This window comes from Equus przewalskii, chromosome X (assembly GCF_037783145.1).
Source record: "Equus przewalskii isolate Varuska chromosome X, EquPr2, whole genome shotgun sequence".
Classification (NCBI taxonomy): Eukaryota; Metazoa; Chordata; class Mammalia; order Perissodactyla; family Equidae; genus Equus; species Equus przewalskii.
The window spans coordinates 5,118,082-5,190,170 of NC_091863.1; the positions used below are offsets into that span (position 1 = coordinate 5,118,082).

The 72,089-nt window shown below is 39.1% G+C and overlaps 1 long non-coding RNA gene across 1 annotated transcript; it reads left to right on the top strand.

Moving 5' to 3' along the window:
• The first annotated feature begins 18,796 nt into the window (after positions 1–18,796).
• Positions 18,797–40,171, top strand: LOC139081113 (uncharacterized). The gene is made up of 4 exons (XR_011536101.1): positions 18,797–18,912; positions 27,413–27,625; positions 28,804–28,894; positions 39,053–40,171. It is a non-coding gene; the product is annotated as an uncharacterized lncRNA (long non-coding RNA).
• Positions 40,172–72,089: the final 31,918 nt, after the last annotated feature.

Consider the following 72,089-nt stretch of genomic DNA (forward strand, 5'->3'; position numbering starts at 1 on the left):
ACATATTTACATTTGCAGGTCCACGGCAGGATGATTTATATGGATAAGTCATACTTATCGTCTCTTGCCAATGTATTGCCTCAGATTAAAATATAAACACTCCCTAACTCCTGCCCTGTGGCTTTGAAGTATCATTAGCTTCATCTAAAAGCACATTTGGTTATGAGCAAATAAAATCCTTACACGTTATATTTAAACGTTTCAATGATATATTGTGCTTGGTACGTTCCCCTTTATCTAATTGTCAAGTTGGACAAGCTAGACTCTAGCAGTTGGGCCTTGGCCAAATCAGAACTAGGTCTCCTATAAATTAGAAAGATGCGCATCTCCCACTACCACTTCCATTTGGGCAGCTGATCTCTGTTTCAAACCTGCCTCTTCTCCACCTCTCTCCCTAAGCTCTATGAGTCTTAAATGACCATCTGGCTTGCTAGTGTCTCTCCACAATTCTACTTTCTCTTTTTCAAATTTGAGTTGCTCACTTTGCCATTTGTTCCTTCTCAAAACCTCAGAATTACCTCGGGTCTCCTCTCCCTTATTCCTTGTGCCTTTCAGCAGCCAAATCCTGCTAATGATATCTCTTAGACACTGGTAGTATCTTCTCCTACTTTCCCATGTCCATGCTTAGATTATAACTTCTTTCAGAATAGTCACATGAACTTTCTGGCTCTTGTCTCTGCCTCCAGTCTTTCCCCACTTTAATCCATCCTGAATAAAGCTGAAAGAGTTACCCTTGCAGAGCTAAGCTCTTTGATTGCTTCTCCCTACCTGTAGAGTGATATTCAAAAGGTCATCTTGACATGTAGATTCCCCAACCAAGCCTCACTCTATCTTTTAGCCTCATTTTACATCCTCCCTCCCCATACTGGTCATACCAGCCCTTTGGAAATCTGTCCATCCTCCAAGTGCACCAATCACGTTCCCACTTTGGTGACTCTCTTACAGCTGTGCAACACTTTTAAAGCCTGCTCAAACCCCATTACTAGCCTGAGCTCTAAATCTCTGCTCTTCTTGACCTTTTTTTTTTTAACTGATTTATAGCATCATCAAAACCTTCATTGTACCCTATCCCCTTGTGTATGTTTGCCTGTATCACAGATGGCTATACTCTAACGTGTGTGCGTCATATGCTAATCATCCTTGTAGCCTATCCAGTGCTTAACAAAATGCCCTGTACATAGTCAGTACTCAATACAATATTTGTGCTGTTTTATTCTGATTCACTGACTGAGATTTGTCCCAGAAAAATACATAATGTATCCCTGATCATCTTCCCCATAGTAAAATATTCTGTGTCCAATGTTATCATGGCTTTACCTAATGACCAGTTTAATTGGGGAGTACTTAACCTAGAAAACCAATTTATTCTAAACTCAATATCTAATAATGAATTCATATATTCTCTCTCAAATGAGTTACTTCCATTTTAGTTTGGCTCCTCACTAAATAAATTCAATAAGTTACCCATGAAAATGTTGGACACTGAGACTGGGTGATTATGAGAAATTTGGGGTCTGGGACTCTTTTAGGCACCCCTAAACCACATCACATAGGTGGGTCCCTGGGTCAGGATAGCCTTAAGGGGACTGATCGTTTTTTACTTCTCACTGTTTCCTTCATTATCTGAAGAAAAACATTGTTCACTTCTCTGAACCAGGTATACCCAGGGAGAGGCATATCTAAAAGGTCTTAGCACGGTTTTGAATACACAATGGGTCCTTGTTTTTGATTAGCCAACTGTTAATAATACATAATTGTGTTTGAGCCATTCAATTTTAGGGTCAAATATAATTATAGCTCACTCCATCTTACCAGTAGAGGACCATCTTACTAATAGAGAACTAATAGAATACCCTTCCAATTCTACTCTAAAGATAATAAACTACTTCTTATCTTATGTAACTTCTAGTTGAAGAGAGAGCAATTTTGATAGGGCCTGTCTTACAGATGTAAACTGTGTAGAATCTGAGAAAAGAAGGGTGAATGAAGAATGAACTTGATATCTGAATGAGAAAAGAATCCTCCAATGAATTATGACCCCTTGAGAGATAAAGTAACTTTGTGGCATGAGTACCTTCTTTCTTCTTATCTGGTGCCTGCTGAGTCTTCCTAGCAACTGCATTTGTGTAAGATGGTAAATCATTGAATAAAAATTTGAAAATGATTGATGTTCGATGAAAATAATCCTATAGTAATATATATACTATATATATGAAAGAGAATATAAGGCTTAGATTATATCCCCCTTTATGAATACCATTTAAAAAATTCAGTAATACACTAACATAATTGCCTTCTATGTCTAGAGAACTAAACTACAGAAATTCAAGATGATGGATATGTCACTACCCTGAGATTCTAGGTTCACAGATATAATTATGAAGACTGCATGGCTGGATTTGAGGACAGCCATTTAAACTCTGCACAGTTTCCCACCTTCAAACTTAGCCTTCTAACTAAAAAAAAGAAATAATCGAATTTCCATTCAAACAAATCAGAGAGAAAAAATTAGTTAATTTTAAATAATTTTTAGCAAACATGACTTTTTTCTTTATAACAAAAATATAAGGGGACTTATTTCTAAATTAGTTTTCTAATAAAGTTTAATTCTAATTAGTTTTCTATAGTGCATAACAAGTTGTCACAAATGTACTGGCTCAAAACAACACACATTTATCATCTACAGTTTCTTTGATTCAGGAATTCAGACATGGCTTAGCTGGGTCTACTGCCCAGAATCTCACAGAGCTGTAGTCAAGTATCAGCTGGGCTGTGTTCTCACCTGGAGGCTCGACTGCAGAAGAATTGACTTCCAAGAGCACTTAAGCTGTTGGCAGAACTCATTTCCTTGGGGCTGAATGAATGAGGACCCTGGCTTTTTGCTGTCTCTTGGCTGGTGGCCACTTTCATAGCCTCATGGCTGCGTGCATTTCTCTAGCCCATGCCCCCCTCCATTTGCAGTTCACAACATGGCAGATTACTGCTTCAAGGCCAGCAGGAGAGTCTTTTTAAGACTCTAAGCAGACTCAGTCTGCTAGGATGGAGTCTTATATAGTGTAATCAATGGATTCCGTAGTCCTTGGTGTTCTTTTGGTTAGAAGCACACAGCTCCTGCCCACACCAAAGGGGCGGGGGATACACAGGTCTTTAATGCTATGGAGGCCAGCTTAGAATTCTGCCTACAATAAACATGCTTAAGAAGAATTTCTCTCTCTCTTTCCTTCTGTGCATACGTGTATGTATATAATTTGTATATATTAAAAATATATATATAATATGTATCATTTTGTCTAATATTTGTATTATCCTACTTAAAAAATGGTAAAAAATATCTAACAAAAAACTTGACTGTTTCTTGAGTTTTTCAGTTAGTAAATATGTTGCCCTGACATCTTTTGATACCTAATTTAAACCCATTCTTCTTCTTCACCTTTGGCTTTTCATCCCATGAACCCTGAATCAACTCTGCTTTTTTTTTTCTTTTTGTATTTTTTGTATATAGGCTGCATATTAAAAGAACATTATCAAATTACCTGGATGCTTTAATGACTTAGTGAAAGGGAAATAAAAGCAAACTTACAGAACAATAACAAAAAAAGTACCCCCCAAAGAGTTGATAGTACAAACTACAACTAACATGTTCCTTATATGACAAAACTTTTGTCAGAGTTAAGGAGGATTGGTTATTCATCTTCGGGTACAGGCACTTCACAGGAATGGACTGCGTTAATCTAAATGAAACCACGAAGGAGATTTTTTTGTTTCGAGTTCACTGCATCCAGCCATAACAAATCTGTGGAAAGTTCTTCCTTATAAGAGCTCTCCTCAGTCAGACACTCCATTTATGGGTACAGGATTGTAGATGTGATTTGGACCTGATGAGAAACGTGAAGTGCTGTATATATGTTTGCCGTGGAGGATGACATGTTTTATACAGTGCACATATGAAAAAGAGACAGGAATGTTTTGTGTGTCTTAGCAATGACTCAAAATTAAGATCCATTTACCTCTGGGGCAATTTGTACACTTTTCAGTATGTCAAGGATTTCTCAGGTACAGATTTTTACCCAGCTTAAAACCATTACTCACACCTTTCCCTTCATACCACTTCATAGTCCTACTACTCTCTCCTCCTTCCCTTTTTCCTCCAGCTGCTCTTTCTCTCTTTCTTCAAGGACACCTCTTCCTTCTCCACCCTGAACAGTCATCCCCAAACAGTTCCCATTCTCCTCATTCTGCTGGGAAATCTCAGCTTCTTTCATGGTTTTTGTTATGCACTATATGCTGTGGAGTGTAGATTTGATGTCCCTCCCCTCACAGCTACCCCATATTTCAGACCAGGATTCTGTAGTAGGCAGAATAATGACCCTCCCCTCCCAAAGATAGCCCCATCCTAACTCTTGGAGTCTGTGAATTTGTTACTTTACGTGGCAAGGGGGAATTAAGGTTGCAGATAAATTAAGGTTGCCCATCAGCTGACCACAAAATAGGGAGATTATCCGGGTGGATCCAATGTAATCCAATGTAAGATCCTTGTAAGTGGAAGAGGGAGACAGAAGTGGAGGTAAGAGTGATGCAATATGAGAAAAACTTAACCAGCCATTGTTGGATTTGAAGATGGGGGAAGGAGCCATGAGCCAAGGAATGTGGGCAGCGTCTGGAGGCTGGAAAAAGTAAGGGAATGGATTCTCCCCTGGAGCCTCTAGAAAGGAATGCAACCTTACTGGTATCTTGATTTGGGTCCAGTGAAACCCATTTGGGACTTCTAACCTCCAGAACTGTAAGATAATAAATCTGTGTTGTTTTAAGCCACCGAGTTTGTAATAACCTGTTGCAGCAGCCATAGGGAACTAGTGCGGATGTCAGCTTTCTGATGGAAACAGTTACCTGGTTGCATTACAGGCATCCAACTGAATTCCCCTATTCCCTAAATTGAAGGCGCCATATCCCCTTTGTGCCTAATCGAGAAAATACAGTCGTGCTTTCTTCTTCTGTCCTCCATATCCAATCAGTCATTTATTCCAGGGCATTTACCTCTTAACTGTTTCCCGCATCTGCATCTGCTTTATGTCCCTTCTGGCACTGCTTTCTCATTTCTCATCGGCAAGAGGTGTCGTTGAATATACTTTCGACTGCCCTAAACCCGTGTCCTATGCAGTGATTAGTAACCTGTCTAAACAGAAACAGGTCTTGGCATTGCCCTTCTAAAACTCCTTCATTGGTCCCATCACCTAGAGTGAGGTGCAAGCTCGCTGGCACACGAGCATGGTGTTCAGTGATCCATTCTCTTTCCTGCCTTTCTCCCTGTCCGTCATGGACCAACTGAAACTAGTTTCTAGTTCTCTGTATGCCGTGCTGTTTGAGGTCTTCACGCGTTTTCCCAAGTGGCTACCTCTGCCTGGAATCCCCTTCTCATCCTTCTTCATCTGGATAATTCCCACTACCCTTCAAGTAGCTCAGGCACCATTATCCTTAGGAAATCTTTCTTAACTCCTCCAGTTGGGGCTAGTGTCCCTCTTTTGGATTCTGGTAGCATCTTCCATGTTCCCATAGCATCACATTTGCCATTTCAAAGTACCATTATTAACTCTGAGAAAATTCTTTTAAAAATCTTATCTTTGTAGACCAGCACATGGAATAGTTAAATGAAATTCATCTGCTAGCAAAACTTTTTACATTTTGATGGAGAGATGAGGGGGCACTTTAATGACTCTTTTATATTGGAAAAAGAGCAAAGCCATTTATATACCTTCATCCAGATAGTAATTGTGGTTATTCCACAAGGATCTCTTAAGTCTGCAGCTGCCAACAGTGGTTTTCAAACCCGAATGAACCTTGGAACCACCCGAGTAGACCAAAGACGAGCCATAGCTGGGTATAGGACCCAGGCATCAGAATTATTTCAAAGTGCCTAGACAAATCTAGAATGCATCCAGAGTTTATAACAACTGCAGCAGACAAATGGATGAATGGAATCCCCATTGAACTGAGCATAACATTCGAACTGTAAAAGAAATTGGCAAGGCAGCCACACTTCTTCCTTCCAGCTCTGTAGTTTCTCCACAAAGTTTCTCTTTGTGGTTTCTCTGCCTCTGAGGGGGTTCTCTATTTCTGCTCTCTTGTTGTGAGCTGTCTCATTCATTCTTCTCATTTTAAAGGCCAATTACAAGTTAATAACACCTAAATGTATATCACTAGTGTAGATGTCTCCTTTGTACTGCAGAATCATTTCCAACTGTTGGTTGTTTGGTTTGGTTTGGTTTTGACATTTCTGCTTGGATATTTGTGTCCCAAACTGATCATTTAATTTTGCCTAAAAATATCTACTCCTTCCTCAGTTTTTCAGATCTTAATAAATGATACTACTGTCCACCCAGTTTCTCAAGCCAAACCTCTGAGTCATCCTTTAATTCCTTTCCTTTGATCCCCAGGTCCCCCTTTTGGTCTCTCCAGTGTATCCCAGCACATCCATTTTTCTCATCTCTACCGAATCTAGTTCAAACCTCCATCATCTCTTGCCTAGACCTAGTGACAATCTCCTAAAAGGCACCTGATTCTCTCCTGCTTCCCTGTAATTCATTTTCCACAAGCAGGCAAAGCAATCCTTAAAAAAAATACATTGGACACAAAAGCCTCTGTCTTTGTAAAGCCTTTGATGACTTTCCTTGGCACTTCTGAAAGACTCTGCACGTTCTAGCCCTGCTGAGACATGCAGACCCATCCTGAAGTGCTTCGTTGATGTAGTTTATTAGTTTGTTTACTTGTTTACTGTGGCATTCTCTCCTTGGTGGGTGAGCTCTCTGAGCACAGAGACCTTTCTGTTCTAATGCTGTACCTCTCACAGTCGCTGGGAATAGTCGTCATTCAGCACAACTTGTTTTGTGAAAATCGAGGAGAAGGTGGTCCTGCGGTGCCCCATGGTGAGACCTAATTTACTTTTGTGGACTATAAAACTAGCATGTAGTTTATGATTTTTGGAAAGATGTGCCATTTTTCAAAGACAAGAACCTTTCCACAGGGGGAAAAATATCGTAGTGTGAAACTCTGAGGAATAAATTTGATAGTTATGGAAATGCATTAGGATGTAAGGAGGCAGATTATCTGTCTTTTGAATGCATAAGGATTTAAATAAGGGATATAATTCTTGAAAAACTAGCACAATAATTGAAAATAAAGACATTTAACCAAATTAAAATGAAGGGAGTCTTCAGTGGCAGCAAAACTGTGGCTCCCTCAGGAACTGCGGGGGGTCACTCTCAAACCAAACTTTGGTTTTGCTCGGTAAGATATACAAGCTGAACATGAGAATGAAAATGTGGGTGAATGATGAGGAGTTTTGAGAAGCTATGTTTAAGCAGAAGGCAATCTGGACAAAGGTCACCCCAGGCGTTGAGGTCAACAGGGTGGTCAGTATTGAGATGTCGAAAGAGGGAATTTCCACGTGCTGTAACCCTCTTTGTCTCCCCAGGAAGCCTCTATGCTGTCGGATTTGTCTCAGAGAATCCTGTGAAGGGAAGAGTTTATCTTAAAGGAGCTCTTTGAGGAAATTCTAGCATTTGACTTCCATTTGGGAAAAGACTTTTTAAAATACTTTTTTCTTAAAGGGTGGGCCTTTGTATAGTGCAATGAAAGGGATTTTGGAAATGTTATCCATCGAATTCCAGACAAGAGACCACATCAGTAATTTGAAGAGGGGAAAAGTAAACAAAGAATTATTAATGATTAGTGATGATTAGCAGCTAGAAGAGAACTCTAAAGAATACTGAAGGCAGGAGGGAATAAACTGGGGGGCGGGGGGGGGGGCTCCTCTCCACAGATGAGATTCAGATCTCATTGGAGAGGATGTGGTTGCAGCCCACGGGATGGTAGATAAGTTTGCTGGGTTGTCCCAGGAGAGAGCTGGTCCAAGTGAGCAGCGGAAGCCAGTGGGCAGAGATCCATGGACTGGGACTGACCAACAGAGATTGATGGAAGGGGACCACCATTGAGTGTCCCATGCAGATCCCCTGGAAACCACATCATAAGAGCAAACAGAGAGGAGACTGACAAGAACTTTCCCCCTGCAGTCTCCCTCCAGCACTGTCTACTAACAAAGCTTGACATTGTGCCTGCTGCCAAAGGAGGAATGTTTAAAGGGTCCACCTCCGAGTTGCACTAGGTAGAGTAAAGAAGGGTGCATTTGGAGCTCACAGGCAATAACTTGATCGTTGACACAGAGAGCAACCTTCTGCACCCAGGCACAGGCCCTGTCAGTACCAGGAAGACCTCATGCCACAGAGGGCTGCCCAAAACAGTCTGTCCTCCTGGCTTAAGATAGTTGGGGGTCATGGCTAAAATATAAATATTATGTTTAGCTTTGTAGTGTAAGTCATAGCTTCCTTACAGTTAGCACTTTGTGTTTTAGTGTGATTGGTGATTCCATACCTCATATTATTATTTTAAAGGATTGCTGAGATGTGACCATTTCCAGATTTCCTGATGATCTCAAAAATGAGTATTGAGACAATGGTGGTTGTATAAATTCTTAGGCATAAGTTATGGGATACACACTGCTATGCAGGTTATGAAATAAAGGCTGTTCCCCATGCTACAGTTACTTTCCCAGCAAGCTCAATTCCAGATTCCCTTTGGTGCTTTTTGTCACAATTAGCCTTTAGGTTGAAACTACTGGCATACTTTTACCCCAGAATCAGGAACTATGGATTATAAAACAGTGTCCATGTATTTATATACATAAGCTCCATAAAATTATTTGCCAGAACTATAAATGTTTTTATGATCCAAATTTTTAAATCTGAGAAGGACTCAATGCTTGAGATGAAATAAACATAAGTCAAATATTGGCCCATTAAATAAATTTTTTAATGAAATATTTATTCCTGGAAAGGATGAGTGATACATAGTTCTCTGTTGATCTTGTTATATTTATAGCTGTCACAATAGATAGCTAGATAGAACTATTATGTATATATAGCTATAGCTGATAGAGTGTATTTTCATATAGTTTTTGTAGATGCTAAATTAATCTTTAGTTTTTACCCATAAAATCTAATTTGGAAACAGTATGTTCAGGCCAAAACAGCCCCGTTTATTTTAGTTTTAAACATTGCCATAACTTGTGTGTATTTTATTTCAAACCATATAAAGCATCAGATTTGCAGATGAATATTTATTTAGTGCAGCCAAATTAATACTAATGCAAAATAACCATCTGTCTTTCAGGATAGGCTCTAAACTTTTGGACTTCAGACTTAGAAGGGAAAAAACTAATGAAAAGGAAGGAGGGAAGAGGAGAGAAAACCTTTTAAATTCTAGGTGCACAGGAAATGGTATCATTAAAAACACTTCAGAGGTTTTTAATTTATTAGCATGAATAACTTCTTTCTGCTTCTCAAGGGTCAAAAAGCATCCACTTTGGCAAAAATAACAGCTTCACCAGTCTTGTCGGCCCTGTAAGCAGGGAAATGAATACATTTCCTTCCTTCCTCTCCAGTTTCATAAAGGATTTGTTAATAGCTGTTCTTATGATCTCCATTCTCACATGTAACATTTTCTAATTCAAAGATTATGGTAGATTTTTTTCTCTTTAACTGCCTGTTCTAGAAGAAATTCTTTGCTTTCAGAATCAAAACACTGCACCTCTACACCTCACTTTTAAAAACATAATTCTATAGGAAGGAAGGAGGATTTGTTCTTTCTCAGGTCGTCTCTAACATAATCCATACTCAGGGCTGTCTTCTCAGATGAGAATTCTCTTAAATTGGCTCTTTGAGCCATTTCGAAAGGATAGCTAATGAAAACAACCTGGTAATTTTCAGAACGAAAGAAGAAAGCGAATGAATACCCAGTCACTTTCTAATTGAATGGTTCCAACTGTTCCTGTGTCTCTAGGCCTCTTGACCTTCATCAGCTGGACCTATTTCTATTTTTTTTTCCTTAAAGAGCTTTAATTCCCTCCACACACAAGGATCCCTTGCTGTCTGCCGGTGGGTGTGTCCCCACAGTAGTGACCTTTGATGTGGAAAGGACTGGAAAAGCAAACATCTACCAAAGGTGACTTCACCTTGACTGACCTCCCAGTGCTGTAGAATAGGAATGACCACCTTTGGTTATGAATGAAACTCAGAAGGAAAACTGGCTGTTGCCTCCTGTTCTCACAAACTTGGGGGTTTTGTGTGAGAATGGATGTTCCTTTCGGTTGACTCCTAAGCGCAGTGACGCACAGCTCTGAATGTATGCATTATTCGTTGTCCCTCTTTGCATACTCAAAAGAAGATTGACTAGCATAAATAGCATTATTCTCTGTTTCAAGGCCAATTTGGGACTGAGTTTGCAGTTTTATGAATCCCCTGCTATCGGGACCCATAATCCATTTCACCCAATGAGCACCGAACTATGAAAAGCCAAAATTTTTCCTTTTGTGAATTTGCTGGTATGTCAAAGAAACAAATTAATGTAACTGAAGACATCATTAGATATCCAGGCTGGTTGGATTCAGGTCTCAGTTTGTTTGAAGAAAGATTAGACAGATATTAGTGATTGTCATTCTCAGCAAACATTTAAAAATGCCTACCATTTTGTGCTTTTGGTGTTCTTTGGGAATGTAATCATGGTTTAAGTCAAGAGTGAGCAACTAATGAGATTGAGCCTGTAGTTCTTTTTTCTCCAAACTCCAGAATATTTGCAATGAGTTAATCTTCCCAAAAGGAAACCAAGAGTTTAATGATTCCCCACAGATAAATCAGTGTGGGGCAAGAATGAAAAGGTGAGTTGAAATGGTGGATTCCCAAGAAACAAGCCGCAGGTGAGGCATGCCACGCACCCCGAGTTCCCAGGATTGGTAAAGTTAGCCAATTAATTTATTTCTGGATCTATTTTTGTAGCAGGAGCCCGCCATACTCAGTGTGAATTCTACCTCTAAAATATAATTACCAGGATGTGAAAAATGATGGAATTCATTGAAATGATAAAATAGCATCTGTTGAGACAACTTTTGGCAAGGTTCCCAGCTTTTCATTACTTAAGAAAAATAATGATGTGTTAGTCACTGTGAAAAAAGAAAACTCGGAGAAAATGTTAATAATGACTGAAGTGTAAAGCCATCATATACATCTGAGAATATCCCATGACTAATTCCTTTGGCCTTTACAGCTAGCTCTTGTCCCTCTGAGGTACAATTTTTACAGTGAATAAAACTTCTTTAAGTACGAAGTTCACTATTTGCCAGTAAATTCCCTTTATGGCTAATTCTTTATCATGTGAGGATACAACTCAGTGAAGGAGTAAATAGAAAGAAAGAAAACCTGACAAAATTATATGTTTTAAGGTAGCATATACATAACAGACGCAGTGTAGAATGAAAGTTTGGGGCTAAGAACGGGTAGTGTAACTTTCAGGATGGTGTCACTCTGTGGCGGTCTGCCTACACACCAGCTCGCGATACTTTGTTTCCAGTATCCCTGGGAAATGCCATAGCTCTGTCATCCGGTTCTTCTAACGCATTTAGGATTGCCAGATAAAATTCAGAACCCCCAGTTAAATCTCAATTTCAGGTGAACAAGTTTTTAATTTAACGTGGGAGATAGATATTAAGCAATCACGCACTGTTTACTGAATCTTAAATTTTATGTGATGTCCTGTATTTTTATTTGCTAAATCTGGCAACCCTAGAAGCATTGCCTATTTTTACTAGATGAAATTATTTGGTCAATAAAACAAAGGAAGTTGATTTGATACCACACCAATCAACCTCTCAACATGGAGAAACACAGTACAAAATAATGTTTGCGCGGGAAGGTCATATATGTTTGGGAAATAGTGCATACTGGAATTCATCCTGGAAGATGCAGCATTCACATCAGTACATTAATGTCTCTGAGAACTTTAGACTGGGAAAAACTTTAAAAAATTATCTCTGGCCCAGAATTGCATAGTCTTATTTTACCAGAGAACCAGGTTTGTTGCCCTCATTTGGGGGAGGGAGTAGGGAGTAATTCCTCTATGTGTGTGTACGTGTGTATGCATGTGTGTACGCATGTGTGCACCCATGCATGTGCACACACACATGCTTGCAAAACATGCTTTAGGAAATAGGAATGAATATGAATTCTAAGATTATAATTTCTGCAGTTTATTCCAACACAACACTGACAAATGTCTGCTGCCTTTAATTTCCATTTCACAGGTGTCTCCTGAGATCTTGGCATTAGGTGTTGTTGAAAGGGGAGAGAATTGCCTCATGGGCATTTTGAGTCATTCTTGGGTTCATCTAAAATAGGACCTCACTTTAGAGAAGCTTTCTGGTAAATATTGAACCTTTCCTCAAGATTATGTACAATATCTGCAGTGGGAATCTCTATTCATGAGAACATGCTGAGGGTTGAAAGTGCTTCAGAATAACAAAAAAGCATCCACTTTGAGAAGACTCAGCTCAGCCTTGTAATTTTACCCAACCTTACACTTCTCTGTGTGATCATCCACACCTGTATATATGGCACGTAATTCCAAGGTGTTGAGAATACCTCTGTTGAAAAAACTTTCTCTCTTTCTTTCCTGGAGTTTGAAATTCAACAATTCTGAGTGCCTTCCATTGCTTTTCATTTTCATTACTGTAGTAGTTATGGAGTTAGACTCAGACCTAAGTTCAAAGTTTGGTTTGGCCACTAATTTGCTTTGTGACCTTGAGCAACACATGAAGCTGCTCTAACCAGTTAGCTCACCTGTGAACTGTGTATAAAACTACTTCCTTCAGAGGCTTCCGTAGGGATGAAATGAACTAATACACAGAAAGCACTCACACTTAATTAAAGCACAGTAGCATTAGTGCTGTGTTGCAAATTGTTGTTTTATCCCTTTTGTGTTGTTGCCTCTATAATTGGAATTGTCAAAATTCAAAACCCTTGTGGAAGTAACGTGTTGGAAACTGAGGCATTTCTTTCCAAGCATGACCCCAAGAATTAAATGAGATGATACAACCCAAGACTGTCCTGTGCTGTGCACATGAAAGGTGGTGTTATGCCCGAGAATGCGTGCGCCCTCTCGCCAGTACAGGTTTTGGTTGACATGGAGGGTTTAAAGGAAGGAGGATGGAGGAGAATGCCACCAAAGATAAGGAAAGAGATGTTTGCACAACAGAGGACAAACATTTCCTATATGACCATTTTGCCAAGGGACAATCTGGTCTCCATAGAAGCTTTCATTTCATGAAGTCTTATGAAGAGGCGGCATCAAGAATTTCAGTCAGGGTTCTTCAGAGAAACAAAACCAGAAACAGAACAGATAAATCCATATCTATATCCATCTGTATCTAGAGCTACGTGCCTGAGGAGGCTGAGTCCCAGGATCTGCCATCAGCATGCTGGAGACCTAGGAGAGCCGGTGGCGTAAGGGCCAGTCCCAGTAAGAAGGACTGAGAACCAGGAGGGCCGACGGTAAGCTCTTTTTCACAATTGGAAGTCATGTTCTTTAAAAGGTTTTCCAAAGAGCTCCCACGAGGCTTGCCTTTCACTGTTTTTCCTCTGGGTGCCTTTTCTTTACTCCTTTCCAAATGTAGGAGTGTTATTAAGAATTCTCCAGAAGTTACTGACTCAAGTAGGTTCTTGGAGAGATGGGAGTGGACAAATAATTAGAAGTCAGTCCTGTTCTCTTCCAAATGAACTAGTTTTTTTTTTCCCCTCTTGTCTAGCACTTTTTGAGTGTTTGTAGTGTAGCTCTTGGTAAATTTGGGAGGTGGTCAGTGTTCACTTTTTTCAGCATACATCATTAGAATTTGAATAGGGTAATTTGGTAATATGACTTCATTCTACTCTCTTTCCCTGGAAGGAAGGGATGGATATTTCAAAGGTGTAAGCAATAGTTTACGGATTTCATGCAATTCTGATTAAGCTCAACATGGCCCAAACTGTATCCATTATCTCCCCCATCTTTTATCTACTCTTTTTCTCCTCCTGATCTCAGTTGGGGGACCAACTCTATCCTCGTCATCTAAGACAGAGTCCTGAGAATGAGATGATATTCATAAAGGCACTGGTGTATGGTAAGATTTTTGCACAAAATGATATATTTGGAAAATGGATTGCTTGTGGAAACATAAATTTGTTAAATGGTGGAATTTTTCCTTTTTTTCTGAAATATAGTATTAAAAATCATGATGAAATAACTTCATACTTACAGTAGCAATTGGGCATATTTTTAAATAATCCATGTACATATGTATACATTTGCCAAAAAAATAAGCTTATACTTATGGTACAATTTAGGTGTATAGTTAAACAATCAATGTATATGTTGGCCAAAGATTGTATTTCAGCAATTTATGGACAATAACCTCCAAACAGGAGAATTTTTTAATTATGTGAGCACTTTACTGTCAACCTGTGGAGAATGAAGTTCACTGTTTTATGGCCTTGCCTTTCACCTGATGTTTGGGTTGTGAAATAGATCAAATAGCCTTGAGAGAGACACAGAATCTAATCAGCAGCCACTTAGATGATCTTAGAATCTGACTGATGGTTCCTCTAACAGAAAGAATCTGTAAAGAACTGAGAATAAAATTTAACACTAAATACGTAAATTGAATTATTCTGGTGAAGCAACCGGAATGGAGTGTTGTAATCTCCGATCAGAGTAAGAGATTAGGTAATCTGTCACTTGGATAAAGGATGCAGATTGTGAGACCATAAAACATGGAGAACATGCACTCTGTCTCCAACCACAAGAGAGATTAAAAAGAACTCTTGGAGAACAACAGCTCTATAATCTGTGCTCCAGGTGTCACCTTAAACATCTGCTTGCTGAGAAGACACCCTAACGTGCTTGGAAAGAGAAGTAAATCGCCTGAGTTAGCATGCTAAGTCCCACTTATCATGAGTGTCCCTTAGCTGGGAAAGCTGAACACCAAGTATGTAGATACATTGTAAGAACCCAGAGTATCCAGACCCATTTTATGCTAATTTTGAGAGTTAATCAGGACAACATTTAAGAAAATAGTGCCCTATAACAAGCTGATCATATTAACTCTGTAATTTCAATGTAAAATATACAGCTGAGCAATGGACTTAAAATGAGAAGTATAAAAGTAAGTTCATAAAAAATATTGGAATGATTGCAAACCTGAGATTTCTTAGCTTTATAATTTTAATTTATTTGATTTACAAAAATTATTTAACTCCTTAGAGATGTTTCTTGTTAGATTATCAAAGTCATTTGAATGATTCAAATATTAATTTTGTAAATGTTGAAAATACTGCTTTGTTTTGTTTTTTTTGTATAGAGAAATCTAACTGCTAAGACATCATATTCACATCAGCAGTCCCCATTCAGACCCTATTTTTTTTCTCCAAGGTTATCAAAGGTCACTATCTAGCTGTACCAAAACCAGAACAGGAAGACCCATTCTTGCTTGATTCTTTCTTCCCCCTCACCAACCCCCACCCCAACATACACCCATCAATTATCCTTCATTGTCCCACAGCGATTTCTCAGGATCTGTTTTTCCTTGTCTCCATCCCCTTTCCCGTTCCCTGGGATATGGTTACAGCCTGATAACTACTGGGGCCCCAGACTTGTTCTCTTCCAACCTGCTGTGCAAGCAGAGCCCAGCAACAGTTTGTGGCATACAGCATACGCCAGGTTATAGCACCTCCAGTCGAAGAGCCCTCGGTGGCTCCTCCTGAAGAACTTCACCCCCCAAATGCCAGCCTGGTGCTTCTGCAGGGGCAGCTTGGGTTTGCAACCTTTGTCTGTCTTTCCCCTCCCTGTAAACTGTATGCCTTTTGAGGGGAGGTGTCTTGTTCACTGTTACATCGTCGGCACTTAGTGCAGTACCTGGAACATGAAATATGCTCAGTAATTGTTGAACAAACTTGTGAATTACTAATTAATTATCTAACGGATAGACTTCCAACTTTGATATTCCTATTGGTTGTTTATTAATGTAGACCAATGGTCCTCAACTGGTTGCAGTTTTGCCCTCCAAGAGACATTTGGCAATGTCTGCAGACATTTTCGCTAGTCACAACTGAAGGAGGGTAGTGATTGTGGCGTTGAGTGAGCAGAGGCCGGGGATGCTGCTAAACATCCTACAATACACAGGGCAGTTCCTCACGACAAAGAATTATTTGATGCATAATATCAATACTGCCGATCCTGAGAAACCCCAATATACACTAATTGTAAAATGAAATCTTATATAGTATTTAGTGGATTATGTTTAATTGTTATCCAACAACAAAATAGTTCCTTTTATTCCTACTTAACTGTGACTTCTCCAAACTTTATAGATGATTATTTAGTAGAACTTTCGATGTGTAATCTATTTTTTATGCCCAGTGGTAAGTGTGGAGAATTAATGTAAGTATTATATCAGTGTCCCAATTAGCTCCCCTTTAAAAACTGAAATGCACCACAACTTGTGTTCTCTATTTATTCTTTAGATTTACAAGCAAAATAGATTCTGATTCTTTTTCATTTGTGAAGTACTTTAAGATTAAACCTATATAGAAATAGTTGTCATCCTACAGTTTTACTCTTTGGGGAACTTTCTGGATGTGTTGAGGGTTGTGAATTAGTTTACAAAAGCTGAGGGGGCTCAGCCATGTGCAACAGCACCCTAGGACAAGTAAGAATGTGGTTGCCATACCCTTGAACTTCAGTGCTCAGTCGAAGTCCCTACACGTTAATTCAGGATAGTTGGTTTGCTTACAGCAGTGGAGTTCCACAGTGCTGGCCTCTTTATTGGGTGTGAGTGATTGAGAATAAGCTGGCGTGGAGCCACACATACCAGAAGCTGAATGGAGAATCAGTTGGTGTCAACAGTGTGTAGATGACTTATCGCCAATTGATCCAAGTTGTGTATCTGTACAAACCAGGGACACCTAACAATTAAACAGCTCTGCTGTAAACAGGAGGTCTTACAAGAGTCACCCATTCAAATACATGGGCCTAAATGAGTTGAGATTTATTTCCTATGAGAGCCAAACAAAACACAACTGCATTACGGTTTGTAGATTCCCAGTACTGATCCAGGCAGGGACCCAGCTTGTGCTGAGAGCAGTGATAGGAGATTGTCAGGAGTACTCAAGTATTGCTTGTGAATAGAGGACTTAATCCATCATTTATTTATTTAGGCCTCCATTGCATTGGTGTAAATTCACCCTCCTGGACTTCTCATGGCTTCTTCTCCTTGATTGCTAAACCTCCACCAAGTTGATACAGCAGTTTCAGCCATTAGCCAATCTTCTGGATAATACAGACACTCAGAACATGGGTAATTAAAAAATGGAAACCTTTTCATGCTGCTGAGTCATGATTGATGAGAAGATAACTAGTTAACTCAGTGAAACACTTTATATGCAGCAATGTGGAATTCTGTAGATATAGGCATGTGTAGGTATGCAGATAAATATTTATAAAAGAGTTGGCTTTACATTTCTTTTCTGTTGCTGGTTGTTGTGAACTGCCCTGAAGTTGATTAATGCTTTCCCCATGTACCATGTATAGAGAGGAGCAGCATTAACGTGATCCACTAACAAAAGAAAATAAAACAGTGCACTGCCCATGTTGTGGCTACTTACTGCAGTCATCGTTCTTCTCGATATATCATACTTTAAAAATAAAAACCTGGGCACCGGTCCTCCTGTTCCTATGTTCACTACTTTGAGCAAAAAAGATAGATGATCACCAATGGACAACATAGATCAATGTGGGGTGACTGTGGGTGGTGTGGTAATTAAAACTCACGAATGCTGCACCATTTGGGAAGTCATTAGACAAAACAGTATGTGGATGAGATTTTCTCATGCCTAATTGCTGCAGCTGCTTTGATTTAAATAAGAAAACTCTCTTCCACCTTTATGGAAAAGGCAAAAAGAATTAAGTCTCTGAAAGTGTCATGGTCTGGTTTATGCTCACCTTATAGAAGGGAGATAAATCCTACTACTTCTCAAATGGAGCAAGAACAGTATAGGCAGACCTGAAAATATGGCAGCAGGTTATCTGAAAAGAGCTGGGTCCACACCAGTTTTTTGATATGACCATACAGTTTGAATTTCTTGTGAGTGTGAGAGAAAGTTTTGGGAGAAAAGCAACTGCTAGCTAAGAATTAAGTAATGAATCCACATGGAAGCCTCCATCCAATTACCACCATCCTGAATGACCCAAAGGGTGTGCATCCTTTAGACACATGGCTTAGATTTCAAACCAGCCACAGTTAGGAGTTGGGAGACTGCTGTGAATAAAGGAAAGAGAAAAGGGGGCAGTCACATAAATAGCAGTAGGGGGTCAGATAGTTAAAACTCAGCAAACATTTATCCAGTAGGCATTTAAATTAGTATTTGGAACACCAAAGTTTTGAAGCTTCTCGCTCTTAGTTAACAGAAATTTACCTTCACCATGTAATTTCAGGTGCCAAAACAGCTGTTGAAAAAGAACAGAAGCTATTTTTATACCCTGTAGTAGTTTGGGGAAATAAAATTGAGCCAAATATGTTAATGATATTGAAAGGCATTAAACATTTGGTACATAGACAGGACCTAGTAGGTTCATTTCCACATAATTGGTAATGTGCTCTGTACACTTGGGTATCTAGCTAGTTGGTGGAGCTAATTTCCTGGTCTCTATGTCATTCTGTTTCCCTTGGTTGGGCCAGTTAATCCTGTGTGTTAAGTTTAATCTCCTATCTGTAGAACCATTGTGGTACCTAGCATCAAATCCCTATCTACTAGTCTAACCCTGGTTTTATGTGAGTGATATAATAACCAGATTCCATTTTGTCCCTCTCTTGTGACATGCCACCTGCCTTTTCTGGTTCTGGAGACAAGATCCCATGATCTATGACCATGCTAACCTGCCTGGAACCCTAAACTCCCAGAACGTGGAAATCTCCCAGAACTTGCCTTGAGAGTGAGCAACCTAGTAAGCATCTTTCAATGTCTGTATCCGTAGTAGGGCTTGGGAGTGGTTGGAAAGGAAAGAGCAGTGGGCGCCTCTGAAAGGTGCATTTGCATAGCTTGCAGACCTTTGGTTTTGAATTTGTTTCCTTGGAATAATCTTAGAGGGAACCCTTGGTAATGGTGCTGGTGCCTGTGGGGATTCCAAGTCTAATGCTTTGAGGCATTGCTGTCTGCTTACAGAGTTGTGTGATGCCTCTTTCCTGTCCCCTGTCTTGGTACATCTCCTCCTCCTCTGGTTTGCACTGGTATATTGATCCATGAGACTGGGTGCATCTCCATCAAGTAAAATTACTTGATGCAACAATATGAGTCCCTGTGGTACATCAGACACTTATCGCATCTTGTTTCCTTAGCCTCTTCAGCAACTTTATCAGATTTAAAGTATTATTCTCATTTTAAGTAAGAAGAAACTCAGAGTCAAAAGTTTAAAAACCTGGCATAGATTGCATAGCTATTAAGTGGCAGAGTCTAAATGTGTCCTCATGATTGACCCATTCCAAGCCTATGCTTTAACCCTGATGCTGTTCCACTGTCCTTCTACATACCTTCTGTTGACTTTTTTTGTGCACCTGGCTGGCTGTGTCTTATCCATGGATCCATTTTCTCTTTGTTGGATTGAGCTTCTAAGTGTCTGGGGATTTGAGCAGCTCACCTTCTCCAAATGGGCAGGTTTAGTTTCCAGTCATCTGCCGATCTGATATCACCTATCCCACCATCGATAATCACAGCACACCTGGCTGAGTGCTGAGATATAACGTAATCATCTCTATTTCAATACCCAGAGATTCAATACCCGGAAAGGAGCGGGATTCCAAAGTACATTTTGACCTACGCTTTCACTTAAATAGGTCCTTTTGGCCCCTTAAAGATAGTGCATGTCTTTGTCATTTTCCAGTTCTACAATATTCCTGTCACATATGTGGAAGAACCTAGTAAATGACTTTTCTTATTTCCTGTAAATAACTCCTTAAGATTCAAACACGTTAGGCAAACTTTCCCAGTTTCACAAGGGTTTCATCCAAGAGAATCATACTCCTAATCTTAATACCACATGGCTATGCAAGTTATATTATTACTGAAGGTAAAATTTCATAGGACAATAAAAGGCACCCCAAATATTAGGCAGCATTGTATGTTGTCATGAGAATGTGTTTATTGCGTATGGAAAATTCCAACAGTCCATTTGTAACTCATTGTTTGGAACTCAGTATACATATAAATTACGTTATAAATCCTAGAAAAATTCCCAGGATAGCAAATAAAAAACTACTAAATCCATATGTGACTGTGCTAATGGTATAGGAAGAGTTCATTTCATCCAGTTCCATTAGGCAAACCATGAGTTCTAAATTTGAACATTATTTTGAGCAAATGATGCCTAAGTGAAAATTATTATTATATTTTAAACCACTTCGGATATGATACTCTCCTTGGGAGTTTTTATTGCATTTACTAAATTAATGTCCCTCCCACCCAAAAAGCTTATGTTACTTTTAAGAACATTTAAATTACACTGCCATTAGTCATGTCAAGTTTGTATTCCAACATGGTCAGGCCAGGTGACTATTCAAATGATTTGCATTGCATTTCATCTCCCATCTTTGCATCAGGCAGTGCCTTGAGGTAGATCTTTTCCACAAAAATCATCTTGCAGTTACCATGAGCACTACTATGGGGTTGGTACTGTGATCAGTAGCCAAGAAGCCTTATTCATTATTTCTACAGCTGTTAGTTTTATTATTATTTTTTTTAATATCAGCATCTTTTTTGCCTGTGCTGAAATAGTAACTATGTAAAAGATTCAGTAGGACAAAAAAATGCTTCAGAAGAGTTCTTGGGCAGGGGATTTGCTGTGGTCAAACTCAGTAATACTATTGTATAAAGAACACTACTTTGTCAAAATGTCTGAATTTCCTCAATGGAAAAATAACACACACACACACACACACACACAGAGGTTGACTGCATCTGCAGTTATATGAATACAGCCAACTCACCCCTAGTTTTTGAGTGCAGTGAATATATAATGTTAGGTGTATAGATATATACAACAAAATCTTCCAAGTAAACAGGTCAGTGTTAACATTTGTCTGAATATGCAAATTAAATGTTTTAATTTTTCTCTTGAAATACTAGGTATATATAATTGTAGAGTCTTGATTTAATATTTATTTTATTAAACTGTGTATTTTGAATTTTTATTTGAGAAATATTATCTTTAATGTGATTTTTGGATCAAGAAGTTTACCTAATCAAAATGAAGACAGATAACAAACAGAGACAACAGTGACCCTTCTGTGAAGTGTTGATCAAGTCAGATCAGCAACTCTTGATGAGTGAATTTCCCCACCTTAAAAAATGGACTTCACTTGACATATCTTTCACTGCTGGGATGGTAGAAGGATGAAATGATATAGCATATGCAATGCATTTTGAAAATAAAAGCTGAAAAAATAAGTTAAAAATATTTTATAGTTATGTCTATATTTTGTGGGCCTGCTGCAAAATAAAGATCATAATTTTAAGTGCACACGTGGAAAAGTCATAATAAATGATGTCAAAAATTACTCATTGAGTGTGACGTCAGTATCATGGCAGAGTGAGATCTTCCCTTGGACTCTCCCCCCTAAGATGCAATGGAAGGGACATTCGTATACCAACAGAGGACATTCACACAACACAAAAGATGTCTGAGAGAACCACACAGCCAAATGTCTGGAGGAAGAGGTGCTGAACCCCCTAGAGGAAGTTGAAGGAGGTAAGGGGATCTCCTTTCCTTCCCCCAATGGCAGCAACCCAGGGCACAGGACCACCCATGGCTCTGAGAGGTGAGGGGGAGGGGAGGCCCTCTGAGGGAACAACTTCACTCTCCAAGTTCCCTCACAGCCCGTCGGAAAGCCCCACACAGAGGTGACTAAGCTACTGTGGGAATGTCTTCATCACGCCAGCACACCAGGAGAGCAGATAGCAAGGGCAGAGTGAGAATGCCCCTGGGATCAAGCAGGTGAAAGAAAGCACCCCTTCCCCCACCCAGTGCTCCACCTCAGCAGGTCAGCCACAGCACCCGCACATATGATACAGAAGCAACAGCTGGGAGTGAGCGAGCCAGGGTCACAGCGGGCTCAGAATACACAGCTCTTGACCCCCACCCAGTGGCAGCAGGTGGAATCTGTGACCAGATACTATCACTATGCAGAAGCACAAATCCACGCCATATAACAGTATCAAAAAACCATATTAATACTCCAGACCAGAAGGAAAATGACAAGCACCTAGAAATCAATCATGAAGGCAAAGAAATTTATAATCTAAATGACAGAGAATTGAAAATAGCTATAATTTAAAAAACTCAAGGTCCAAGAAAATACAGATAGACAGTTCAATGAGATGAGAAACTTCTTCACAAAGGAGATTGAAACTATAAACAAAAAGCAATCAGAAATGTTGTAGATGAAAAACACAACAGATGAGATAAAAAAAAAAATCTGGATTTCCTGAATAACACACCTAATATTATGTAAGAGAGAATTAGCAGTCTGGAGGACAGAAATATAGAAATATTTCAGATGGAGGAGGACAGAGAACCAAGACTAAAAAGAAATGAAGAAATTCTCCGAGAACTATCTGACTCAATTGGAAAATGCAGCATAAGGATTATAGGTATTCAAGAGGGAGAAAAGAAGGAGAATGGAGCAGAAACCTAGTTCAAAGAAATAATAAAGTGGAGACCTTCCCAAACCTGGGGAAGGAGCTGGAAATACAAGTGAAATAAGCCAATATAACTCCTAATTATATCAATGTAAAAAGACCTTCTCCAAGGCATATAGTAATAAAGCTGGCAAAAGTTGATGACAAAGAAAAATTATTAAGGGCAGCAAGGCAGAAGAAAATAACTTACAAAGGAACCCCTATCAGGCTTTCAGTGGATTTCTCAGCAGAAACCTTACAGACTAGGAGACAGTGGAATGATATATTCAAAATTCTGAAAGACAAAAACTTTCAGCCAAGAATACTCTATCCAGCAAAAGTATCCTTCAGATATGATGGAGAAATTAAAACTTTCCCAGAAAAATAAGAGCTAAGGGAGTTCCTCACCACAAGACCCCCCCCCCCACAACAAGTGCTCAAGAAGGCCCTCATACCTGAAAAAAAGAGAAAGCCTTTACAAAACCTTGAGCAAGGAGATAAACAGGTAGAAAAAATCAGAAAATTGCAGCTCTCTATCAGAACAGGTTAGCAAACACTTAATTATAACATTAAAGATAAAGGGAAGGAAAACATCAGAAGTAAATATAATCTCATCATTTTAACTACAATCTCACAATACAAGATGGAATAAGTTGTGACAATAATAACTTTGAAGGAGGAGAGGAAAGGGATGGAATTGGCTTAGTCTAAGGAAATAAGAGGCTATCAGAAAATGGACTATCTCATCTATGAGATTTTTTAATACAAACCTCATGGTAACCACTAAACAAATAATCAGAACAGAGACACAAATGATAAATAAAGAGAAAACTAAGAAAACCGTCATAGAGAACTACCAAACTGAATTGGTAGTCCAAAATACATGGGACGAGAAACAAGGGAAATGCAGAAAAACTGGAAAATGAGTGATAAAATGGCAGCACTAAGCCCTCATGTCTCAATTATGACTCCAACTATAAACATGTGGAATTCTCCAGTCAAAAGACACAGAGTGGCGAGATGGATTAAAGAACAAGACCCAAAAATACACTGCCTCCAGGAAACACAGCTTTAAAGACAAACACAGGCTCAGAGTGAAGGGATGGAAAAAGATACTCCAAGCTAATGGCAAACAAAAGAAAGCAGGAGTTGCCATACTTAGACAGAGTAGACCTAAGATGAAAAAGGCAATAAGAGGGGCCGGCCCCATGGCAGAGTGGTTAAGTTCACATGCTCTGCTGTGGTGGCCCAGGATTTCACCAGTTCAGATCCTGGGCACAGACATGGCACCACTCATCAAGCCACGCTGAGGTGGCATCCCACATGCTACAACTAGAAGGACCCACATCTAAAAAATATACAGCTATGTACCAGGGGGCTTTGGGGAGAAAAAGGAAAAATAAAATCTTTAAAAAAAAAAAGGCAATGAGAGACAAAGAGGGGCAGTATGTAATGATAAAAGGGAGACTCCACCAAGAGGACATAACACTTATAAATATATATGCACCTAACACAGGAGCACCCAAGTACATAAAGCAAATTTTAACAAACCTAAAAGGAGATATGAACACCACCACAATAATAGTAGGGGACCTTAACACCACACTTACATCAATGGGTAGATCATCCAGACAGAACCTCAACAAGGAAATAGTGGATTTAAGTGAAAACTAGACCAGATGGACTTAATAGATGTATACAGAACACTCCATCCAAAAACAGCAGAATACACATTCTTCTCAAGTGCACATGAAACATTCTCAGGGATAGACCATATGTTGGAAAATAAGACAAGCCTCAATGAATTTAAGAAGATTGAAATCATATCAAGCATCTTTTCTGACCATAATGCTATGAAAGTAAAAATCAACTAAAAGAAAAAAGCTGGGAAAGAGACTAGTATGTGGAGATTAAACAATATGTTATTGAACAATCAATGGATTATTGAAGAAATTAAAGTAAAAATAAAAAAATATTTGGAGACAAATGAAAATGAAAATGCACCATACCAACTCATGTGTGATGCAGGAAAATTGGTCCTAAGAGGGAAATTCATAACAATACAGGCCCACCTTAACAAACAAGAGAAATCTCAAATAGGCAATCATTTTTTTTAATTTAATTTTTATTGAGTTAATGATAGGTTACATTCATGTGAAATTTCAGTTGTACATTATTGTTTGTCAGTCGTGTTGTAGGTGCACCCCTTCACCCTTTGTGCCCACCCCCCACCCCACCTTTCCCCTGGTAGCCACTAATCTGTTCTCTTTGTCTACATTTTTAAATTCCTCATATGAGTGGAGTCATACAGAGATTATCCTTCTCTATCTGGCTTATTTCACTTAACATAATTCCCTCAAGGTCCATCCATGTTGTTGCAAATGGGACGATTTTCTTCTTTTTTTACGGCTGAGTAGTATTCCATTGTATATATATACCACATCTTCTTTATCCATTCATCTGTTGATGGGCACTTACGTTGCTTCCATGTCTTGGCTATTGTAAATAATGCTGCAATGAACATTGGGGTGCACGGGACTTTTGGAATTGCTGACTTCAAGCTCTTTGGATAGATACCCAGTAGTGGGATAGCTGGATTGTATGGTAGTTCTATTTTTAATTTTTTGAGGAATCTCCACACTGTTTTCCATAGTGGCTGCACCAGTTTGCATTCCCACCAGCAGTGTATGAGGGTTCCTTTTTCTCCACAACCTCTCCAACATTTGCTACTGTTAGTTTTAGATGCTTTTGTCATTCTAACGGGTGTAAGGTGATATCTTAGTGTAGTTTTGATTTGCATTTCCCTGATGATCAGCGATAATGAACATCTTTTCATGTACCTATTGACCATCTGTATATCTTCTTTGGAGAAATGTCTGTTCATGTCTCCTGCCCATTTTTTGATTGAGTTGTTTGATTTTTTGTTGCTGAGTTGTGTGAGTTCTTTATATATCATTTATTGAAGAGATTTTCCTTTCTCCATTGTAAGTTCTTAGCACCTTTGTTGAAGATTAGCTGTCCGTAGATGTGTGGTTTTATATCTTGGCTTTCTACTCTGTTCCACTGATCTGTGTGTCTGTTTTTGTACCACTACCAGGCCATTTTGATTACTATAGATTTGTAGTATATTTTTGAAGTCAGGGGTTATGATGCCTCCAACTTTGTTCTGTTTTCTCAGGATTTCTTTGGCTATTCAGGGTCTTTTGTTGCCTCATATGAATTTTAGGATTCTTTGTTCTATTTCCGTGAAGAATGTCATTGGGATTCTGATTGGGATTGCATTGAATCTGGGGATTGCATTGAATCTGTTGATTGCTTTAGGCAGCATGGACATTTTAACTATATTTATTCTTCCAATGCATGTGCGTGGAATCTCTTTCTATTTCCTTATGTCATCACCGATTTCTTCCAATAATGTCTTATACTTTTCATTGTATAGGTCTCTCACATCCTTGTTTAAATTTATTCCTAGATATTTTATTCTTTTTGTTGTGATTGTAAATGGGATTGTATTCTTGAGTTCTCTTTCTATTAGTTCATTATTAGAGTATAGAAATGCAATGGATTTTTGTAGGTTTATTTTGTACCCTGCAACTTTGCTGTAATTTTTCAGTACTTCTAATAGTTTTCCAATGGATTCTTTAGGGTTTTCTATATATAAAATCATGTCACCTGCAAACAGCAAGAATTTCATTTCTTCATTTCCTATTTCAATTTCTTTTATTTCTTTTTCTTGCCTAATTGCTCTGGCCAAAACCTCCAGTACTATGTTGAATAAGAGTGGTGAGAGTGAGCACCCTTGTCTTCTTCCTGCTCTCAGAGGGCTGGCTTTCAGTTTTTGCCCATTGAGTATGATGTTGGCTGTGGGTTTGTCATATATGGCCTTTATCATGTTGAGGTACTTTCCTTCTATACCCATTTTATTGAGAGTTTTATCATAAGTGGCTGTTGGGTCTTGTCAAATGCTTTCTCTGTGTCTATTGAGATGATCATGTGGTTTTTATTCCTCATTTTGTTAATGTGGTGTCCTTGGTATAAATCCCACTTGATCATGGTGTATGATCTTTTTAATGTAGTGCTGTATTCAGTTTGCCAATATTTTGTTCAGGACTTTTGCATCTATGTTCATCAGATATATTGGCCTGTAATTTTCCTTCTTTGTGTTGTTCTTGTCTGCCTTTTGGATCAGGGTGTTGTCGGCCTCGTAGAATGAGTTAGAAACTGTTCCGTCTTTTCAATTTTTTGGAATAGTTTGAGAAGGATAGGTATTAAATCTTCTTTGAATGTTTGGTAGAATTCTCCAGAGAAGCCATCTGGTCCTGGACTTTTATTTTTTGGGAGGTTTTTGATTACTATTTCAAACTCTTTGCTTGTGATCGGTCTATTCATATTCTCTATTTCTTCTTGATTCAGTTTTGGGAGATTGTATGAGTCTAAGAATTTATCCATTTCTCCTAGATTGTCCAATTTGTTGGCATATAGTTTTTCATTGTATTCTCTTATAATCCTTTGTATTCTGTGGTATCTGTTGTAATTTCTCCTCTTGCATTTCTAATTTTATTTATTTGAGCCTTCTCTCATTTGTTCTTAGTGAGTCTGGCTAAAGCTTGTCAATTTTGTTTATCTTCTCAAAGAATGAGCTCTTCGTTTCATTCATCCTTTCTACCATTTTTGTTTGTTTGTTTCAATTTCATTTATTTCTGCTTTAATTTTTATTATTTCCCTCCTTATGCTGACTTGGGCTTTGTTTGTTTGTCTTTTTCTAATTCTGTTAGGTGTAGTTTAAGATTGCTTATTTGAGGAGTGACGTCAGTGACATGATGGAGTGAGCTCACCTGGGACTTTCTCCCCTCCAAATTACAACCAAAAGGAGTAACTGCCTTCCAACCAAAAAAAAAATCCTAATAACAGAAATCGTCAGAGACCCACAGCAGCCAAATGACAGAGGATGGAGAGGCTGGAGCCGTCCTTGGAGGAGCTGGAACATGGTAAGAGAGAACTTCGCTCCCTCCCCTAGAGACTGGGATCACTGCTGTGGGTGAGGGAAGGCACAGGGGAGGGGCCGTGCACCCATGGGATCATCCAGGACTCCCACAGACCCGTGCAGCACAAATCCTCTAACGGGGGAAAGCTTTCGTGTGGGGGGACCCCATCAAGCTAGGGCCCCAGTAAACCAGAGAGCGAGAGCTGATCGGAATCCAGGTCTGCACGCGAGAGAAAGTGCCCCTTCTCCCCCAACCCATGCTGTGTGCCGCCATCATAGCTGAAAGAAGAGGGCTCAGAACACACTGCTCTTGACTCCCATCTAGTAGCGACAGGCTGTAACTGCAACTGAATAATAGCATTATGCACCAAAACCACTCCTCTACCATCCAGCAATTTATAAAAGCTCCAGACCAAAAGGAAAACAATGAAAACACAGAATTATGTCCTGAAGACTTGGAAGTAGGTAAACTAAGTGACAATGAATTCAGAGTAGCTATCATCAAAAAACTCAATGAGGTAAAGGGAAATATAGAGAAACAAGTCAATGAGTTCTGGAGTTACGTCACAAAAGAGATTGAAACTATAAAGAAGAATCAATCAGAAATACTATTAAAATTCTAAAGAAATACTAAATTTGCCTTGCAAAAAATGCTATCATATCTTTATCCTCCAAGATTGCTTGTTACAGAAAAGAAAATACTCTGAAAGTTTAACTGTTCATTGACACCAAATTATTCTTTGAATTTCTCTTCAACTTGACTTCAACGGAGATGTTGAAAGAAAATTAACTTACATTTTTTTGTATGCTTTCACCATGCAAAATATAGGCATAATCCAAATGAGAAAAATAAGCATATATTTGCATTGTATCGAGTTAATTTTCACACGCTATACTATACGTTAAAACACTTAGGAAAGCGTGTATAATTTCCTTTTAAAGTCTGATGCTTTAAGCTTTGAAGTGACAATGTTTCAACATCTAAACAACTACAGGAGTATCAAAATCATTTTTCACTTTCTTACATTCACATTATCATATTGGGTCCTTCATATATTCCAGGGGTCAGCAAATGGCAGTCGTTTGCCAAATTCAGTCCACTGCTCATTTTTTTAAATAAAGTTTTATTGGAACACCTCCAAGCTCAGTCATTTACATATTGTCTATACCTGCTTTTTGCAGCAATGGCAGAGTTGAATAGCTGCCCATGTGGCCTGCAAAGACAAACATATTTACTATATCACCATTTGCTGAAAATGTTTGCAGATGCCTGGTATGTATCGATTTATATCATTTTTCTAGGAACTTTAACACACACAGGAAATGTATAAGAGAAGTACAGCTGATTTATTAAGGTGAAGACTTTACTAATGGTGGTACTGTAACTTTGTTTTGAGTTCTGCTAAAGAAAGTTCAAAAAGTATATTCATGGTTGGCTGTGAGAAAACTAAACTTAAACCATTTTTACACAATATGTATCAGTGTCCCTTTCACAATGATTTGATTTTAGATGCTAACAGTGCTCTAGTGTATAATGCTAAAGCTGTTTTTAAAAAATCATTTCACTGCAATTAAAATTTTATTATACTTAGTATGAAGATGTGCCAGCCAAAAAACTATTGTATTAAAAATAGAGTTTTAAAGATACAATGGATCTGAGACACAACCTGATCCTTTTTTTCAAGAGAGGAAAACATGCTAGAGAAATTAAATTTTTTTCTCACAATCATACTGTGATTAAATAACAGAACTGAATTTAAATCTTGTGTCAACTACTATTTCCATTTCTTTGCCTCTGAACCCACCTGAACATATTCCTGGAAAAAATATGAAAATAGTTCACTATTGTTCCAACTGTCACTGAAACCAGTTTGAGGGTCTACGGACAAGTTTTTGGTATCTGGCTGATTTTCAGCCATGTTGTTTCTTATTATCTTTTTGTCTTCGTTTTGATGATAGTCTAAAGATTAATGAAGTATGTCCTGCATCCTCAAGATGGGTAATTTTATGTAAGACTCATTATGAAGTCTCAATACCTTTGTCTGTGTTTACAGTTGCCTTGACACCAAGTAGTACCCTTTGCTTATGTCAAGTAATGAGAAAAGAAGAGAGATGGGCTAGGTATATAAATGATGTGTTTATCCCAGTGAATACCAAATGACCTCAACATAGGTTGTGTGGGTGAACTTTGTTCTTCCAAAAAGAGAGAAGCATGCACGTGTGGTGAGTATGGGGGCATTGCAGTTGAGTGTGTCACTCTGCAGTTGGGTATGCCAAATGCAACATACTTGCACATGGCTGCCTGTTCCACCGTTATGTTCTAAGCAACCAATTAGTTTCAGCAATGCAGCAGCTTCTATCACATTAAATTAACAGTAATTTGGATTTTATTGGTTTTGTTGCTTTTGATTTGTAAATTTGGTTTGTTTTATTGTTGTATAATGCTAAAGATGAAGGAGTTTATAATCAGTTTATGTTTGCATATTTTTACATAACATAAAGATGATGTTGATGATATCTTGATGAAGATGATAAATTAAGTCAATGCTGGAAATCAAGGAGAACTTTATTTTTTTTTCATCGTTATTATTTTGTTAAGACTATTTTTTTAGAGCAGTTTTAGGTTCACAGAAAAATTGAGGAGAAGGTACAGAGATTTCCCATATACCCACTGCCTCCACACATACACAGCATCCCCCAATATCAACATCCCTACCAGAGTGAGACATGTTACAATTGATGAACCTACATTGGCATGCCAGAATCACCCAAAGTCAATAGTTTACATTACAGTTCACTCTTGGTGTTGTACATTCTGTGGATTTGAGCAATGTATAATGACATGTTTCTATTATTGTAGAATCATACAAAGTAGTTTCCCTGCCTTAAAATTCCTCTGTGCTTCTCCTATTCCTCCCTCTCCTCCTCCACAATCCCCTGGCAACTACTGGTATTTTTACTGTCTCTATAGTTTTGCCTTTTACAGAATGCTATAGTTGGAATCATACAGTACGTAGCCTTTTCACATTGGCTTCTTGCACTTAGTAATATCCACTTAAGCCTCCTCTGTGTCTTTTCATGGCTTGATGGCTCATTTCTTTTTAGTGCTGAGTAATAGTCCATCGTCTCCTGTACCACAGTTTATTTATCCCTTCACCCACTGAAGACATCTTGGTCATTGTTTTGTTTTGTTTTGCTTTTACTTAGAAAAAATTTTTAACTGAGGTAACATATACCTAGCATAAAATTTGCCATTTTAACCATTTCTAAATGTACTTTCAGTGGCATTAAGTACATTTACATTGTGTGCAACCATCACCTCATCCACCTCCAGAACTTTTTCATCTTGCAAAACTGCAACTCTGTCCCCATTAAACAACAACTCCCCACTCTCTCGTCCCTTGAGCCTCCGGTAACCACCATTCCTCTTTCTGTCTCTGCAAATTTGACCACCCCAGGTATCTCATGTGAGTACAGTCAGACAATATTCAGCCTTTGGTGACTGGCTTATTTCATTTAGCTTCACCTTCCTTTTGGAGGCCGTCTATGCAGTATGCAAGTGTGGGAATGTCTACAGTAGCCTGGAAAGAATTTTCACCTGGCTCTTCTTCCTTGCCTTTTGTCAGACACTCACAGAAAGTTGTGACTGCCTGAGACAGAGGCTTGCTCTTGTGACAGGCGCATGTATTTTATTTGCCCAGTGATTTGTGGGGAGACAGTAGTCAAGGCGTCCCTCCCTTGCTGTTTAATTTAGCATGAGAGGTGTGGCTGCTGAAACTTAGCCACCAGTCAGGGTGGGCTATCAAAAGGTCAGATTTCACATCCATGGGGTAAATTGCCACATGCCTTTGTTGTATCAGCCTTCAGCTGGGCTTGGCAATTGACTATCAGTAGCAGGCAAACTGTCTACTCCAGCTGCCGAAGATGGGTGGGCTCCCTTGTGCTGAGCCTGGGCTTGTTAGAGAAGCCTAATGTGATGTACTGCCAAGGGATGTAGTGCTGACAGAGAGCAGTGAATTCTTCCAGCGGACATCCCTTCCAGGATATTCTGGACACTCATGTCCGCTGACCCTTTATCACAAATGATAATAATGACGGCCATGCTGGCAATGATGATTTCCATTTTCTAGAAGAAAGGATACAATTGGATTTGTCTCCCCCACCGTAGATGCATGCTTTTCTCTGTAGACTACTAGAGTTCACTCAAAGAGCATGTGGTGAGGTCATTCACCAGGATAAACACATCATTCAAGTAACTGGCCCATCCCTCTTCTTTTCTCATCACCTTGAAACAATGCCAAGGTGATTGTACACACTGACAAGGGCCAGGTACTGAATCCTCATGATGGGTCTTGCTTAAGCTGTGTTTACTTCAATAAACCTTAATTAAGATGAAAGAAGAAAAGTCACCTTCATTATGATTTTTTTCCCTGCTATAAGCTGATTTCTTTCTGAATACTATGAAAGTCAACGTTTATTCCCCAATGATTCACATAGAAAATTTTGGAATTATTTCTGACCTTTTTTCTCTTTAAGCTCTCTTAGCCAGTTATTCACCAAGTCCCAAAGAGTCTTCCTGCTCAGTTTATCTTGTTTTGATCACTCTGTTCCTTTTCATTACCCATATCCTAATCTTTTTGTTGGGCTTTGGCAAGAGCATCCTAGTCCATATCCTATTCCATCCCAAACCCCCACCAGTGAGCTACTAATGGGTTGGTTGTACTAGGTATACTCTGCTCAAAACTTCCAGTGGTCCCATATTGTAACAGATAATATTTAAATTCCTTAGCCTTCAAGACTCTATAAAATGGAGCCACAATGAGAATTTCTGTTACCTACCACAAGAATCCACCTATGTGATTTTTATACTTCAGCTTTCCCATATCCAAAGCTATCACCTCAGGAAAATTCATTGCCTCCTGATTCTTTAGTGTTATCTCAACGCTCTGCCTCAAGCCCCTTCCTTCCTTTTCAGTCTCATCTCATGCCAACTTCTCTCTTGTTCTCCACCCACCAACACCACGCTCTTCTTTTGTATCTAAACAAACATAGTCTTTCACTTCTTAACACTCTTTGCAGGTAGCATTTCTGCCACCTGAAAAGGCTTCCCACAACCCCTGCAGATGGCTATATGAATACTGTCCCCTTATCCTTCAGTTCATGTATGAATTGTCCTTTCTTTGGAGAACTTGTGGGCTCTATTTAAATTAACTCATTTTGTTTCTCCTCACGGCATTGCCATTTGTAACTCCTTGGCCTTTCCTGGGACATAATTATTTTGTCTGCTAATATTTTTTTTCTTTTTCCCTCTAGAAGGCAAGCTCTCTGTATGTCCAACTCCCAACACAGTTCCTAGCACATGATTGGTAATTGATAAATAGATGGAAGTGAATTAAGGAATAAATGGATGTCTTTCCTTTCTCCATTTTCCCTATGTGGAAAACCAACAGTCCTCCCATATTATAAAAACTCTTTTTATCCCTCAAAGTTGCTCCTTTTCTGTGTAGCCTTCAGAGTCACTTCAGATTCACAAGATGCTTCCTCTGTCAAACATGCTCTGGCTTGCCTGGCAGGAACTGACAAGTGCCATGACTAGTACACTTCTGATTTTATAAATATATTTGGAGGGCCTGGCACAAGGAATCTTTTCAATACAGTTGTTATTGTTCCAATTGCCTGGCCCAAGAACTTCAATGCAATAAGTATTTAATAAAGATAGTCAAATTGATTAGTTGACTAAAAGTGTTGAGATCCAACTTAGAAAGAAGACAAAACTTCTCTTCCTCAGCTAAAATTTTTGAGGCAGTTGAAGCAAATGTTTATAGAAAGCTCAAGGCTTCATCTTCTTAACTGGCTGTCTCTTAAAATGGGATAGAATCACAGGAACAGAGTGAATTTACTGTTTCTTGAGAGAGATCCATATTTTACTCAGGTTGCAGAAGTCTTATCTCAGTGATACTTTTGAAGTGATGGCAAGAATGGCTGGAGCCATCTGGGGCTCTTTTCACTGATAGTAATGGATAGAGGAGAAAAGAACCAGGGAGAAATTAATAAGATATCTTTGCAAAGGCCAAATTTTCTAGTTTCTGGACTGTTAGCTCTTTTACGATCTTTCCTCACTATTACTATACTGGGGTAAACGCTAAGTAGCTATGACAAAGAGATAGCGTATCACAGTGAATCAAAAAGATAGACATGTGTTTCTCTCTCATGGGTCCGGAGTCTGAAGGCAGATTTGGCTCTAAGTTTCATCCAAGACCCCCAGTAAAGCAGGAGACTCTCAGCTTCATCACATGGCTCCCAGTGCTATTCTGGGTATCACAAATTTTAGCCAGTAAGAAAGAAAAGGGAGAGAGTCCAGCGCAAGCACCCATATGGGCCCAGAAGTTTCATGCAATAATTCTGTTCACATCCCAATTCTGAGAACTCGGTACAGAGAACACCTGGACCTAGACACTAGGAATAAAGTGTACAGTGACCTTAACCATAGAACAAAAGAAGGAAAAAATTAGGGAAACATCCAGAAGTCAGCCAAAGTCCAGTCTTCTATGCACCTAAATATATGCTTATTGCTTACTTTCCATAGAAACACCTGGACTCCATTCTCAGGGGAGACAACCCAAAGTCTCATACAGAGAGAGCATCCAGCTCAAAATACAGAGTCTTGAGGGAAGTATAGTTCTTTTCTTCAGATCCATACGAGGCTCCTCATCACACACTTTTTAATTTAAAAATTCAAAGTCAAGTTCCCTGCCCTCTTACATATAAAATGTCAGTGTGGTAGTAACAGGGTACATATGGATGGATATCTTCCATTCTGCAAAGGGAAGAATAAGAAGCAGATATAAGTAACAGATACATAGCAGTCACGAAATCTTACTCGATAGCCATGCTTCTGGCAGTGGCTTGGCTGCGTTGCTCTCTGGGGGGCATATCCCTGTTCATTATTCTCCTTGGCTGTGTATAAAATGGATGTTGGGCATTACACCTTACTTGGGTTACTGTAGATCCTTAAAAACTTTTCTTTCTGATATTCAGATGAGAGTTTTTGTAGGTATATTTTTGTAGGACAGGCTTGTAGTTTCATTAAAAATACAAATTCCTCAAAAACTTAGTACACTTCCAATTTATTTACTACCCAGTAGGTTCATGTGTCATTCCCCAAATTGTTTTCTGGAAAAAGATCTCAAGTCTGCCTCACACTTAGTTTAATCAAGATTTTCTCATCTTAATTCTGTTTACCTTGAGGTCATCTAATATATTAGGTGACATTGTGAATCAGATCATTGCCTCGGGCTTAGTCTCTTTATTTGCCTGAGATGGCTTAATATGGCCTTTGAGAAAGGCTTTGAACACCATTTGTAACTCCTGTTGGTGGAGGACAGAAACAGTTTTCTTTTTCTTAATGACCTCAATTTCTGACCTCCCTATTTTCTTACATCTCTGCTTGCAAATTGGCCAATTATTGCCTAAGTTAATCTCCTTTTTTGTAATGCCTTAGTAAAAGCAGTTAGGGACAGTGAACACAAGAACCTTCGGGCTTTTTCCATTCACATCCTGCAAAAATTACCGACTCCATCTTTCAATTTCTCATGTGACAAATTTACCAAATATTTTCAAGGTTTGCCCAGGGTCATCAACTTTCTATCCTAAAATATGAATTTCCTTGCTGCCTACTATCAAAATAATAAGCCAATGCCACTTTTGTTGTTGTTGCCTAGCACCGTACTTGTTGTATCAATTTCCATATGTGATAGTTTTACTAAATTCTAATAGAGTACCTTGCTATATGCCTAATAAATACTATGAAATCTAAGTATTTTAAAGAAAGTTATTGTATAATACTGGACTAGTTCTTGGAAAAAGTTGGGAAAATCTTGCTGATCCCATCAAATGCTGTTGACCTTTACAGCAAGTAGCTGGATTGTTTATCTTTGAAATATCCTGCCAGGGAAGCTGAAAGTTTGTTGAAACAAGCCAGTACTTTTAGCCAAAGAATCAGAGGCCATTAGTAGAGCAGAGATGGGATGGAAGGTATAAGAGTTAGTTGAAAATCGTCAGCAATAGTGCTACCCAAATTGTAGAAGTTGTAAAATGATGGCCAGAGTGTACAGGTCTTGCTCTGAGGAATGGTTTAGTTGATGTATAAAGGCGTAGGCACAATTTATTTGGTATTGGGGAGCATATCCATAAAATTTCCATGTGGAAATAGCCTGTTACCACTGAACTGTACTCAGATTCTTGGATTACTTTGGGGAAAATGGAGAATTCCTCTACAAATGAGTGCCCTGCATGAGTTTCAGATTTGTTACATCTTTCCTATTGAGGTGCTGCAGAAGATTTTTTACTTCTGGTTATTGAAATAGAAAGTAATCACAAACATGATTTCCAATGTGAATTTCAAATAATTTTAAAGATGAGTCATAAAAGAAATTTATCATCATCATATTACTTTGTGGTAACTGGCATTATCCAAAAACAGACAAATATTTTCTAAATGAAAAATGCATCTCTTCAGTTTTCCAAAGGGAATAATTTATTTATACTATAAGAAAGAGTCTTGCTTTTCTTCTTTTTAAATTCTAATATTGGGCTGATTTTTTTCTCTTTTCTATGTCTAAAGTTCTTAAGAATTGACCATAATATTTATTTCAAAGGTCATTATGGCAACTGTCCAGCCAGAATGGCTATTATTCTTTCTTATATGTTCCAAATTGACTCTGTGATGTGAATTTATGGGTTATTTAGTTTGTTTTGGACACAATTTTATAATAATGGGAGCATAAGCCTATTTTTAACTGTGCTTTTTGATTTTGGAAATTTTCCATCCTATCTTGACATTTTGAGATGGATTTTAATAACTTACATGTGTAAACAGTAAAAAATATAATCCATTTGTGACTACCTAGAATACTTTCAGGCACAAAGGAGGTGTTGATGGGAGAATGAAGTTTCCTTTCTATTTTCTTTGCATTTTCACAAGGAATAATTAGCACAAAACTCCTGGTCTCTCTGCCCCTCACTCCCTCGTCCTCATATGCCTATGTGACTTTGGGACGAGGAGTTCGCGGTACATAACTCTGCTTCTTCCCTCCTTCACTTGCCTTCTGGGAGGCAGCCCGCTCAGTGAGAGCATGTGTCCCGGTCTGGTCCTCTGTGACCTCAATCCCCATACGTTATGGGAGGGGGATCTGGGATCCTTTAGCACTGTCCTTCATTGAGAGGGGAAATGAAATCTGGGATTCGGCTTTAGCCCATTGTTGATAAACATCAAACACATGTCTTCTAATCTAGCTTTGACCAATGATAAAGGTGATATTTAGCCATCTACCTGCCTTACTACTTTGCAAAAAAAAAAAAAAAAGTGAAATGAGCTGAGAAAGCTCTAATACTAAACTCTGGTTCTTTATTGGGGAACCCTGAGAAATAGAAATGATGTGGGGAACTCATCAACAGAAGATATTGAAGCTTCAAGTAGGAGTTGGGCTCAAGGCTTCTGGCTTTAGGATTACCAAATGGGTTTCTAGAATTGAAATTTTCCCTTTGGTCTGTCACTCTCGTTTTGGCCATATTGACAAGAGAGAAGAAAATGTTTTCGTAATGATAGGTTATCTTAGGCAAAAGTCAGCCTCCAGGAGGACACCAGCTAAGCACACTTGTGTGGGACTCAGCGAAGATGTGGGCCTTAGGGTGCAGGTAGAGGTGGCTTGACCTTGAATCACACAGGCCCTGGATGTACAAAGACCTTCACAGCTACTGGGCAGCTTGAAGACTTCTAAGACATCATATATGAGGAAAGGTCTTGATTCAAGGAAAATATATTGTTTTAATTTTCGTATTCAGCATTTTCAGATATCAGGGGGCAGGCATTGGCAATCATTTGCCTTTTTAAAAAAATATATGGTGTTTTATAGCCAGGGTTTCATGGTTTCATGCCAGGACTTTAAATTGTACCTAAGTTCCGTGCATGTGGGGGAGCATAAGTATGTGAAGTTTGAGCTTTAAAAACTGTTAATATCAAGCTGATATTGGCCAGAAGGAAAAGAAATGAGGGGAGCAAATTCTATTGCATTTAAAGTTATTCTTAACTGCAGTCCCCTGAGGAAGGTGTGGAGGGCTGATCTCTTGGATTCATGTCTTCAGGCTATTAAGAGTCTCCTAGCAAGATGTGGGCTAAGTTGGCTTTGGACCTGAATATTATTGAAGCTCATAAAATGGCCTAGGTGTCAGAACCCAGTGGGATATGATTTAAATTTCTAGGATTGTGTCAAATTTAGGAAAATGTCTAGCAAGTGTCTTTTGTGTATGTGCTGTAAGATTGAAAGACATTTCCACAGATGAACTTCTGTCCATTTAAAACCTGTTCCTCCTGCACTTTAGACGTACCTGCAGTGCAGGGACCCATAGAATATTTTCCTGTAGAGACAGGGCTGCTGATCTGGCACCTTTGTGTCATGTCCCCAAGAGAATCAGCACAGTAGGTGGCGAGAGATTTCCTGGAAGCCATTCCTATACAAAGATGTTACAGTAGGGAGAATAATGGCCTCCAAAGATGTCCCTGTCCTAATGCCCAGAGCCTGTGAGTATGTTATCCAAATGGCAAAAGGGACTTTGCAGATGTGATTAAGTTAAGGACCTTGAGATGGGGAGATGATCCTGGATTATCCATGTGGGCCCAGTGTCATCACAAGGGTACTTATAAGAGGGACATGGAGGGTCAGAGTCAGAGCAGGAGATGTGAGGATGGAAGTGGTATTGGAATGATGTGGGGTCACTAGACGAGGAATGTGGGCAGCTTCTAGAAGCTGGAAAAGGCAAGGAGATGGATTCTTCCCTAGAGCCTCCAGAAGGGATGCAGCCCTGCCAAACCATTTTGGACTTCTGACATCCAGAACTGTCAGATAATAAATTTGTGCTGCTTTATGTCACCATTTGTGATAATTTGTTACAGCAGTAATAGGAAACTAATAGTATTGGCTAGCAGTAACTTAACTATAGAAAAATTGCTGATATCATAAAAAATTCCACTAAGCTGAAACTAAATGTTACCCCAACTCATCCATCTCTTAACATGATCCCAAAATGCACTTGGAGAATCCAACCCTATCTGATATCAAGGATAGTATGGGAGAGAAGTTGGGAGTAAAGACACATAGAGATCATAGCTAATTGCAGGAAAAGTATCTTACTTTTGCAAATGTTGCAATAACAAATGGCCGTGTAAACTGAACCAAATTATTAGAGCCTGGGGCCAGGCTTAGGGTAAGCCACTCAAGTCCAAGGTCCAATCCTGTCCTCATTTAAAATTTTTATATTTTGTTCATTGTGGGATTTTTTTGCATTAATTTAGTTTTTTAAAAAAATAATGCATTAAAATATTATTTATCCTGATTATTTACTTTTTTGGCACTCCCTTAAATTTTACGCACAGAGTACCTCATTCCCTCCACTAAGGAAGTGACGGCAGAACCTCAGATTTATCAGCCTCACAGTAAATCCAGCTCTGCACCAGTGAATGATGTGGGAATAAAGAGAAGCACCTCCATCCTAGATAGATTTTTAGGCCTAAGCATTTCTGTAGCAAGAGGCAATGACAGCAGCTACTGGGACAAAAGATTCAACAGGTTGACTCCCCTGAAGGCAGCTTTGGTTCCAGGAGCATGGGGCTCCGAAGAATTGGAAAGGCGGCGAAATGTTGGCGGGGAAGAGGGTCATGACTGGCTTGGCACTTCCATTAATTTGAAAATTGTACAAGATGGATGTCTGAAATGCTGCACCCTGAGAGAAAGAGCACACCATCAGAGTTTGAGTATGATGACAAGATTCTTGTGTATGTCACTCAGGATACTAAAGACAAGGGAGTGATACTATTTCTTTCACGTGTGGACTCGTCCATCTCATTCAGTGTACCATACACGGCACACATTGTGGCAGACCCTTCGTGCCCCAGTTAAACTCATGTTGGGTATCACTCCCGGTGAAATTTGGGTGCATTGATAGTAGGCTATGTACATCCCAGTGAGACTGAAACCAGACCGATGGTCTACATCTCTCGCCTTCTGTCTGACACCTCAGTGTCTCTGCCCTCGTAGTAGCAGTCATATCCACACCTGATGAACCACCCACCACAGGTTCTCTGCGACACAGAGAAGAGGAGTGATATGCGTACTTGGTGGGTTGGGATAAAGAAGTGGGTCTGGGTAGTGTTCTCCCTTCTTCCATTCCCGTCTGTTATTAGAGGCAGCAACCCCCCAGAGAGCACATATTCTGGCATGCCCTCCCCACCATGGTTCCACAGGGCCACACCCCTCCTCGGGAGGCTGGAGGTGGAGGTCTGGTTTGGGAGGTTGACTAGGAGGAAACCCATTTTTCTGCCTTTCAATCTAACTTTTATCAGGCACAAATTGTATATTTTTATTCCCTTTTGCTTGACTTCTCTATCCATCTCTCAATTGTTTCCAAATTCAGGTAAGAAAAAGCTGATGTCAATTTGTAGGTCCTGTCAATCCCCAACAGTGGATGATCAATAAATCTTTGCTGAATAAATAAACAGTCTCATTTTTATGATTGGCCTCAATTTCATGTGTTTGGGTAGTTTCAAGAAAGTATGAATCATTTAGCTAAGTTTACCACGGGGAGAGAAATACTGTATATACATTACTAATCTTGAGTATATCTTATATCCAAATTTGATTAACTATATTTTTTGATGAATACAGTAAAACCACTTATACATCTTATTCCTTTCTTTAAGAAATATAATTGTTTTTCTGCATCCTGTTATAGTTTGTGTGTGTGTATGTGTGTGCTGGTAGGGGGCAGAAGCCAGACTGTGTAATGAAGATCTTTTAGCATGCACTTTATTTGGTTCGATTTGAGTTTGATCTGTTTTAAGTTCAGGGTGAAAAATAAAATCCAAGTTTGACAAAGAAAGAAATCCAAAAGCATTAGGAAAATCACATAGTTTCAAACACATCCTTCATTTGGATACAAACTCACAACTGACAATGATTCAAGCAGACAGATCTCCATTGATTGGTTTGGTTTTAGATTCCACCAGATTTTCCAGACTTGGAGCTCTTTGTCAAGTGGACTATATGCTAATTGGTCAGGATATCAGACATGTCAAAAACCAGAAATCCTTTCACACTGCCTAGTTCAATCAGTGAAACGAATCTGTATTCCACATGTCCAGGTCAATAGTTTTAACCTGGCATCCATGGCTAAAATTGGAACCTAAGACCCAAGTGTTTCTCATTAATGCATTTCTACTTCATATCTTAAACATTCTGTTTTGAGGCGTTCCACGCCATGCCTCCATCTGTTCAGAGCTGGTCCACAAACCGTTTGTAGGGATCCTATCTGGCATCTGTTTGTGATTCCCAGTTCAACATCCTGTAGGCCTTCAGAGTCCTAAGGAAAAGGCTCTCCCCTTCAAAACATTCAGAAACTTTAAACAGGTTATGTGTTATCTAAATAACATGGTGGTTCCTTTGAAAAAGTACAATATCAAGATATTGAATATTACCAAAAGATTCTTATGTGTTGTTTTACTGAGCCAAAAGAATGCTACTGTTTTAAATATGGTGTTGGAAGAAAGCTCTACAGATACCCTGGACTTCAGAAAGATGAAGTCGTGGGTCCTAGAACAAATGAAGCCTATCGCTGGAGGCAAAAATGATAAAACTGAGGCTGTCCTCCTTTGGACACATCATGAGAACGCAGGGTTCTTTGGAAAAGACAGTAACACTGAGAAAAGTAGAATGCAGCAGGAAAAGAGGAAGATCAAGTATGGGACGGATTGATTCCATGAAGGAAACCGTAGGGTATGAGTCTACAGGAGCTGAGGGGGCTGTTAAAGACGAGACATTGTGGACATCACTCGTTCATAGGGTCTCCAGGAGTTGGAGCCGACTTGACAGCAGATAGTAACAACCACCTCTTTCTGCTCCATTGCCCTGGCCAAGATTTTCAGAAGTTTTTATCAGGGAGGGTGTACAGATTGCCAACATGCAGTCCTGTTGTATACAAGCAGAAATCAGACTTCTGACCAGCCAAAATTCCCACCAAACTCCTGCTCCACGCTCTTCCAAAATCACATTGCCACCATCTCTTGAGTGGTATCTAGGCTTCTGGGAAGCAGACAAAGATAGAATGTTGCCCTCCCCACCAAAATGTTAGGGACACCAGATGAAGGCTAGCGCAGAAAGCTGCTGCATATTGGCTGACCACAATGACGGTGTTAATAGGTGTTGGTTGGTTTAATGTAACTGATAGAATGCCGAATGAGCATCATGGTTCTCCATTTGTGCAAGACTTCTTTTCACCTGGACCACACCCTACACTGCACCCTATCATCAACGGCAGGTTGACTTCTTTTTTTTTTTTTTAAAGATTGGCACCTGCACTAACAACTGTTGCCAATCTGCTGCTGCTTTTTTTCTCTTTTCTTCTTTTTCTCCCCAAAGCACCCCAATACATAGTTGTGTATTCTAGTTGTGAGTGCCTCTGGTTGTCAGGTTGACTTCTTAATCTTTGTGGTTTCTTCTCCAGTGCTTCCTTTATGAGGTCTTCCAGAACTTCTTCCTGTATAATGTATACATGATGTATGTATAAGTTGTGATGTATAAGTTGTGCCTCACCTCATATTGTCAAGCACAATCACATCACAGATTCTATTAGAACTATGCCTTTATTCAGACTGAAAGAAAATTTATTACTGCTGCTATTACTGTTGTCATTTTCCTACTGGGAGAATTGAGACGAAGGCGGGTTAAATCATTTCCCGAGGTGCGCCAGACCATCTGTTGTCAGCCTTTCCCTGTTAAGCTTGGAAACGACATCATTTTCTATAATCCCCTCTGAGTGTGGGTTCGGGGTTAGAGTTTACTTAACATCATCAGGGTGGTGGGCTCCTGTCCTCGTTCAGGAGAGGGCAGTAGGAGCTTCCTACTGTTGCTAATGTCTGGGCAACCTTCCCTTCTCCTTTTAGCTTCTTCTGGGCCTCCTACTCCTCTGTAAACAATCCATTTTAAGTAAGTTCCCTCTGTTTGAATGCCTGGAGTGCTAATGTCCTCCCATCAGGCTCTGACAGATATAGTAAACTAAATCTAGCTTTATTCTTATCATGTGGCCTATAATCCCTTGCATGCCCTTCACCTCCTACCCTCCACACGAAGCAAGACAAAGACTAGGAAGGCACAATGGCATCAAATTACTAAGGAAAACTTTGGGTAATTAGGTTAGGTGGTTTGAAGACTATTATGGCTTAAGTAATTCCTAAAATTATTTTCTTATCTTTAAGGAAGTTCCCTGAGCCAAGACTGAATACAAGTAAGAATTAAATTCACCTTAGTGACTATAGTTTCCCTGGGAATTTTTGCATGAAAGCATTTTTGTCTTTTCAAATGCTGAAACATTTTGTAAGCTTTGTTGATCAATCCTTCTAACAGCTCGGTGAATTATATCTATATCTCTGAAGTGGAACATAAGAAATGCCCCAAGGTTCTCGAAGATGTTTTGTAATGATTTAGAGTAAGAACCATGCCTAATGGAAATGACAGGCATAATTTATTTATGAAAGCAGAAATGAAATTCAACCTTGACTACAGAGTGGATATTTTTCCACAATTCTCTAGAACTCTACTGCTTATAATGTACATGAAATTGTGGGATTTGACTTCTTGTTTAAAAACGCTAGTGCAACTTTAATTCATAGAGTCACTCAACATCTGTATGATAAAGATAATTTTAAAAAACCCTCTTATTCCTTTTGTTGTTGTTAGTGCTGACGAGTAGATTCCAACTCCTAGCAGACCTGTGGACAGTAGCACATAACCCTGCCCAGTCTTTCTGCATCATCCTCTCACCTTCCAATGCCGTATCAGACAACATTGCACTGCTGTTCATAGGGTTTTCATGGCCATTTTTTTCAAAAGTGGGTAGCCAGGTCCTTCTTCCTGGTCTGTCTTAGTATGGAAGCTCCACTGACACCTGTCCACCATGAGTGACCCTACTGGTATTGGAAATCCCGGTGGCATAGCATCACAGCAACACACAGTTGCCATAGTATAACAACCGATGAAAGAGTGGTGTGGTTCCCTGACCAAGACGTGGGCCGCAGCCACAGTGGTGAGAGTGCCAAATCTTAACCATTAGACCACCAAATTACTCCTTAGAGTTGCATGAAGCTATGATTGCCTTTTAAGGCAAGCTTGACTTTTGTGCTTATAGAAATGCAAATGCCAAGCTTGTCTTAAAAGACAATGACAGTTTAATATTCTCACATGGGACTTTCAGGAGATCCATGTGTGAATCATTCTGTGTGGACAGTGCAACTCTAGGCATTGTGATATGTGGAAATGTATATACAGAATATTTGGCATAGAAAGATCTGGATAAATAAAGTGAAAGGAAAGATGTTCCCTGAAGTGTTTTTTAAGCAGTATGAGATGTAACAAGCATGTTTTATGTAACCCTATTCAACATTAATTCCTAACTGGCAAGGAGAAAGATTAAAAAGCAATTAATAGGGTTGCTACATCTCAAAAAGTAACACTTTAATTTAATTGTGCATCTTGCTTGATGATTTTACCTATGTCTTCTGGTCAATTTTTTATCTGGAAGGCAGAACAGGTATTGTTATCCACCTTTCATGGGTTTACTTTGATTCAATAGCAGCTTTCATATTGTCAAAATGTAAAGGTTGAGAAAAAACATCTATATAATAATCTCAACTAAGTAGGAAAACCTTAATACTTTTTACTGAATATTATGCTTTTCTCCCAAACAATAGAATTTGTCATCTTCTCATTATATTGTCTCAGGATGAATCAATCTATGACAAAATGACTTATCTCCAAAAGTCTGCAGAAAATGTTGATATTGATGGAATTCTAAAAGGTTTACATCTCTCTGTTGAAGGACTGTGAAATGCAAACAGACATACACATGCATGCACAAACCCTGGAAACACAAGACACTGTGATGGTGCCCTTTATTCTTCAGTTGTATAAATTGCGTGCTGTGAGCCTTAAGCATCTCCCCCTTGTCTCCCTAAGAAAGTCTTCCACTCTCAGCCTGTCTTCGAGGATGCCATAACGCCCTATGCACCCTTCTCCAATGACAGTCTTATAGCCACAGGTATCCCCAGCCAGTCAGGTTACATCTTGTTCTGTCTGAATCCCTTGCAGTTTCCCACTTGAGAGTATTGGTGCATGCTGGTTTTTTGGTTGCAATTCCCTCCCCACTGCCTCTGGTTGTCGCACTCCTTCTTCCTGGCCCTGCTCTCATGCCCCCTCCTCCATGAAGCGGTCATTCTTTTACTATACCAGCTGGAAGTGACCTCTCCATCCTAAGGTCATACAGAGAGCACTTTTTGGAGCCCTCTATCCCAGTCGTCCCTCCTGCTCTAGGCTACTCTCATGAGTGCAGTGTTCTAATCTCCCCGGAGAGACAGTCAATTCTTTGCATAGGGGGGCTTTGCCTATGAGTTGGAGCTGCCTTCCATCTTCTTCATTAAGTCATGGCTGTCATAGCCTTCCTGAGAATCAGGGAAAGTGTACCAGTATCTAACAGTATCTACTATTTATTAAGCTCCTACCGCAGGCCGGAATGTTGCTAAGGATTTTAGGTATGCATCTTCTAATTTCCTGATGATCCTGCAAGGCAGGTATTATTATTCACATGAAAGGTCCCCTAACTTATAAAGGGGTGTAAGTGCTGCGCTTAGAATCAGATCTCACCTAACCCTCACCCAACCTATTTCTGATACATTGCCACCATGTGGTCTTAGTCTCAGTAATCCCACTTTTCAATAATTACCTGTTGAATGATAAATGAATGAGTGAATGCATGAATGCATTTTAGAGCATCAATCTGTTCAATAGTCAGAGAAACTGAAGATTTCACATTGTATGTCTGCAGTGAGGAGGCCTCCTATAAAACCACTTTGCTCAGGGGCCAGCCCCGTGGCCTAGTGGTTAAGTTCACACGCTCCACTTTGGAGGCCCAGGGTTTCACCCATTCAGATCCTGGGTGCGGACCCAGCACCGCTCATCAGGCCATGCTGAGGCAGCATCTCACATAGCTCAACCTCGGGGACCTACAACTAGAATATACAACTATGTACTGGGGGGCTTTGAGGAGAAGAAAACAGAAGAGGAAGATTAGCAACAGATGTTAGCTCAGGACCAATCTTAGGAGAAGAAAAAAAGAAGGAGGCGAGAGGAAAAAGAAAGAAAAAGGAAGTGTTTAAGGAAAAAAAACCACTTTGCTCACAAGTCAAGACACTCTTCAAGTCAGTGATTTTGCTGTGTGCATTCCAGCTCGGATACCTTGCTTCCCAGTTTGCTGGAGATGGTTCTGATCCCCTTTTGTGGATCAATTAGCACATGTTAATTATTTTTAGCACTCCCTTTCACTCTCAGACGTGTTTGGTTTAAACAGTTAACCACACGGTCATCCAAGTGAAACTGTACAAACTTTGACTAAGATTTAATTCTACACAAGAAGAGGAAGAGGAAGAGGAGGAAGAGAAAGAAGAAGGAGAGGAAGAAGAAGGGGAAGTGGAAGAAGAAGAAGATGGGGAGGAGAAAGAAGAAAGGGAAGGAGAGGAGGAGGAAGAAGAAGAAAAGGAGGAAGAAGAAAAATGAAACAGAAAAACAAATCTCATACGATAAGTGTTTTGAAACTACAAGTGATCCCATTTGTTGTCTCTTTGGCCCCTCTTGATTACCATTTGACTCTCCAGCGTTGCAATATAATCTTTTATTGTAGACTTCAGGGTCTTTTCAGGTCTCTCATAGGATTGCTTTAAAAATTGCTTAAAAAAATCAATTCTAGTTCATTGTAATTTTCTCGCTATAGACTTTAAGCTCATTGACTCATTCAGAAACCCTAGTGCCGTTTGAGATCTTTACCCTTAGATATTAAGAACATGTTTTATTAATTTTGTTTTGTTTTGTTTTTTCCTCCAGTCATTTAGTATGTTCTCTCAAGGTACAGCCCCAGCTGCATAAATACAGAGGGAGCAGAATGGATATAATGATGCCCCTTCTTAGGGCGGGAGTTGAGGAATCTCTTATTAAGCTTGTGGTAGGGTGTCCATCAGTGTACACGAGAACTAGAACCTGCTATAGATTGACAGGGAAAGGTTTTCAAAATTTGAAAGTACCAAGAAAAAAAAATTTGTTTATTCTTTCCCTGTACAGTGTTTCATGAAAGTTAGAGATGATGAGCATTTGGAGAAAAGTGGCCCCCACAGTGATATTTGCGTTCACCTTGGTTGTTAGAGGGGGCCCAAATTTGAAAGATCTTTTTGCATATGTTACTGGTCTCAGATTTTTGACTGTGTGTATTCTTTTGCAAACAGAGCTCAGTGTTAGAAGGGGAGGGTCTGGTAGGCAAAATTCTAAACTGGCTCCCGGGATTCCTGCCTCCGGTGTCCATACTGTGTATAATCCCCACCCCTTGCATGTGAGTATGATGACTGGAGCTCCTGTGATTACAAGGATGTGGTGAAGGTGAAGGGATTGGGCAGATGTAATTAAGGTCCCTAGACAGTGGACTTGAGTTAAAGGAAGGGAGGTAATGCTGAGTGAGCCTGATCTAATCGAGGGGGTCCTTTAAAGAGGGTCCAGGACTTTCCTGAAGGGAAATATTGCAAGCAAGAAACTCTCCTGCTGGCCTTGAAGAAGTAAAGCGCCATGTTATGAACCCACAAAGGGGACCAGGTGGCAAGGACCTGAGGATGGCTGTTAGGAGCCAACAGCCAGCAAGGAAATGGGGGCTTCAGGCGACAGTTGCAAGCAGCTGAATTCCGTCATAACCTGAATGAATTTGGAAATGGATTATTTCCTAGTCAAGCTTCAGGTGAGAATGCAGCCTGTCGACACCTTGATTTCGGCCTGGGGAGACCGTGATTTCAGCCAGAGGACCCAGTGAACCTGTGTCAACAGAGAGAATTAGCGATCTGGTAAACAGGGGTGGTTTTAATACACTCAAATTGTGGTGATTTGTTATGCAGCATAGAAAACTAATGCAGTGGGGAAACCATTTTATGAGATTGTATTCTACGTGCATCCCACACAACAACATGGAACTACTATGTAAGAAACACTGTGAGAAATGCCCTGTTGTTTCTTACAGGCGATAGACTCTGAATTGCTTACCATGCTTACACGGGACGCACGGTGCTGAGAGCTCAAGGTCAGGCTCGCAGTCCATATTTGAGCCACCCATGTCTGTTCTGCTCCGTTTATACCTAATAACTTCTGATGCTGCCTGCCCTTTACTTCACTCCTCAGAGATCTCTTTCTATTATCAGTATTTATGTGCTTGTTTCACCTTTCCTGCCCTACTGCAAGCCTCTACTGGACACACAGACCTCTTTTTCATTTGCTCATGGTTTCCTCCAAGTTCCTAGAATGCAAAAAAATGTTTCTTGAAAGAATTGTGGTTTGAAGATGGAAGGATGATGGGCTCATCTCCATCCTCTTCAAATTATCCTCACTGTTGAAAAATAGAGCAAACAAAACAAAACTACAGCACATATCATAGTGATGGGGCTTTTCAAAGGTGCCCCATTATCTTGATCCATTCCAAAACTTGCGTTAAACAATGTCTACAAGCATTGTTCCAGACAGGGCCACCTGGCTCAAACCTGAACACAATTCTAGAACAAGGGAAAAAAGAAATTGCTTGACTCTGTATTGTAGTGCCTAAAATTTCAAGGACTGCCTTGACATCTTTAAGCCTCACAGGACCCCAAAGTTCTAACTATGAGTTCCCCTGCTTTCACCACTTTGTCCCCCATGCTGTAGGAAAGGTTCCCCACCCAGCTAGTTCTAACAGATGGACCAGCTTCTTCTCACTGGTACTCAACCTAATAGATTTCACCTCCCTGCCAGTTTGCAAAGTTAATCAAACAAGCCAATCACACCCTCCTGTGTGAATGAGCAGGCACCTCACCCTCTTGTTGCTACAAAGCCTGCCTCCCACAGCCCCTGCTGGTTCACTCTGCTCCCAGGTGCACCCCCATGTGGCCCTGCACACCAGGTGGTGTCCTTCTACCTGAGAATGTGTGTATACCTGACTAATAAACTGCTGTCCATCTCATGTGTCCAGTGTTGGGTGTCATGGGGTCAGCCATCCTGTACCATTTAGGCTGAAGGATCCCTCTGTCTCCAACAGGGTGACTAGGAGGTGATCAGAACAGCCTCCAATCAAGGTGAACCAGCTGTAATATGCAACATTGCTGGGCCCTTTTCTTGGACCTCTGCTTCCAGGGATACCTACTGGCTTCCCACCAGCACTTCTGGCACTCTGCTCTTGTGGATTCTGGTTCTACAAGAATGAGACCCATAACCAGATAATGATTTCTGTCCTCAGAGCTCACAGCTGAGTTGAGGCACCTACCAGTGACATACAATAGAGTTAGAATCTGCGAGCTATAATAGAAGGGAATTTATAATTCTTTGAAACACAGAGGCAGAGCTAATCAATTCTGACTGTGGGGAGGGATTTGAGGAAGGCTTATAAAAGAGATAATGTTTGAGCTAAGCCTTGAACGAGAAGTAGATGCTGGCGGAGGAGACTGAAGGGCACATGAGGGAGAGAGAACATTGTGATTAAAGCTACAGGCATGGTGAGCAGGAAGGGTCGTTAGAAGGAAGGAGGCTAGTGTGCAACACGGGGGTGAGTTAGGAGACTGAAACAATGATTAAAGTCTGACTTGGTACAACTTTGAGTGCAGTGGTAAGAAATCAGCTTTTAATCTTTATAAAGTAGGAAAGCATGGGGCATTTTAGATTGGGAAACTGACATGCTCAGAAATTTGTTTTGAGCAGATATATGTACTAATAGCATGGGGGGATGTATCTGAGCGTATCGTGTAAGTGATGCACATATGTAGAATGTGCATTAAAAACAGTACTTTTCTACTTAGAAGTCTCCACATGTCCCCATTTGTACATCCATAATGAACAAGTTTGAGGGAAAATGTTTATAGTGTAGAACATCTTTCCAAACTCATCTCAGAGCAAAATTGCTCTGAGCCATTCTATTTATTTTTTCTGGGTACATTTTAGTTTCTTCAAAAATAAACCTTCTATCATTAAAGTATTGGGATTGATTTAGAAAAAAAAATTTCATCTCACATCGTTTCTGAAAATTACAACTTAATATAAAGTTGTGAATAGAAAAGCTTTTCCATTAACCTATTGCTTTCCTGCCTGAATCCTTTGACAGTCTTTTGCTTGCTTGTCTGTTGCACAAATATGTCATGGTTTAATGTGATAAAGATCAAGGAAGTCGTGATGGGGGCCATGAGGAACACTTTCCAACTACCATAAGGAACAGCCATAATTTTATGATAATGCCTTGTGCATTTTAACAGTTCGAGAGCAAACTTAACTTGTATGTAAACAAGATGCCACTTCCAGAGTTTTGTCCCACCCATCAATCCTCTGTCTCTTATAGATGTTCTGGCTTTTAGGAATAAATCTGATCTGTGAACACCTTATGCATCATTGGAAAAAAAGTCTCGTGTTAGAGTGTACATTGCTATAAATTGTATCTTGACCAAATTCACCTGTGTTATCCCTGTAAGAACTCTTTATAGTAAAAGAATTATTAAAAATCTAGAGAGATGGATGCAAAACCCCCAATTTTTCATTCTTCCCCCAAACTGATAAATGTTAAATTATATATAGCTAAAGTTTAGTGATTAAGGAAATGATAATTTTTTTTTTAAAAAGTAATGAATAGGGACATAAAGGTTGTTCTTCTTGGCACAGTTATGTTTAAAATAAAATAGGTCAGAGTCCTTTTGGTTTTAGGTCCCTTTGCGCTTGCTGGCATTGCTACTTGACACTCATAGTGTCAGATCACTGGAGAACCATTCACTGTTGCAGGATCTACATAATTAATGTGCTTCTCTAAACACTTAACTTCTAGGCTGGAGCAGATCTCACCATTTACATGGGAAGGGTGAACTTGACATGAGTAGACTATGCTGGGGAAAACATCAACAAAACTCGAATCCGAAAGCTTTTGAAACCATTTTTCTCTCTTTTGAATTATTAGGAGGGTGAGACATTGAAAACATCAAGGATCGTGCATAAGGCAATTCAGAAAACATTTCTCCAACGACTTTGGGGGGAATATGAAATATCTGTCAGTGAACTAGCGGGCAGGCAAGATGCTGTTTGTGAGAATGCTGCAGAAAGTGTAACGCACACTGCTATGCCAAGTAAGCTTGTTATTATTCAAATCATAAAACAGCAGTCTCATTTCCTATCTCAATAGAATCCCTCTATTATGATGGTTATACATTTTACAGATACAGAAAGACTTTAACATGATCTTTAATAGTCCAATTGGGTGGGTCTGGAAGATACTTTTGCTCCATTTCAGAATCTGAGAAGCATGTTTGTTTATATTCGTTAGCTTCATTTAGCTCCTTTTCTCTGAGAATCCAAGGTGCTCTTGAGAGATGCTGCATGTAATGAGCACGCAGTGCCTCTTAAACCAGAAGAAAGAGGCAATCAAGGAGAAAGACAAGTAAATGAGAAATGAAAGACCTTGAGCATGAAAGTGAGTTGGGTCAGATGATGCTACAAACTTGGCATTACTTGTACAGTTTTTAGTAAACTAAAAAAACTTTTGAGATGGGCACTGGCCAGTCAATAAGCCCAAGAGGTGATGTGTAGAGAACACCAGGGATTTGATTCTTTGGCCTTCAGGAAACCACTAGCTCCTGGTGTCAATAATATCATTGACGATACAAATTGTGTTTGTAACACACAACTAACACCTTTCATTCCACTTTTCCGTTCAGTCCCCTTCCCTTCCCACCAGTCTGACACCCGGTTCTTGACCACCCACTCTCTGACTTGCTTCTCTGTTGCCTTCCTCTCCTTAACCATTCAGTTTTCCAACCTGCATTTTCAGAACGGCATCCTTCTGATTTCTTGCCTCTGTGTCCATGCCCTTTTTCGTTCCTCCTATTTCGTTTCCTTTTATCATGCTTGTTCTCCAGAATTCCTATTTTTGTTTCCATGAGTTTCATTCTGATTTACCTTTCCTGCTGAATGGTTGTCTCTCTGTCAACTCACCCGGAGCCCCTTTCTTCTCCATTCTTTACTTTATGTCAGAAAGTGTGTTATTGCCCCGGGAAGGTTTTCTTTCTTTACGCTTTCCCCATCCTCCAAGTCTCGATGCCCATTCTGCACTCTTGATTCCAACTCTTCTCCGTTGTAGGATCCTCTCTCCTAATAGCAGCAGCTTTGTTTCCCCACCCCTGTGGCCAAGAGTCTTCTATCCAAGATGAAGGTCCACGGCTACTGAGGTTTCTTATCCAGAATCCTCAGAGACTCTATAAACAAGCATTGGCATCCTTTTCTCATTCATGAGATCCTGATTTCCACTTGGGAACTGGGGAAGCTAAGGTGCTGCCATGGACTGAGTTGTATCCACCCCCCTCCCCCCAACTCATATGTTGAAGCCCCAACTCACAATGGGATGTATTTGGAGGTGGGGCCTTTGGGAGGTGATGATGATTAGATATAGTCATGAGAGCGGGACCCTTGTGCTAGGATTAGTGGCTTTATAAGAAGAGGAAGCGAGAGTCTGCTATATGAAGACGCAGCAAGAAATTGGCCATCTGCAAGCTGGAAGAAGGCTCGCACCAGGAACCAAATCTGCCAGCATCTTGACCTGGGACTTCTCAGCCTCCAGAACTGTGAGAAATGAATGTGTGTTGTTTAAGCCGCCCAGTCTGTGATGATTTTGTTATTGCAGCTCAAGAGCACTAATACAGGTACCTCAAAACCTCTGACCCCCACCTACTACCCTGGCAACACAAGGCCACAATTTCATAACTCAGGGTCCATCCCAGAAAAATGTTTAATATTTCCAATCCCCTTGTCTGAGTCTGTAAACTGGGTCTTCTCTCTTTTCAGAATATTCTAAAGACCAAGTGGATATATTTTCAAATTATTTAGGGTCAAAAGGGAAAAAAGTAGGTGGTGGTTTACATTGTAAGGGACAGAAAGGCCACACTGGAAGTTTACGAAGTTGTGTTTAGTGTTGGAAAGTTTTTTGTGTATTTCACAGATTTTTGTAAAGTTGTAAGCCAAGTAAACATGAGAAAAAGAACATGGTCACTGATAAATGCTACTGCCATAGGCTATAACAAAACAGCTTAGGTTAGAACATTTTCCACATTCCCCAATTCTGTTTTGCAGTTGGTGTAAACACGTAGAATTCTCTAACTGGTTGTTTGGGCGCATGGGTAAACAAGGATCGCTGCGGCTGGCGCTGCTGGGAGGTGGAACCTTTCAGTGGTAATAACTTGTTAAAAAACGAAATTTGCATTGCCTTTAAAAAAAATAGAAACTCTAATTGTTTGGTTTTCTGGTTGATTGAAAGTTGCAAAAGGGGATTGTGGCGTTTTTGCCCAATATTTTTTTAAATTAATTTTAATATTAGTTGAAAGTGTGATCAAAGCAGACCTAGCTTTTCCCAAGCAGAACGGTACTTTATTCCTAATCCACGTCAATCTATTCCAACCAATTAAACCTGGCAGAGGACTGAGGCCAGGCCATTAGTTACTGATTAAACAGGAAAGCCTACAGAAGGTAGAGTTTAATGAATCCTACCTCTGTTATAGACTACCAAGCTATAATCACATTTTTATTTATAAATACTTACAATTTCATAGAAAGTTTGGCATTCGCAAATGTTTGTCCTTGAAAATGACTGACAGAATTTCAAATGTCAGTCAAAATATAAATTCATAAGTTTCCATGTTGTACTTAGAACAGTAAGACTGAATCCCAAAGTCCATTAAATTTCAATAATTATAATTGTCTTCAAAAATACAGAACAATTTCCTTGACGTTTATTTCTGTTAAATGAGAGTGAACTATAACTTAGTGTAATGTTTTGTTATTGTTATTTAAGTTTGGCTCAACTATGGCTATGTTAAGAAAATTATTTCTTAAAATTTAAGGAGGGGATTCTTAATAGAAAGCTGAATGAGATGTATTCAAAAGTCATTTTTAAAAGTTCAGCAAAAATTCTGAAGGGTTTCGTAAGGAGAGTTGTTGCAGAAACTTTCCTTGAGTGGAAGGGATTCAGAAGTATTCCAGCAGACTTCTTTAGGTGCCGTGACTCATGCTGTGTGAATGCAAAAGATTTCTGACTCAAGTCAACCGATTTTGAAGTGCGTTTGAAGTCTAAAGTGCTTCACTGGTGAGTACAAAACATCAAATAGAATCTACTGGGCAAAGCAAATCATAGGTTGAAACCAAATGCTTAGGAGAGCTCTCTGAGGTATTAGCATCTTAGATGTTAAAAAAGAGAACACCCATCATTTCTTCTTATGCGTCTCCTATTTGCAAATAGCTATTGCCGATCCTTTTCAAAGGTGTTACTCTGTCCTTTCTGAAAACCTGATTGGGGAGGAGACAGAAAATATGTTTTAAACAATATTCAGCTCAATTCTACAAATAAATTTTGCTCCTGCTCTGGGTGAAAATATGTGAGGCAACAGATTAGGACTTACTTAATTGGTCTATCTTTTAAGATTTTTCCAGATGTCTTTGGGCAACTTTGCCCACTTATCAGAGAGTCATAACAATGATTGTAATTCACTTCATTTGGCATGATAGCATTATCTGTGGCAACACTGTCTCCCCGAAAGAAATTGGGAATAGAGATCTCATGCCTTTGAACAATAGTTGTTCATAGCTGTAATTGTTGCAAGTTGAAGCACCTGAAGAAAACGCCTGGGAGCTGGCTCCATTCATCCTTCTGCTCACACTGGGGCCATAGCTCTCCAGACCAGTCTTTGTGTGGGGGGGTGGGGCACAGGGGCAGCAAAGCAGTGGAGGCAGGAAAGAGCCGTAAGCAGAGGCAGGGAGGCAAAGAGGAAATAGTGACCACTAAGATTTCTGGCAGACAGAAAGCCCGCCATTGCAGGGAGCATGACGAGTCAGTGGGCAAAATCCAGGGCAGAAGGAGAATATGGGAGGAGCATGGGAGGAAAGAAGAAATGGAGAAGGCATGTGCTCTTCCTCGAGATTACCATCTAGAGGAGGAAAAACACCTGTGCAAAGACAGTAACTAGAAAGGGTGAGAGGGCAGAGTCGTGGAGACGGGGCCATGGGCTCTGTAGTTAAACAGAACCTGAATCCTGAGGCTGCCATTTCCTCCTCGGGGGAGCTGGGCCAACTGGCTTAACCACACTGGATTTCAGAGCCCTCACTGTGAAACAGAGATAATAATAACCGCCTCATAAAACTAACTGCATTCATTCATTCATGCACGAGGTTGGAGGCATTCTATAGAGTGTTGGTGAAGAGTAAGGGGTCTGGAGGCGGGCTGTCTGGGTGGGAATACTCAGCCCCCCAACCCCCAGGCTCTGTATCTTAACTTCTCTGCCCTGGAGGACAAGTGTAAAATGGGATAGGAATTGTCGTTACCCTGTGGGCCTTAATAAATCATGCATATAAAATATTTAGCATGGTGACACTCTTTCTAAATTTATAATATATTTGAGTTGTTATTCAAATAAAAATGATTTCTGAAGGGCCATAAGAAAAATATAAAGAGTGACGAAATTTACAGGGACTCTCATTTTATGTATCAATATCTTATAAGGGATTTATAAGTGAGGGACTCAGAGAAAGGTGCCACCATTCCTAACCAAGAGAAAAGTGGAGATGGCAGTAACAGAAAACTATGTAGATACTATATGTTCAACTGTAAAAAATACCACTAGTATTTATTCTGGTAGTTGGTGTTAGGAATGGAAACACTTTCCATTAATTTAGGACATGTTGGGTAAGTGTCTACTTTGTGCTGAGATCTGTGCTAGAAACTAGGGGTACAAGAATAATGTGTGCTGCCTAAGGGAGCACCCTCAAAATTGTCAGGAGTGTCAAAACAGAATAGCATAACGAGAGTCAAAACAGAGCTATATGCTGGCCTCTCCAGGGACAACCCAATGCATATACTCGTCGAATCTCTTTGCCAACTCGCTCACTCCTCCCCCGAGATGGAGCTGCTGCTAAGAATGGATTACAGGCAAGGATACGGCAATGTCTCGCGGAACGTTCTCTCCTTTGAGAGTCTACTCCCTCCTCTAACGCGGGATTTCTTAACCTTGGCACTAACGACATTAGGGGCCAGATGATTCTTTGCTGTAAGGGGCTGTCCTGGGTGCTGTAGGGTGTTTAGCAGCATTCCTGGTCTGGATATCCCACTGTATACTAGTAGCACCCTTCCACCTGTGACAACCGAAAACACATCTGGATAATGCCGTGTGTCTCTGGGGGACAAAATCATCCCCACTTGAGAGCCACTGGTCTAACGGTATGGTATGGAAATGGGGACCTATGGATCACTGCCATCCTAGAAAGGTTTGGCCAGGGAAGGGAGATGGTGGGGGAGAGGGAGGGATGGTGGGGGACAGAAAGGCCACTGTACTCTCAGTCTTTCCTCCTCTCTTCCTGCTCTTGGCTTGGGCTTTTCTTGTCTTTCCTCCCAAATGAATGAAGTGAGTGAGGCCCTGTAGGGCAGGATGAGAGTCTTCGTAGGTGTCTGTTTTAGCCAAATGACATCCCTTCTATGTTCCAGCCTAATAGATAAAACAATGGATAATATAAGTCCAAAATCCTCTTCTGTACCCAGACACCTGTGTCCTTTTTCCCCTGATACAACAAAGCCAGAAAATTGCTTTTGCAATGTATATTAATTCGGGTAGTAAACGTAACTCTCTAAGTTTTCTTGGCTGCCTTAATGAAGTGCCATCAACGAGGGTGGCTTAAACAAGAGATTTATTGTCTCACAGTTCTCAAGGCTAGAAGTCCAAGATCGAGCTGTTGGCAGGGATGCTTCCTTCTGAGGGCCGTGGGAGAGAACCTGCTCCGTGGGTCTCACCCAGCTTCTGGTGGTTTGCTGCAATCTTTGGCATTCCTTGGCTCGCAGAAACATTACTATCTCTGTTTTCATCTCCACGTGGCGTTGGCCCTGTGTCCCTTCACAACGTCTTCCTTTATACATGTCTGTCTTACATCCAAATTTCCTCTTTTTTTTAAGGACAGCAGTCATATTAAATTAGGGCCCACCTTAAGGACCTCATTTTAACTTGATTACTTCTGTAAAACCCAGTCTCCAAATAAAGTTACTTTCTCAGGTAATGGGGGTTAGGAATCCGCCATGTGAATTTTGGGGGTACACAATTCAACCCATAACAGTAGCCAATAGAGAAAGTCTATATAGTGATATAATTATAAAAAATAATGGGATAAGAGCGAGATATTGTAATGTAAGTAGATTTCATGTATCATAACAGGAGATCATTATATAGAAGTGACAAATCGAGAAATAGCAGTAGAAAGGTATCATTTGGTGGTAAAAGGTAATTACTCAAAGAAATAAAAGCAGAGAGATGGTTATAAGTTTTCACACTTGAAGACTGGAACTGGAGTTGGAGAAGTCAGGTTCAAAAACTTGTGGATCTGATTATGAAATCTATATTATAGTGTTTACATTAATGGAACTCATATATCTCTTCTCCAATTGTGCCTACCATCTCATTCAGCGAAATTTAAATTTAAAGCATAATTAATTACATTAACTAATTGAAATCACAAAGGACTTTCTTTGAAATGCCACATGCTCAGCTCTATTGCTGTGCAATATAGGATGCCCATATATAAGTTTTCTAGTGCTGTTGTAACAAATTACTACAAACTTCATGACTCAGAAGAACACTCATTTATTATCTTATGGTTCTGCAGGTCAGCAGCCCTAAAAGATCTTATAGGGCTAAAATCAAAGGGCTGGCAGGGCCACGTTCCTTCTGGAGGCTCCAGGGGAGAATCTGTTTCTTTGTCTTTTCCAGCATCTAGAGGCCACCTGCTTTCCTTGTCTTCTGCCTACCACACCCAGTAAAGGACAAAAGGCTATTTTAGGATGTATTTTAGGATGTAGGGACTAAGACAATGGAGTACAGCAAATATTCTGGTTGAGAAAAGCCACTGGTTGTAGCTCCCACATTCTACTAGCAATGCCAGTAAACTCCTTTCCCAGTGGGTATCGTTTATCGAGTGTCCTGGTGAATGGAATGTGCCAGATCTAACTACTGATCTGTTTGACCTTGAAATCCTGGAAGGTTTTCTGAGGTCCTTGTTCAGCAGCATTATATCACAGTGGTTATGGGATCATTGTTCCTCTAAGCTAGAGGATGGATGAGAATTGATGAAACTCTAAATAGAAACTATGAGCATGTATAGTTTGATTGGTATATATAACTTTGCAAAATTTTACAAAGAAAAGCTTTGATTTTCAGAGCCAGCCCTGATAGCCTAGTGGTTAAAGTTTGGCACACTCTGCTTTGGCAGCCCGGGTTTGGTTCCTGGGCATGGAACCACACCACTTGTCTGTCAGTAGCCATGCTTTGGTGGTGGCTCATGCAGAAGAACTAGAAGGGCCTGCAACTAGAATATACAACTGTGCACTGGGGCTTGGGGGAGGAAAAAAAAAGTGTTGGTTTTCAGTTCACAACCCTGTTAAAAATGGAACAGTTAAAAATGCAGACTCTGACAGAATAATTAAAATGAAAGAAAAATAAAGTGATATAGAATATATCTAATAAATATGTTGGGGGAGGAGAAGAGAAAGAAAAATATTAATGCTGAGAGTATCAAATAAGGAAACACTATAGGCACAGAGTGAACTGGCTTATCAATACTGCAGGATGAGGCCAGGCAGCTCTGACCCTGTGCTGCCTGAGGAGCATTTCTTTAGATGGAAACAACCAAGTCAGTGAACTTTCCTGCTACTTTCGATGCTATCCCAGGGCTATAGATTCAAACTTAGTGATAAATTCAATTAAAAAGGAAATATCTGGAGGCTGGCCTGGTGATGTAGTGGTTAAGTTCACACGCTCTGCTTTGGCGGCCCAGGGTTCGCAGGTTCAGATCCTAGGCGCAAACCTAACACCGTTCATCAAGCCACGCTGTGGCGGCATCCCACATAAAATAGAGGAAGATTGGCACAGATTTTAGCTCGGGGCCAATCTTCCTCACATGCAAAACAAGAAATATCTAGCAATTACTAAATGCAGTTGTCTGTATGAGTCCCATGCAGACACTTGCGGGAAGAATTACATGTAATTTGATGTCAAAATAAGGCAAGCCAAGGAGTTAGCAGAAGCCTGTGTTTCTTCATGTTTCTAAAATACTATACCAGGGTACTTTTTGTAATTAAGATTTAAACAGAAAGATTATATATGTTGACTTGTTACTTTCATGTTTATTTCTAGAAGAGGCAAAAACCTTAAGAGTTGTAATTAAAATCATTATTGAGTTTTATATCAGCAGGTATCAATGCTATCAGTTTCCTGGTCTTAATCAACGTGAAATTCATGCAAAACACTCCCATCGTTTCTGTTCTAATTACACCACTCTAGGAAGAAAAAGATTTCTTAGTTTCTCCCCAAGGTCTGTTTTTGTACATAATATAAAAGGAAGCCATGCTCTCTAGAAGAAGTTAAATTTGGTACATTAGCTGTATTCTGATCAGGAAACCTCTGTTTTCAGGTGTGTTAAACCCAACTCCAGTCACCTGCAGAAGGAAAGAGACACCTTTGATTCCATAATTGGGAGAGGTGAAGGTAGGTGCAGAAACTCCATGGGTGCCCTAAGGAAGTTTTTCTCTCCATTCCTTAAATCAGCTCATGTTGACTTCACATGTCAGTGCCCTTGTGTACAAAGTGTGGAGTCTGATGATTCCTGATGCTTCTCCTTGCATTTATCCCTTGAGAAGTCATCAGCACTTCCTAGCAAACTATCACCAGTTCCTTGGTCTCTCCACTCATCATTTTAGTGCCTTGTTAACCAGAATTATTACATGTAATCCATCAGTCTTGAACACTCAAATGGCATTTACTTGGCTAGCTATTTTATTGGAACTTCATTATTAGAAAAAAAAAATTTTAAATTAAAATGGTGCAGATCTATAGCAATGAAATGCTTAACATTCTGTCAGTGCCAGAGCAGATCTTAAAACTAAACCGAATCTGTCAGTGTGGCACTTATGTAGTGAGAGGCACAGATTGCATTTAAATATTTTGCCCTACGTGCGTAAAGGAAACATGACTTTGATGTTTGTTGAATAAAAATTAATTTTTCCTATATAACAAACAAAGCCCTCCCTATTTCTTTTCACAGAGAATAAATCAAGTTGTTTATTTCTAATTAGGCTAAAAATAAAGTGAAACTTTTTCAAGATATCCCAAACATTGTTTCAATAAATTCAGCAAATTATCAAGATCTATATATTCATTTCAGACTCTTTCGGAATTTAAGACTGTTCTAACTTGTATTATAGAATTTATTTTAGTTTTGGAATTAAGAAGTTAATTGTGGATATTGAAATGGTTATTCTTAATTGCATTTTATCCTTAAGTCAGAAAATTATGGGTGCATTTTCCTATATATTTTCCCTGTTTATCATTTAGATGGGTAAATGATAAAACACACTGATTGAATTTATGTATTTTAACTGTAATCTCTATGAGAAAATATTCCAAAATGCTCAGAGAATGCAGAATTATTGATAATGCATATTCTTGTTCATGGAGACATATTATATATTCTTATTTAGTGTAACAGGCTCAGGCATAACTACATCTTATCAATGGAAAATTTTGTAAGGCTCTCTCAACAGTAGATTCTTGAATCATTTTGGCATATCTTGAAAGGATTGCTTTTCCTCAGTATATTATAAAGGATTGACATGGTTAGGTGAAAATGTGCAACCTTAAGCATGGTGTAAGGGTAAGATCTATTAATTTTCTGTGTTTCTAGTTGGTGTCTGGCCCCACATTAGGTCCACTCATTACTTATTCTCCATTTCACCCTCTTTTCATTTTCTTTATGTTGGAGAGTTTAGGAATATTACTACAGTCCTACTTGATTGGTGCACATGAAGCAAATTAGGACTGGTCAACAGAAGCCAGGTCAGCTCAGGTGTAGTCTTAGTCTCGTGGGGGATGGGAAAGGTGCCCCCTTCCCCTTTTGGCTCTTATGCCTGGACGAATAACTAGGATGACGTAAGGCAGGTTAACTGGAGAAAATCAAACAAAGTTTAATACGTATGCATGGGGAATTTGCATAAGCATGAAAAATTCTGAGGACTGTCAGGCAAAATGAGGTATGTTTGTCATTCTGGACTACGGAGAAGTGGGCAGGGGTCTGGGCCTTCAAAGGGAAAGGAGGCAATTTATAGGAAGATGAAAAGAGTTAATGTTTGGTAAACAAATGTTTTTTTGGTTTTTTGAGCCATCTAGAGCCAGTGGACTTTGTCTCAAAGAGAGGACTTTGACCAAATGGGCCTTGCTGGGTTGCTCCCTGTCTACCACACCTAGTTCATATTATACTGTAGTTATTTATGGTGATATCTCCTTCCTAGAACAGGCCTTCTATCTTAAGGATTGGCACCTGGGCTAACAACTGTTGCCAATCTTTTTTTTTTTTTTCTGCTTTATCTCCCCAAACTCCCCCTGCACACAGTTGTATATCTTAGTTGCATGTCCTTCTAGTTGTGGGATGTGGGACGCTGCCTCAACATGGCCTGACAAGCGGTGCCATGTCTGCGCCCAGGATCCAAACCCTGCGCCGCCGCAGCGGAGCACACGAACTTAACCACTCGGCCACGGAGCCAGCCCCCAGGCCTTCTATCTTAAATTCTTTTAGGCAGTTAGGGGGAAGGTCAAAGTTTGTTCCTGAGTCTTTTGCTCTTAAAAATAATCAGCCCCAAATAGTCAAGCCAGAGAGACGGATTTTGGAGTGGTAAATTCAGCTCCCCTACAGTCTGTCAGTCAAAACCAAGACCTTTGTATGAAGGAGGGCCCTGCAACCTAGACTGGGTATCTGAGATGATGCCACATGTGTGAATCGCAAATTCTCCTTCTGGCCTTCCCCGAAAGGGCTGGTGGTCATTTCCCTGGGTGACTGAAAACTGTAAAAGGAGAATACACTGTGTCTTAGTTTTTAGAAACACTGCCTCTGAGCTGATTCTAATCTCTGGATCACAGAATGCAGGTCATCCCACCAATCAGAGTGGGAGAGTCTGGGAGTCAGGTAAATAGAATTTGGTGGCAGTGAGCCCAGCATATCTGAAAACCCACCCCACCATCATTTTCTCAAGACCCAAGGGCACAATTGGAACAGGAACAGTTGGCAACTAGGAGAAACCCCACATTTGGCTCCATGATCCATGGATTGAAGATTTTTATGACAGGAAGAATCAAGTGGAAGCCTGTAGAACTGGCTTCCCTACTAAAATCTGAAACAAAATTAGTCTTTCATACCTGGGGAGAACAGCAGAGATGAGAGCCACCATCAAAACTTGAAAATTTCAGGTCCACTTTCTTCTGTCACAGCCTCCTTTGACTCACTTGTTTGAGATGTGTAGTGGATGGGTGGGACTTGGATAATGATGTAGATTTGTAAACTCAACAAGATGCTAATTCAATTTGCTTTGGTCCAGATGTCATCTTCTTATTTGAACAAATAACAAAGAGCCTGTCACCAGATATTCAGTTAAAGATCTACCCATTTTCTACCAGTGTTTATTCTCCCAGTATCCATTCTCTTCTAGATACTTTATTCATAGAAATCTAACCAAGTTTTAGCAATCACATGGGCTTTCAGTTAGACCCTATATTGTCCCCACTGCTTTGTAGCTTGGTACATGGTCGTGCTACTAAGATCAGGTCTGTGGAATATGAATGATAGTGACATGAACAATTTCTGCCTCTCATCCTTGAGAAAGAAAAACAGGTGCCTTCTATTCTTTTTTCCTTCCTATTGGCTTAGCGTTGACAAACGGAGCAGTTCACTTTAACCTAGAGATGTTGAGCCATGTGTTGAGGACGGCAAAGCTATCCTTTTAGCCCTTGGCCATCCACCCATCTCTGGGCTCTTGTAAGAGAGAAGCAAAGGTTTATCCTATTTGAACTCTTGTATTTAGAGTCTTTGTGTTACAGTAATTAAACTTGCTTCCCAAGTGATACAGAATATAACCCTCTCTGTCCATTTGAATTCACCATTCCAAATTCAGCCTAGGATATTTGTTCAATCTCACATGCTTGTATTCTCTTGGCCTTAAAGTCCCCATTCTTTGGAGTGCTTGGGTTTCTCTGCGTCTCACCCTGTCACTGTGCCACCCCATCCCTATACAAACTCAAGGTGCACTTCCACAAAGGGCAATTCACACACATACTTGTAGGTGTAACAAAATTCACTGGTTATTTAGATACTCTAAAACTAAATATTTGGATCTCTTACTGTTAAAAATGTTCCTCAGAAGTAAAAGAAGTTGGGTAATTTTACAGTGGAGAAGCCTGACAAACTCTCCATCAGCCCACTGATCAAGGTCAACATCAACTGGGATATATCATGTTGACAACATGTAACCTTGATATGATGTAATGAGACAGGTGCTTTACCTCTGTGGTCTTCCTCCCGAATACCCATAACCCCAATCTAATCATGAGAAAAACATTGGAAAAACCAAAATTGAAAGACATTCCAGAAAGTATCTGACTAGTATCCCTCAAAGCTGTCAAGGTCATTAAAAGCAGGGAGAGTCTGAGGAACTGTCACAGTCTGAAGGAGACCAAGAAGACATGACCACTAAACGTAATGTGATACCCTGCTTGGGACGCTGGAGCAGTAAATGGACATTAGGGAAAAACTAAGGAAATCCACGTAAAATATAGACTTTAATTTAAAAATAGTGATGTATCAATATCAGTTCATCAGTTGTAACAAATATTCCAGACTAATGTAAGATGTTAACAATAGGGGGAACTGGGTGTGGGTATACAAGAACTCTAATACTCTTGCAACTTTTCTGTAAATATAAAACTATCGTATAATAAAAGGTTTACTTAATGTTTGAAAAATGTCCTTTAGCATTTTCTTTCTCTTGCTTAGAGTGATTTCTTTCGATTTAAAGGTGAAGTTCAATGGGAGGTGAGAAATGAAGAATGCAAATGTAGAGAACCCTAGCTATGGAGACAAAAAGTTTGGGAAGTAGCTGGAAGTTGAAGGAGAGGTTTTGTTTTGTTTATTTTTAAAATGAGTGTATTTAAGTGTGGACGGAAAGGAAGCATTAGATCTAGTGACTATCCTGAGAAGTCAATAGTCAGTGGGTCCAGAACACAGATAGACAATAGGAAGAACATCTTTGCAATTGCAATAGGACATAAGGAAGAAAAGATTGCCCCTCTCACAGGTAAAAATGTCAGTTTCACCTAAGAAGTTCCAGTCTGAGGACATCTATATTCTCTCTTTACAGAATAATACATAATTTGGCTGAGAATGAGAGTAATAGTCATGAGATCTAAGGTTTAGGCATTAAAAAAACAGCATCTATCCAAAGACTCAGAAAAATGCAAGAAATGTAAGGATGTAGTAAGTCTCCAAGAAACTAGAACCAAAGACTCAAATACCACAAGGATTTACTCTCTCCATATTTTATTTCTCCATATTTTGTATCTTTCTCTCTGATTGATGGTTTAATTTGATATATTGGCCACTTACACTGCTTGAAAAACATGGCTAGCAGGGCTGCTAAACCCCCATTGACAGAGTCACCAGAAGAGAGGTGTTCATGCTCTTTATTGAGGCAGAGAAATGGAACCCCCAATGAAGAAGTAAAGGCTCTGAGGCCAGGCTGCCCAATTTGAGCCTTTGATATAATTTTAGGTGGGCACTTTGTTTCTCAGTTTTCTCATCTGTAAAATAAAAATAGTACATATCCCCAAGAGCTACTGTAATTAAACAAGTAACAATTACAGAACACATAAGCCAATATTTGGCACATGGATCAACTCAGGACTGGACTTTTGTTGGGAGGATGTCTATAAAACATTGGACCACAGGAGTTTAAGACATTGGCTGAGTACCTGAAGAAACAGAAGACAGCTGGATGGTATAAGCGAGAAGATAAAGAGGTTAAGGGGCTAGAGATGAAAGCTGTTGCATGAGGGCATAAGGTGGAAGAATAGGAGTGCTAGTGGCCAGAGAGAGGAATACTTGATATTAAGATGTCTGATTCGAAGGCATCTCAAATGATGACAAGCGTTGAAGGAAAGACAGGGGATATTCGGAACAGTCAGTGTTTGGGATGGAAAGTCAAAACAACAAAGTCATAGTGCTTTACTGATTCTGTAAAAGAAAAGTTTAAAAAAAGCAGGAAGATGGAAAAAGGAACAATGCTCTGAGTATCACAAGAGGGCCACAAACTGTTGAACAAATGGGAGATTAGGAAAGGAGAAGAGGTCAGTGGCTGATGGCCATAGAGGAGAAATAATACCACTGAGACATTGGAACTCTAATCAATACAGCATTCACAGATTTTAACAGAGCTAAAAAGAAATGAAATTTACTTAACATAGCGCCATATCAAAGTAAATTACTTTTTTAAACCAGTTTGATTCCAGCTTGCCATCAAAGTAAAATATAAATCTACATACTCTTATTAAGGTATAATGTATGATTTTGTACATGGTATTGGATTTATTTTAGCTGACAAGTAATGTGAACAATAATTGTGGATTTCTGAAAATTGGTGTATTGCATTTGAAGGTCAGTGTGTTCATTATCTCTTGGACTCTTGATTATGCCTTTGAACACCATCGAAATTCAAAGGGTCTTCATGTTCTTTCTCATCTGCACTGAATTTTCCATTGTGGAAGATGCCAACCATCAGGAAAACGGCATGTTTTATAGGGACAAGATGTAGTTGTTAAAGCAAAATGATTATAATTGAATAGTGGTTCTTTCTCTTGTAACTTTCTTTGGACCATTTTGCATGTAGAATGTGATAAAATCTGAATCCTTCGTTAAGTGATGGCTTCAACATTCACATGTCATGTGACATTTTTAATCCTTCATTACATTTGCAATAATTTATTTTAGGTAACTGTGAACCTGACCTCAGAAGTACTATTTTTTCCTTTTCTTCTTTTTAAAGATACCAAGCAAATGTGCTTTTCTTTTAAGTGACATTTTTGTCAAGGGTTTTGAAAGGATCCTAAAGTAGCTAATTTGGATGGCTCTAGAATGCGCATTGAGCATGTATTTTGACTTGGTAGCGACATTCAAGAAAATGCCTTCTATATTGTCACAGTTTGCAAAGCTATTATAATTGATTCAAGATCATTTGTTTAAAAACTTAACTCCTTACTACTAATATAATAGATAATCTTGATAACATTGGCATTGAAAATCCTTTTCCAGATAATGGAATATAATCACAGAAAACAGAATCACCACTTTACTGCTGGAGTTAGTTTATTTTTCAAGGTCATTTTACCCGTATTGAATTCTCTTGAAATTGTAAGCAAATGGCGCCTAGATTTTGCAGAGAGTTTGAAGTTTGAAAGTGCGTGGAAATTGCTTTCTTCTGATTCTCTGTAGTCAGAGAACGGAATGGAAGACGTTAGAGAAGCTGGGAAATTCTGCATCTGCTGGGGGCTTAGAGACAAGGCAACTGACAAGCTGACCTCTGGTTCTTTTTCCGTCCTATGATTCTAGAATTTCTATAGCAACACCATGTGACCTGGAGACCACAGTAATTGCTGAAGAAACTGGGCTTTCAGTCATCTGCTGCTATTGACTGTGGGTCTATTTCAGGAGAAGCCATTTGGCCTCTGTTATGACATACACTCCTCATTGGTCAAGTGAGAGAGGTGGGTAAGGATTACCCACACTTCAGAGCTATTGATAAGAATGATTTGCAATGGATAATGCTTAGATTACAGGTGCAATGGAAGTTACCAATGCAGCAGCATATATTTAGCCATTTTATGGTATCATTATTTAAGCAGAGGAAATGGATATAGCTAAGGCGGATAATGTTTTTGTCTTCACTAGGGGTTCTAAGTGTGGTCTTCCGACCAGTCAGCAAGTAATTGCTGACTCCCTACTCTAAAACCTCTCTTACTCGTTTTAGATCAACTGGACTTGTTTTCTGTGAGTTGATTTGAAAACATTTATCCACATAGGATGTTAAAAGAAAAAGATTCTCTTTAATTCAAAATATATCTGCTCCCGAGTGCAAATTGAAACCATGATTTTTCATTATTTGAATTTGTAAGATTTTATGTGTAAACAGAAAAGGAGATGCTTATGATAAAATTAAGGAAGATATATATTCACTTTAAAATATTAATATTGCATTTCGATTCATTACTAATACATAATAAGCAAAATCTTACCTCAGATCTTATTACTTATTTTAGAACATTTATTGCATGTCATAATCCTTGCATTCCAATGATTGAATTTTAACGTCTTCTCTAAGCATAGGAGAGCTTCATATACATCATTGCCGTTGCCATACAGCTAATAAATGAACGCCCTTGATCGTTTGAGAAATCAAGCATTTGAAGCTGTGTCAACACAAACCCTTCACTATTATAGATGTTCCTGACCATGTAGATGCTTGGTATCCAGCAATGAGAACTTAGAGAATGTATCAGTCAAAGATTTAATTGGTTATACAACTTCACATGACTCATTTTACAATATTTTCCTGTTGCAGCCCTCTGTTTTAATGCATGTCATTTGTGATTTACGGTTAAGAATGTTCTGGTAAATCATTTCTCTCAGCTGTTTATTTAGCACAATGTTTTGAATTAGTGCCATAGTTGGTTTCTTTTTCAGTCTAGATAAGCGGGCTTATTTCTAAGCCTCATCAGCTGCCACAAAGGTCCAGGAAGCAAAATCTAAGTGACTCAGAGTGGTTTCAAGTTATTCGTTGAGAAGCTTTGGGAATGGAGTTCGAAGGACTCTCCTGCTTTCCCAGCCACGGGAACCTAGCCCAGTCGTCTGTCCCTGCTCATTCCCCTTTGGGCAGTAATACAGTTTAGCCAAACATGGCAACATATGTAGACAGCTCACATTCATGGTTTCCAGAAATTTTTTAGTGCATGAAAGTGTTCTCAATATATATAATTCCCTTTTTTTCTAAATCCATAAGCATGAATTAATAATATGCCATGTGTAAATTTTAATAATATATTGTAAATGTGTGCATATGTATATATGCAAAATATGGTAAATGAAAACTATTTTCTATTCTTTTCCATTTCTTAAAATTAAAGCTAATAGGAAAGATTTGAAGTGCAGTTAAATAATTTATTAACAAAAGAAAATTGTTTCCTACTCTACTGTAGAGTAGAGCCCAGGATTATTATCGAATAGATTTTGGATATCTTATAGCACTAGCATTGTCTTTTACTAAAAAGAAAACCACTATAAATATTTGTGAGATATTGAGTGAATGAATGGATTAATAAATAAATCAATCAATGAGGCAGTGGCTGAATTTAAGAGAAATTGTCTTTTCAGGAACATTAATTAAAATATGCTTTAGCAAAACAGCTCCATGTAACTGCTCCAAAATGGTAGATAATTGCCCATGACCATATGTGAAAACATGTATCTATAAATTTATTAATTTATACTAAATATACATATTTTTCCCCCTCGGTTAGTGTATCCACTTTACGTTGTATGTTTTTACTTTTTTTTTTTTTTTTACAAAATTGCTATAAAAGCCTGTTTGGTTATAAAGAAGTTTCTACCGGCACTAAAACCAAAGAAAGAAATTAGTACCATTCCTACTGCATCCAAAATTTGAAAATTGTTTTTTGGGTCATTTTTAACTATGTGCTTGTCATTTTTTTCTGATTCGATGTTATACTTATTTTTAATATGTATTCTTTATTTCTTGCTTGCCAGGTTTTTGGCATTTTGAAATTGATTTAGAAATTATATAACCCATAGAGACCTCAGTTATTCTTTAACCATTCATGTATCAAACACTCAGATAGCCTCCTCCGGCTTAGGCATGGTATAAAGTACAGGTGAGAGAAAGCAAATAAGACAGAACTCGTCTTCTGGAACTGGCGAAAATGAGGAAATCCCGCAATGACAATGCAATGGGAGCAGTGCCATGAGAAACACACATCCTGGACTCCACGGGGGCACCTGTGCTGCCTCCTAGCCAGGCAAGGAGACAATAGTGGGGAAGGGATTCCTTTGACAGGTAGCACTTAAATCAATTGCTAGAGGACAACGTGTGGTTATATGACATGTGACTTCCAGCCGGAGGAAGTCTAGGAGAGGCACTGAGTTACTAAAATATTGCAAATAACTCTTGCACGTTCCTGATGCAAGTATAAATCAGTACAACCCCAGAGGAGAAATACTTGGAAATATCTATCAATATTAAGAATATATTGATTTTTGATAGCCATACGGGGCCCAGCTATTCCATTTATGAGAATTTCTCCTACAGATATACTTGCACATGTTTGATATGGCATATGTGCAATTTTATTTATATCTGACATATTAATAGCAAAGGATTCCAAACAACCCAAATCTCCCTCAGTAAAGGAAGGATTAAATAAAATACGGTATGCCCAAATGATGGGAATGCCTCGACAATGTAATAATACGGAAAATTTTCCAAGATAGAATGTTAAGTGAAAAAAAATAAGTTGTGATTCGGTGTGTATGCTATGCTATATGTTATGTAGAGGAAATACCAGTATGCATTTGTTTTTTCTTATAAGTTCATAAAGTAATTTCAAAGGATTTAGAAGAAGCTGACCAAAGTGTTTATCGCAGTGTATGGAGTTGGTATATGGGATTGGGTATTGGATTCATGGAGGCGAAGGACTCGAGGGAGACAATGATAAATTAAGCTCCCAGGTTCCAATTCCATGCTTCTACTGTAATCAGTTCATGGCCAATTTGATTTCGTCACAACTTCTAGCCATTTCCCCCTACCCCAGAGAAGATTATTTTGAAGCAAATCTTAGACATCATATAATTTTACATATAAATTTTGGGTTGTAAGTACAATATCATTATTGCATTTAAAAATAAAAATAATTCCTTAAATGGTCAAATATTCAGACAGCCTTTAAATTACTATATACATAGGGAGAGAGAGCAATTTGTGTATTTATTTATTTGCTTGACTTAAAGTCCAAATAAGATTAATGGTACAAATTTCCTTTTAAATATGTATTTAGTCAAACAAAGTAAGATAAGTAATATTTTTATTATTAAGTTCTTTTAGATATCATTTTATTTTCATTACGACTTTTTTTGATTCATGGGGGAGCTTAGAACTATGTGTCTTTTTAAATTTTTAAATATACAGGGCATTTTAAAGTTTTCTTTAGATTATTAAAGAAATTTTTTGTATTAAAATTAGAAAATGTCAGATTCTTTGAAATTTGGCAAGACATAGTTTATGTCAAGTGTGTGACCAAGTTTTAGAAATTTTTCCGGAACTACTCAAAAGAATGTGTTCATCAATTATTTGATGTTGTGTTCTATGTATGTCTATTACATTGAGCTCATTGATTAAACTTTTAAAATCTTTTATATTCATATTATTTTTGGTCTTTATGCCAGTCATAGAGCATTCTCACAGATTGTGTAAAGTGTGTTGAATTCTCCCAGTTTGCTGGTGGATTTATTCATTTCTACTTTTGTTATCTTTTTTTTTATATCTATTGAGGCCATTTGATTAGATGCCTACAGATTTTGAATTGTTATATCTACCTGAGAACGTAACGTATTTTCCAACATGGATGACTATTTTATTCGTAGGAATAACTTTTGCTTTAATCTTTAATTTTTTTGATGCCTTTACAACTAAGCATCTTTTGCTTGAGTTACATATACTTGGTGTTTAGTTTTCCATCTTTTTCCTTTTAAACCTTTTGTGTCTTTGTCTTTTAACTATAGAGTTTAATCTCTTTATTTTGATTGTATTTACTGATTCGTTTCTATCACCTTATGTTGGACTTTCTTTTTGTATCATTCCTTTGTATCTTGTTTTGTTCTTCCAATATTTTGTTTCTTTGTTTGTTTGTTTGTTTAGTTTGATTGTTCATATTCCATTTTCTCCTTTATTGGGTTAGAATTTACAAAGTCTGATTTTATTCTTTGAGTGGATATCCTAAAAATGTTAACATAAATACTTTTTGAAATATATACACATTTAAAGTGAATAAATAACTGACGCTTCTCTAGAAAAACATAAAGACCCACAAAATGGGCACAGAACTGCCAAGGGGCTGAAACTCCGGGGGCTAGGTTTGACGATTGTTCAACTGATGATGCATCTCTGGGTAGAGGATGCCTAGGCATATTCTAAAATAATTGTGTGTGTGTGTGTGTGTGTGCGTGTGTGCAGGCATATATGTACATGTGAGTACCTATGTGTCTTACTATTATTTATTAAAATAGTGCATAGTTTTCATTTTCAAAGGAATTTATGACCCAAAGAATATGACACATTTCCTTGATATAGTAAATTTTTTGGTACATTTGGATAAAATTTTTAAGGTAGCATCTTATCTTCCTTACACATTTAGTAGCTTCCTACATCCTAAAAAGCTAGATTCAACTTTAAAACTCCTCCAGCCTCACACAGTGTAGTGTAGACAGATCAATCACCATAAAAACAGGATTAAACAGGCGTGTTCTGAGCATGTGATTGGAATATGAGACCTCTTTAAGTAGCAGAATGTAAATAGCAGAATCGTGAAATACCTAAAAACCAATAGCTAAGAGAAATTTCCCATAGAGAGACACTGAGAAATCTCTGAAATAATAACAGTCTTAAATTATGGGACAGAGACAGTGTGACAGAGATTTCTGTAGAACACAAAAAGTGAATCTGTTGACCACCCAAGCAGTCGTGGACATAACCAACTGACCTTGTCATTAGACCATCCAAAGACCAAAGACAGTATGGACTGGGAAGGCTATAGTCACCAAGGGAGAGGAAAGGGTGAGACTGAAAACATGATCAAACTTAATTATGGTTAATGCAAGGAAATAGAGGCCTTCTTGTGTAAAATAATAATGTCATTTTATAAGTGTAAACAAATATAATGTCCTCATAAACTTTTTTTCACTTATTACAAAGGGACTGATACTCGATTAGGAAAAAATAGCTAAAATATTTATTGTGATGAAAACAAAAAATATCATTAAATGAACTGTGAAACAAATTAATTTATAAAATAAATTATATAAATATATTTGTGTAATTTATATATGTATAATTATGTATTTATATATCATATAAATTATGAAATAAAAAATCACAAAAACGAATTTTGCACTGTAAGGGAAAAACACTATTCCTTCTGTTTCTCTCTACTCTTACTATTCACAAGATACTCTATACTCTAAATGTGTGTGTTTCCCCACACCAGGCAATTCTGCATCACCAGCTGAGTGTCCCACAATTTAACTCAATTCTGACACTATCTACCTGGAAAAGAGTTTACTTACTAGATTACCCATTTATTATAAAAGCACATAACTCAGGAACAGCAG